Below are 60,948 nucleotides of genomic sequence, written 5' to 3' on the forward strand. Positions count from 1 at the left end.
CCATGTATCATCAGGACCATGTATGATCAGGCCCATGTATCGTCAGGACCATGTATCGTCAGGACCATGTATCATCGGGACCATGTATCATCGGGACCATGTATCATCGGGACCATGTATCATCAGGACCATGTATCGTCAGGACCATGTATAGTCAGGACCATGTATCATCGGGACCATGTATCGTCAGGACCATGTATCGTCAGGACCATGTATCGTCAGGACCATGTATCATCAGGCCCATGTATCATCAGGACCATGTATCATCAGGACCATGTATCGTCAGGACCATGTATCATCAGGACCATGTATCGTCAGGCCCATGTATCGTCAGGACCATGTATCGTCAGGACCATGTATCGTCAGGACCATGTATCATCAGGACCATGTATCATCGGGACCATGTATCGTCAGGACCATGTATCGTCAGGACCATGTATCGTCAGGACCATGTATCATCAGGCCCATGTATCATCAGGACCATGTATCATCAGGACCATGTATCGTCAGGACCATGTATCATCAGGACCATGTATCGTCAGGCCCATGTATCGTCAGGACCATGTATCGTCAGGACCATGTATCGTCAGGACCATGTATCATCAGGACCATGTATCATCAGGACCATGTATCATCAGGACCATGTATGATCAGGCCCATGTATCGTCAGGACCATGTATCGTCAGGACCATGTATCATCAGGACCATGTATCGTCAGGCCCATGTATCGTCAGGACCATGTATCGTCAGGACCATGTATCGTCAGGACCATGTATCATCAGGACCATGTATCATCGGGACCATGTATCGTCAGGACCATGTATCGTCAGGACCATGTATCGTCAGGACCATGTATCATCAGGCCCATGTATCATCAGGACCATGTATCGTCAGGACCATGTATCGTCAGGACCATGTATCGTCAGGACCATGTATCGTCAGGCCCATGTATCGTCAGGACCATGTATCGTCAGGACCATGTATCGTCAGGACCATGTATCATCAGGACCATGTATCATCAGGACCATGTATCATCAGGACCATGTATGATCAGGCCCATGTATCGTCAGGACCATGTATCGTCAGGACCATGTATCATCAGGACCATGTATCATCAGGACCATGTATCATCAGGACCATGTATCGTCAGGACCATGTATCATCAGGACCATGTATCGTCAGGACCATGTATCATCAGGACCATGTATCGTCAGGCCCATGTATCATCAGGCCCATGTATCGTCAGGACCATGTATCGTCAGGATCATGTATCGTCAGGACCATGTATCATCAGGACCATGTATCATCAGGACCATGTATCGTCAGGACCATGTATCGTCAGGACCATGTATCATCAGGACCATGTATCATCAGGACCATGTATCATCAGGACCATGTATCGTCAGGCCCATGTATCGTCAGGACCATGTATCATCAGGACCACCACCACCACTGTGGAAAACAACAACAAAAAAAAGTGATGATTTCCACCTCAGAAAGATACAGACTTTAGGGATTTGTAATAGAAAGTGAAAATGCCCCTTTTCAAGCGGTTACAACTGCAACTGACGGTCCAATCTTGGTAGTGTTTGGAAAAGTATCTGTTTGCATCTGGATCAGGAAGTTAGTTTTTCATTAAGTGTGAAATACCTTTTGTTTCTGCCAAAGAAGAGGCCTTTTTTGGACATCAGTTGATTTCCATTTCCTTTCATGTATAATGCAAAGAGGAATTTAAAAAAAGGCATATTTTCAAAAGATATATTTTCTGTCCTAAATGCACAATGTGGTGTATGTGGCAGCCTGAATCCCTCTGCTCTTGTCGTCCACCATCCCTGTTCCCTAATATTCTCCAATCCCATCCTCATCACAGTTTTATCCCCCGGCAAGTGACGCAGCGCCTCTCGCTGACTGGCCAGGAATGAGATGTGTAAAGTCGACCGTTTGAATGAAGGACAGTCAGACGGGGACAGAGAAGAAGGGAAAGCTCATTAGTCCGTCTCAAGGGTCTGACCGGGGCTCATGGTGATCTACTTCCTGTCTCGTTCCGGCAGATATCCCGACGAAGAACACTGTTTATTTCTCTTCATGTATTAATGCAGTCAGTCAATTCACTCCAGCGTGGCCTTAAGCAATTTGTGTAATTCCTAAAACAAAACTGCGCCTGTGTACACACTTCTCTAGATTATTTCTCTGTAACCTGTATTCATCTCACCCTATAAACAAGGGAAGGGGAAGGTGGATTTAAGCGATATAAACAGTGTGGGGAAAGTCCAAAAAAAAGGAGGAGGAAGATAAATCACGACAAAGATTGTTGGTGGAGATAACACAGGTTGGAGAGGAGGATGGAAAGCTTGGCGTGGCGCTATAAAAGTCATTGGTGATCATCCAGACTTGCCCTCGCTTGCTGACAGCCCGGTAAACAGGAAGTGGCACATTTGATCGCATGGGTTGTACAGTAACAACAACAGAGAGAGAGAGAGAGAGAGAGAAAAGCAGCTGTGACGGACAAGAGAAAACAAACCGCATGAGCATCAGTCATGGTGAACTGCACGTTGCAGGTGGGACAGAGGTAAATCGGAGACGACGGAGGCGCAGAAAAAAACACTGCCGGGGTCAGACGCAGACCGGGCCTCGTCCCTCCGGCCGCGGTGCTGTGCTTGAGACGTGGGAACCCAAGCAGCAGTTCATGGTGCCGCTGAGGCAGGAGGCAGTGGGCAGATCCCATTATCAGCTCAGCAGGGGATAAGCTGGGAGGGGGAACACGTCCATGACACTGGCCTCAATCCTAATTGAACAGCTGGATATATAACATGGGGGACATTTGGGCAAAGACCCGTCGAGAGAAGCCGATCATGTATGAAGGGTTGCCTCCTCTTTCAGGGAAAATCATAGTTTTTCACACACTGTAATTTCAATAAATACTTTGATATTCAATTCAGTGGTTATGGAAATGGGGGGCGGGGGGAACACAAGCCCGTGACCGTTTGAGGACATACAAAGAGAGAGAGAGAGAGAGTGGAAGAAAGAAAAGCAGAGAGTCGCGGTGAAAAAAGACGGTGAAAGAGAGCGCGGGCGCAGAGGTAAAGCTGCAGTGGATGATCTGTGACGGAGGCTCATCCTGATCACCTCTGACACAAAGACGTGCAGGGAGGTGCTGTCACTCTCCCACCACAGACTAAATCAACTACGCATGGGTCACAAACACACCGTATACACATTAAATCAGTGCAGTGGCACCCAGATCCACAATGTAGTGATTCCACAATATAAAGTATCACTATTAAATGTAAAACTGGCCCATTTTCCCACTGTAATACTATTATACGACAGATAACGCTGGATTACTATTGTTGTAGGTGGTTGAGAGAAGTAATTCTAGTTGACATTTCCCCCCCCGTGAACATTGGTGGAGAGCGTTTCAGGTCATTTCCAGCTCCTTTATACTTCATCTCTGACATGGAATAATTGATGGAGCGGATGCTGATTCAGGAAGACGGAAAACCGTGGAAGTCTTAAGCAGAAGTATTTGCCCTCTGATTGTTTCGTCTTGCCACGGATGAGATGACCTTGCTCGGTGCCTGAGAAGACTCGCCGTAAGAGTTTCTCAGGGGAAGATTGAGGAAAGATTCCTCAACAATCTCTTCTACATTTCAGAGGAAAATACGGAGCTTTTTAAAAAAAATGTACATAACTGCACCTAATTCATTCGACAGATGCAGTCACTAGTTACTATGCAGGGTCGCCATGACGAGCTTGGAAAATATGATGTATGAGCTCCACCTCAACCAGCTACAATAAAAAATTCTACATGCACGTCAATGCATCATTAATAATCATCCAATGTTATAAAGTTTAATAGCATATATAAAACTGGCAGAGGCCACTGCTGCATAACATGTACTTTAACTTTTATGCAGCAAATGCATATAGTTGTACATACAATATGTGTATATATGTTTGTGTGTGTGTGTGTGTTATATTGCTAAACCCTGAATACTTCTAAGTATATAAAACGTATTGAAAAACCATTAAGAAGATATATGTTGAATAGGATAAAATGGGAAAACTCCAAATTGTACTTACATAACAGCTGGTATAGCTTGGTGGGATACACAGCTGACTTGGTACAGAAGGTTCGGGGCTTCGATTCCAGTACTTTACTTTACAGGATTGCATTTGTGTATAACCACACGTAATTAAAATGAGAATTTAGTACTATTCTGTGTGTTGCTCTGGTTTATCATTATGTTTTTGCTGTCATCAGCATTACAGGCAGTTCATTTTCAACATTTTAGAGACAACGATTCCCTCTTGTGGCCAAAAGTGCCGTCGACGTCTTGAACTTGACATTTGCGCAGCAGGACAAAGCCGTATAATTGGAAAAACATGGAGTCATAAACGAGAACACGAAGCCATAAAACCGCAGAAAAGAAAAGTGGCAGCATTGTGTTGCATTTACCTGCAAGTTTTATTGTGAAATCTTTAATGGACTCTACACGGGAGTGCACAGGCCTAACAGAACATGCCCCGCATGCATCAACGTCTTAGTAAAAACCTACTGCTGTTCTTACAGAAAACATGAACAGAATCAAAATGTACAAAACTACAAATTCTGAGCAGAGTAAAAAAAAAAAGAAGAAGAAAAAACACTCTAAAAAAAAATTGTCCCTCATGCTATTTATAGTTTTTTTTAAAGCCCCCCCAATATTCACAGAAAAAAAGGAGCAATGAAACACGTAAAACATAAAACCAAGCACAATGTAAAAAGGCACAAAAAATAAGGACAAGGTTAATGATTGTAGAATGTGAACAGTGGCTCTTACACAAGAGTGGAGGCGGCAAATGAACACATCCGGGAGCGGAGCAGAAGCGATTAAACAATAAGGACAGATTGAGACAGGGAAACCAAAAGGACAAGAGAACAAGTTAGGGGAGAAAAAGAAGAGGGGGAGGGGGGGGGGGGGGGGGGGGGGGGGGGGGGGGGGGTCGCAGAGGAAATCATCTCTTGCTCATGACAACAGGCAAGAGCAAAAACAAGCAGGGTTGAAAAGGAGGAGGGGACTCAGTGGCCCAATGTAGGTCAGAAGGCACAACGCCAGCGCTGCCCCTCCCCGAAGTCCTCCCCACCTCCCTCCTTCCCTCAGGAACAAACCTCCGACAGAACCCTCCCTCTCTGCTCCTTAATCTCTGCCTCCCCCCACTTTCCTGTCTTTCTTTCCCTCCTCATCTCATTCCCCCCTTTTTTTCCCCCTAACTCCCCACCACCATTTTTTTTTAATACCTCCTCCCTTGTGCATTTTTCCCCGCACCCCTCCCTCCCTCCCTCCCGCCCTCCCATGCCTGACACCAGTAAATCAGCAACATGTGGGTTTAATGGAAACCAGACCCTGACCCATTCTTCTCCAGCCTGCAGCCCTTCTCCCTCGCACACTTGAATACTGTAGCTTTCACTCTGCTTAGCTTTAGCGCGAAAGAGAGAAGAGGAGAGGAGATACAGAAAGATGCGTAACGCAGCGGTGTTCTTTACACCTCACCGGTCAGATTGAGTTGGGGGATGAGCGGAATTTGCATAAACCCGCAACAATTCGACTCGCAAAAGTGATCAAATTCTAATATGTCATCCCTGCCTCCGGCACCGGTCGTATATCAATACGTCTCCGCTGGGATTGTGCTTTTAACGGTGCAGTCTGAACGGTTATTGTGGCTGGGGTGGGACGGGGGAGGAGGAGGAGGGGAGGAGAGGAGGGGAGGCTGGAGCCCCAGTGTCTGTGTACAAAAACTCTATGTGCCTTTGTCTGGAGAAGTGGTCTTACTAAATGTGTGTGTGTGTGTGTGTGTGTGTGTGTGTGTGTGTGTGTGTGTGTGTGTGTGTGTGTGTGCGCGTGTGTGTGTATGTGTGTGTGTGTGTGTGTGTGTGTGTGTGTGTGTGTGTGTGTGCGCGTGTGCGCGCGCGTGTGTGTGCGTGTGCATATGTGGACATGCATGCGTCAATGTGTTCAGTTTTTTTTTTAGATCATGTGAAGTTAGTGTGTGTGTGTGTGTGTGTGTGTGTGTGTGTGTGTGTGTGTGTGTGTGTGTGAGAGAGAGAGTGAGGAGAAGGGCAGTCATGGACGAACACAGCTGTCAGACATTCCTGCGCTGGTTCGGAGGACGAGCTTTCTTCTGCTTGTGTGTTTGATGAACGCAGTTTGCACGAACACGCACGTCTGCAGTGAAGCAGCCTCAGCAAAACAACAAAAAAACTACAACAGCAAAAGAATGAAAAGTGCAAATTATCTGTTCTGAACAGAAGAAAATGTCAAAATTGGTTTGTCAAATGTATTAAAAAAGACTGTGTGTTAATGTATGTGTTTGTGTGTGTTGTAAGAACATGTGTGTGTGTGTGTGTGTGTGTACATTGTGTGTGCTTCTGGTTAATGTATGTGCATTATCGACTTTGTCTGCATTTATACTACAAATACACCACCTGTCCCTCCTTTGTACAACTACTGTACTATTGACAGAAACATTATTTTCCTAGAGTCTCGTGTCTTTTATGTTGTGACGTAAACAGGCATTATTTCTAAAGAAATGGATGTTTTTTTAAGACATCTGAAAGGCACAAACGGAGGCACAGGAATAAAACCTCAAAGCAATTAGAGGGAAATGTAGACTGCAGCTCCACAGGCACCAACTGTTTAGAATATTTCACATGAGCGACAAGTTCTCACAATGAATGGGATTCAGAAAGGTGACTCCTCCTCAGCTTTCTCAGACTCACGTATGGTGTCAAAGCCTCTTCCACGCCGCGTAAAAAAATGTTGACGCCAGCGACGGCGCCGGACAGATGATCAATACCCGCTCCAGCTCCGCGCGTCACACCCAGTCCTGCATCGAGCGCTTGCAGTGCACCAAGGCCCTCGGCGTCTCTTTGTTCTGCAGACTCCTGAGGATGGCGTAGATCAGGACGAGGATGCACAAGATGAGCACCAAAGGAACGGTCACCATGATCAGGGTCATGACCTTGGATTCACTGTCGGCCATCGTCACGACCACGTTCAAATCTTTGTCCTCGTCTTCGTCCGCGCCGTCGGGCTTAGAGCTCGGGTCCTCCTCTGGGTCTGTGCCTTCGTCCCGGCCCCCGTCCGGCTCTTTGCGCCCTTTGTCTTTGCCCCGGTCTGACGGGTTCCCTGGTTTGTCTGTCGGAACCGCGTCTGGTTCAGCGTCAGCATCGGGCTTGGGCTCAGGAGCGTCCATGCAGCCCATGAAGTCCCTCAGGATGGAACGAGGGTAGCCTTTTTCTGCCTCTGCCTTGCGGTTGTCGAACCTCCAGTAATTGGCGCCTTTGTAGAAGTAGGTGTAAGCTGCACGAGAGGACAGTAAAAGAGATTTCGGTCAGACAACTCCTGTTAGATGAATTATTGAATCAAATATAGAACTGATGTTCTAGGTAGAGATGTCACGATAAGCAATTCTATGTACCGATCTGAGACCACGTTGTGCATGTGCTTTTATATGAGCGTCGCTAAACAGCCGCGAGGCAAATAAAACGTTTTCGCAGTACCTATGTCATGCTGGAAAGTGCTGTTTTATCTGGACTAAGTCTGTGACTTTCACAGTAACAGTAACTTTCAGGTGAGAAGTGATTAGAAGAAAGAAATGAGCAGAAGCACAGAGTGGTATCATCAGTCCTTCCCAAAATGTCAAACTATTCCTTTAATAACCTTAGAGAACAAGCTGAGGAACTATTTTTTTGTGCTAAAGCCAAAACACGGCAGAGAGCGAATGATTTCTGCATCGGTTAACAGTAGGTTTCTTTTAGTCCTTCAGTAATTTGATCAGCTATTTTTGAACCAGCCTTTGAAGCCAATAAAATGGACTTTTGAACAGACATCGTACCGCTTCTGCCAACTTCATTTGCTTCATTTACTTTAGCATATGTCTATAGTCAAGGTATAACTAGGAATATCAGGAATGTTCCTTGAGGGGCCAGTTTAGTCGGTGCACTCTCTCCATGCATTACATTTACTCTTGTGAAACTATACCAACAAAATCAATATTTAATTTCATGCAGTAAAATTTGTCAATGAGACGCCAAAATTGAACCGCACACAATCTTTTGGGGGGGGAACTTCTGCGTGGTTAAATGTGGCCAAGTGGTGAAAAACCGACAGGCTTGAAGCGACATCAGAGCAGTGTGGGTGGAGATAAGATCTGAATGTTACCGAGTGCATTCAGAGCCGCTTCGCCACAAATCTAATTTCCAAGAGGAAGGACGGGCCAACCCTCAAACCAGAGGCCTCATTCCTCCCTTCTCCCTCATGCTCCCCTCACTCTTCTCTCTGCTCTGCTGGCTCCAGCCTAACCAGTCTTCTCCCCTCGCTGTCTTTTACACGCCCCATTTCACCCTCCTGACCTTTCACCCTGTCCCGCCCTCCGCCTCGACCCACCCGCGCTGCTCAGTGCATCTACAGCGTTTGGCGTTTGGCGTCTCGCGGACAGAGGCGGCCTCCGCCCGTCCCTTTTCTTTCCAGAATAATAACTCTGCCTTTGTCCCGTTTGAAAGTCGTTATCTTACCGCCGTCATCGCTGAGGAAGGCTCCCTTGGGCGAGGGAGGGATCCTGCCCCATCGGCTGTTTGGCTTGGGGAAGTCGCGGTCTGTGACGCGGGTCTCCTCGCTGTATCGCCAGTACCTGCACACGGATGGCGTTATAAAGATCCATACAGAATACAGTTTCCTACCTGAATTTACTTTAATATGAAGTGATGTTAAAATGGGACAAAATGTCTTTATTATATACCTGTCTCCCGAGAAGAAGTAAGTGTATCCGTTGGGCTCCCACCAGATTGCGGTGTCAATACTGTGTGTAGGAACTCCCTGTCCATACTCATGTATGGGCTGGGGGTATCCTGGCAGCACGTCGGCCTCCCTGAACACCCAGAATCTGTCATCTGCGGGGCAACAAAGAGAAGAAATATTTTCCCTGTCTAGGGACGGTGGCACTCAACCGTATAACCTTCCTGCACAGGTAACGTGTGTGTGTGTGTGTGTGTGTGTGTGTGTGTGTGTGTGTGTGTGTGTTACTGGGCTAAGAGAATGGAAATATGAGGGGAAATTAATGAGGGAGCGAAAGAAAAAAATCAGGGGCCAGAAACATATGGGCAAATGGAAAGCGACGGTGAGAACATATGGCACATGTAATGGGGTTTACTCCCCTCCAGAGGGAAAGTGGAAAGGACAGGCAAGGTAGAAATAGAAGGCATAACTCCGATTTTCCAAGATTTCCCTGTGTGGAAGCCAGTTTCTCCCCTAGCCCTAACCTTCTGGACACACTTTCAGCCACTTTCCACCTCGCCTGCCAGGGTGCGACAGCGCTGCAACACACGATGATGGCTAAGCTCGAACACAGGGGCTTTCTACTAGTCATCGCACACTGACTTTAAAATGCTCTTTGACCGACTTGAACTGATCTGCTACAGCAGTTGAATGATTTTCGCAGGTTTTCGATGCTCGTACCTTCCAAGACTCTTTGGGAGGAGCTGCAAAAAGAAAGTGTGTTCCCCTCCTCCCCGGAACTCGTGGGAATTTGAAAAGAAAGCAGGAATAATGGAAATCATTTCGAAGGATTCTTCTAAATCCATGATCGATGGCACAGAAAATCCTGAAAATGCATGACAAATCACCACACATGCGCTCACTGCTAAAGTGGAAGCCCTGCAGCTGTTCACATCTGGAGCAGTGCAGCGCTCAGAAGGCTGATGCAATCCTCCAGCTCTCTGATGAGGCCTTTTGGGGCTCAGCTGGACTGGAGTCGTTCTGGGACACCGACAGCTGCCACACAGCACGGACCTCGTTCAAGACACTCGATGAACTCAGTAACAAACACACACACACACACACACACACACACACACACACACACACACACACACACACACACACACACACACATACTAATACACACATGCAAAGACACACAACCACAATAGTCCATCTTTTTCTGCAGCCATATTGTCTGATTGTTAAATAAAAAACTGTTATTTTCTTTCATTTAACATCTAGTGTTGCAAATACCTCTGTGTGTGTGTGTGTGTGTGTGTGTGTGTGTGTGTGTGTGTGTGTGTGTGTGTGTGTGTGTGTGTGTGCGTGTCTGAGAGTGAGAGACACGAAGAAAGAGAAAGTCTGTGCCAACTATGCAAAGTTAAAGCTGTGTTGAATTATTACCATCTCCCCATGAATCACACTGTGTGGGGAGAGAAATGCAGAGTTTGCACGGTTTCAGTCTGAACAATACAAATCAAAGCATAGACACACACACACACACACACACACACACACACACACACTTCAACAGCTCCACGCTGGCCTCAGCTTCTCTCAGGGAAAAGTAGCTTTGCAAGTGACCCTTTGTTGTGCCCTTGGGCAAAGCGCTAAACAATACAAATGCCCAACATATTCTTCTACGCAGGTCTTCGTGTAATATCTCAGCATGGGGGCAGAGTATAAGCACAGTGACATGTCTCATAGTCAATAAACGGCCTCGACGAACCTTTAAAAAAGACAAATTTGCCATCGTGGCGCTCATAGGCAGCGTCGATGTCACTGGGCAGGCCGATCCAGAAGACGGATATGGGCATGGGGTAGTTATCCAAGACCCGGTTCCTCCGCACCCGCCAGAACCAACGACCCTGTGTAGGTAGGTAGAGGCCAGGGGTTGTTAGACATACCGGGGGGGCAGTGGCACGCTCCTCCATCCCCAACAAGTGTGGATGGAGCTTATAACTCTCGGTTTAAACACTCCATCTGCACAGATATGATGAATAAATCTCTACTCCTCACCTTGAAAACAAACATCTCCCCCCTCAGCATGGTCACCGTGTCAAAGTCCCCGTCGCAGATGTCGGGGGCCTGGTTGTCTGGCAGCTTGGGAGGCCGCGGAGGAGCGGGAGGCCGCGGAGGAGGGGGAGGCCGAGGAGGAGGAGGCGGCGGAGGAGGAGGGTCCTCTTTTCTAACCGGCGGGGTGACAGGTTCCGGCTCGGGCTCTGCAGGCGTGGAGGTGGGGAGGACGGGGGCGGCGGTAGGGCCAGGGGGCGGCTCGGGACGGGCTGGGCGATCCAGGCCGCCGTCGGTCGGGTTGGGCCGAGGGTCGGAAGTGGGTTTATCTTCAGGTGGAGAAGGGGACGTGGGCGAGTCACTGTCGGGTTTGTCGACAGGGGTGGGAGGAGCAGTGGGCGGGGCACCGGTGACGAGGGGAGGACCTGAGATAGAAAAGACGGAAAGCTTGCGTTCAAAATTTTTAAAAAAGGGAAAGATTGCATTTCACAATTAAAGTGGTCAAATGGGAAAAACAATTTCCAGCTGACATGAAATAAATCCCTCCATCTTGTGTCTGTGTGCCATTTCTTTTTATACCCCCCCCCCCCTTCTCGTCACAGTATCCTCTCTATCTCCCGCTCACACAAAGAAAAAGTACATTTTTCCATTTTGTGCAGCGGCTGTAAGCTCCGACTGCGACCGGGCTGCTGCTGCTGCCCTATGGAAAAAAAGAGAGTCCTGCCTGTTGCTAGGAGAGGGAAAACACACAGACACGGTCGGTTATGTAACATCCACGGACAGCTGACGGGCTCGAAGATGCATCGAGTTCCTCTGAGCCAAAAGTTTTTTCTAGGAACATATCAGGGGCTGCCGTTGGCCAGAGACTTGGCCATCGATATGTGGAACTATTCAGTATCTGGTCCACAGACAATAAAGGTCGAGGCCCCTGGTTTTTCCTCTGGGGCTTAACAGTGTCTAAAAGCAGCAATAATCTATTTTACTTGCACACATAACGGACTCTTCCTCTATTCCGTGGTATCGACTGTGTTTTAGAGCCCTTGGAAAGCTCACTGTGCGATGATGAAAGACATATCCATTGGCTATTTTAATCGCCAGGAAATAAAAAGGTCTGTGACCGGCGGCAGCCCGCGGCTGGAAGTGTGTCTGTGACTATTACACAAGGAGACAACGCTGCGAAGGTTAAAGCCTTTGTTCGGCGGCAGGCGGTTCTATTCATGCCACAGAGTGTTTCTGCGAATTTATGCGATCTCCAAGGCCGTGGCCGCTTGGGAGCGATGGAGCAAACCCGAGCGCAAACATGTTGCAAACAGTTTACACATCTACCAGACACATCATCATTTATTCAGAGCTGGTGTTCCTGGACACATGGTGGAGCTCAGTCCGATATTCACCCCTCTGTCAGCTCTGTCCTGCCTCCATCAACTCCCTGGGGAAATATTTGTCTCTCTAGCTGCAGGTTTATCACCAGGATTGACCCCATTCACATAACACACAGTTATAACAAACATTGATCGGTGCAGCTCTTTAAGTACAGCAATGAAAACGGATGTTTTATTTGACTGTCTTTCCCCTTTTAAACCTTCTGTTTTTGTCAGACGCTTCATGATACAGCACTGATTTACGGTCATATTGATGTATTAAATTACCACTATACCGTCACAAGTTAGTCTGTAATATAACTGTTTATCTTTTACAGGAGGTGATGAATACTCTATGAAGGAACCACAAGACAACAAAGGATATCCTGTGTAAATGTCTATTATAGAGTCATCCTTTTTCTTGTCCAATCAGAGCCTTCCTCCCACACGGTCATTTATCGTCGGGCTGCTTAATGAGGAAACTACTGTATAATTTCAGTCAAAACATTTATCTTAGACAATTTACAGTGCAGCAGAAAACCGGACCAGATTTTTTCACATCTGCTCCTCTGCCAAAACGCTAGTTTTCCTCTGGTGCAGACCTCCAGTGTGGGAATATCAATCGGCCAGAGTTGCGTGTGGGTGTGGAAAGACTTGGGGGTTTTTCGGTAAAGTGCACCATAGAAAAGCATTCCCAATTTCCTTCTGATCTGTCATGTTATACCACAGCTGTGACGCGGATGAAACGATGACAAATCGATGGTGGTAAAACGTAAAACGCCGAAAATCCTTTTGTCTAAAGCGACAAAACAAAAATCACGTCGATGATTAATTCCCATTTGCAGCCTGTAGTTACAGCTCTAGTGAGAGCCCCCGACTGTAGAGACACACGCACACAACTATTATATCTGACAATCAACAATGACATCCATTCACTCCTGCATGCCGTTATGATGTTATCATGCTTTCCCTGACACGCTGTTTCGAGGGAAGTCCGCCAGTGTTGAGTGTGCGGCTGGCCCTGTGTGTGTGTGTGTGTGTGTGTGTGTGTGTGTGTCTGTGTGCACATATCCACAAAGCGTCTCTGCAAGGCTTTTCTCGTCTTCCTCTGACAAGGGTGCAGATGTTGCACGAGTGTGCTATAACCTCATATTACAGCTGACATTGTGCACTTGAGCCTCACAGTGATCTTAGAGCCAGCGCAGTCTCAGTATGCAGCCAAACATCAAAACCTTGAAGAGCAGAGATTCTGTTTTTTCCGCCGTCCCGTCCCCAGCGCCCTGTCCTCGGGGCGGTGTGGGACCATGGCTGCTTTGCGACACGCACAGATGTCGGGAGGGGGCTGTCTGCGAGTGCTGTACCAGACATTTTCTGGAATTTCACCGGCCAGCGCCCTTTGTAAAAAATTTCCGTGAAAATGTTGGTGAGTGAGTCCATGTGAGACTGAAGCAGGAGAATTCCACGGAAGAGATTCACAGCGAGCGAGTGGGCGCTCCGCCCAGGAAACCCCCCATCCGCTGAAGGATCTGGGAATGTTCCTGCTGTTGTGAACGCGTCTGAACATGTGAACGCCAATCTCCAGAAAATGTCGGGATCTCATTTTCCAGACATTTGTCCAGAATTCATGTCTGAAAACAGCTCGATTGTGCGATAAAAATCCACAAAAGACAGAGTTTTTTCCGGATTGGGTTGGAAAGGCTTTTGAAGAGAAATTCATTTACCAACTGTGGTATTTTAATAGTAGATATGGCCTTGACCCGATGCACTGTCAAGAACGGAGAGTCTACATCAGTTTTGCTACAAGGAGGTGGGTTATCTGTCTTTTAATATCAAAGAGGAAAAGTCAAAGCTGAGCTTAGCATTGCCCAAAATGTATTTGGAGGGCAGTGCTCCATTAGGACTGGAAGAAGCCTTAATAACATGATGCAGAAAAGTTCTTTGCTTAATTGTAGAGTAGTGACAAACCTTTTAAAAAAATTCCACAGGAAGAACAAAAGACAGGTTGCTCTCCTGTACAAACATCTGCATCAGTTACTGAGTCCAAATTCTGCCGGGAGGGGCTTTAAACAACATCTGCTGACTGTTGAAGACCCAAAGAGACAGATGTATCCGAACAGCGCGGCGTGCCTCTCACCGTATATGTGCTGTATTCCTCTGACGTCGTCGTCGTGCAGCGTGAAGTTGTGCGTGTTAATGTACTGGTAGAAAGGCGCCATGATGGCACCGGGGTTGTCCGAGTGCTCCAGGCCGAGGGCGTGGCCGAGCTCGTGGACGGCAACCAGGAAGAGGTCTATGCCTGCAAGACGGACACGCACGCAGAGTTCATGAACGGGTCTCACAATAACACATAAATGCACAATAATTGATGAGTGACACTTGGCACAGACATCAGGTTGCATTCAAATACGTATCATGTCCAACCCAGCACCACTCACCTTCTGGATTTTCTTTCTCAAGCGTCCAGGGCTCATCTGCGTCAAAGTGTATGTCCCCGCCGATCGCTGGCCCGGGGTAGTAGGCGTGCGCCAGCGACCCGCCCTCGCCGTCAAACAGGGACATATCGCCGTGGAAACCAGAGGCGAACAACAGCAGGATGTCGGCGAGCTCCGTCCGGCTGCTGTTGGTGTTCAGGTCGCTCTCCGCGGGCAGCTCCTCGAAGGTGAGCGGGGCGACCCGTCTCCACGCGTCGAAGGCCGCGCGGATGGCGGCGTACGTCCGCTCCTCTCCCAGCGAGGACGGGATGAGCTGGTTCAGTATGCTGACGCCAGAAGAGAACGCGTGTTAACTTCTCTATGTTGAAACGTGATGCTTTATCGTGGTTTTTTAAATTCCAGCACTAACGAACCTGTAAGTGATGTGGTCTTTGTCCCACTGCTGCCCAGTGAGCGTGTAGCGTTTCTTCCTCGCACCATCACCCGTCTCCTCGGCTTTTCTGTCGGGGAGGCCACAGCGGGGTCGCCGCATGGCTCTGCACGGTCAAACACACACAAACACACCAATATATAAACTTTTGGGTGTAAAAAAAATGTGCATAATCTTGCAGAGCGTATTATAATGCCTCACACGCACCTGCACAGAAATGTGAAGCTACAACCAGCTGAAGCTCTATTAAAAGGTTACAAAAACCCCCAGTCTTTATGCTAAGCTAAGCTAACCAGCGGTAACAATCTTCTCATGCAAATATCGCCGATGAAACTCCAACAAAAACTTATTTCCTTCAATAAAAAAACTGTCCTTGTAAAGTTTCCTTCACATTCCGTCCAGTAGACAAAAAACAACGGCCTATTGAAATGAATCACAGTGGAATATAAGGATATGGCACAAGAAGAGAGAGAAGAGCGCAGATGAAGTCAAAAAGAAACTCAACTGTAAAGTGAATTATCATCATCATAAAAAAAAAAAGAAGGTTGTTAAGAGCTGGTTCTGTTTCCGTTGTTAGAAGTTATAAAGTTAGAAGCCCTGCGACAAATTGGCTTCGGGATGTTTTGTTGTTGAGATGAGGTTCGCTGCTGAATACTTGTGGCCTTGTGTCATTCCATCTATACCATGAGATGCATGGGAAATGAGAAAATTACATTTAGAAAAAACAAAAGCGAGTGAATACAAATAACTTCCTACATGTTTTTTAAAAAAATCCCTGGTGTCAGTTTGTGGTCGCCGGAGACCAGAGCTTCATCCGATGTCGCATGTCGGTGAGACGAGACACGGTGCAGAATGTAACCCAACATGGAGCTTACGCGACAGTGGCGGGGTCCATCTCGCCGGTCACCTCCAGCCCGTAGAAGCGCTGCATGTCGCCGATGGCCTTGGACAGAATGTGAGCCGACTGCATGGTGGACATCTGCCTGCTCGCCTGCGACAGGTAGCCGAACTTACGCAGCCAAGCCTGCCGGAAGAAAAAAACAAGGGGTGGGGGGGGGTGGGGGTGATTTTTTTCTGATTAATCTGGCTCAACATCTGTCTGTTCTCGTGGGTGAGCGATGGTTAAACAACTGCTCTGCACTGATTTTTGCCAATCCGGGAACAATGTGGACTGCAGAGAGCATCTGAGGAGTTAAAAGAAAAGGGAGAGAACTGCATAGAGATACAAAACAGATGGCTCCCATTAACATTACAACATTCCTGCTTTCCTATTCCTGCACCGATAGATGAGGAGAGGAGAGGAGAGGAGAGGGGAACAGGACGGGACACAGGAAATCAAAGAGGGTTCTAGCCACTAATTCAAAACTGCATGTCAATGTGGTGCCGTCCGGGATAAACACACCGCTCTACATGTGTGTGACACTTCCAGTGACACGTGATGAACTTGTCCCTCTGTCTCTGGTGTTTGCTGCAGGTGAAATTGAGCGTGTAGAGCCACGTAGGCATGGCAAGGAGGAGAAAATAAATCTCTTGTTACGTTTTCAAATCTGGCCTTTAGGACGCCGCGACAGCAGAGCTCGGAGACAAAAAGGCCGCAGGGCCGTCTCTCCTAATGCTGCATGTACAGTTTGAACAAAGGCCGGTGGGGAAAACATCATCCGGCATAGCAATGACAAGTCTCGACCGATCTCATGTCACAGTAAGCATATTCACACAGAAGTGCCTCTAACAACATGAGACAAGGGAAAGAAGAACTCCTTATACAGCAAGGCTGTGCAGAGAAATGTAAAAATTATTTCTAAGCTCCCGGTTTAACGTTTCTCATCAGTAAGTATATATGTACAGTAAAGATGTACGTACATTTTACATACAGTAGAGATGTACGTACATTTTAAGTATTTATTTATATATTTGTAAGCAATTATAACTTTCTTTCATCCATAACTGGCGCAAACATCTTTAACAGTCACACAGACGTGATCATAGACATTAATACATGTATTTAAAAACACATTAAACAGTTTAAAGTAGTTTGTTTGAATGTATTCAGAAGTCAGGAAGATGAGGACTGAAGGATTTCCTGCTTCACTTTGAAAATTGCAGTTTGACTGTGTTCTCAACTGTAAACTGTAATTTTCTAAAGTCATAACGATTGTGTTTATGATCTTATATTGTCAATAACTGATACTTAGCTGTACTTGTTGAAAAAAAGTTAATGCACATAAAATGTCCCTATAAGTGCTTAAAACTAAACCTTTTTGAGTTAAAAAATCTATGTTTTTAATTGTGCACATGCTGTTAAACAGGTGTTAAGGAAAAGTTTAAACAACATTTAAAGAAATTCATTCAGGAATTTGGTAAAATTTTATATGAAATTAAAGAATTATTCTACTTTTAGACAGACAGACAGAAAGACAGACAGATAGACAAATAGATAAATAGATAGACAAATAGACAAATAGACAGATAGATTGATAGACAGACAGATAAATAGATACATAGATATATAGATAGAACAGCAACATCATGACAATGTTAAACTCCTAAACCATTTATAAATATGATAAAGGGATATTGTTGAACCATCTTCAAGGTCAACCTGGTGCCACACACACACACACACACACACACACATTACTGTACCTCCGCATTGACGCCCTCCTCCTCTGGCACATCTCCCAGCGCGCTGCCCAGGATCAGTGTGACTGTGATCTGAATGAAGACTTGATGAGACGCCATCGTCCTGCTGGTCCTCAGATGAGAGCTCAGACTTGTGCAGTGATAAAAAGGTGCCGAGGGGGTTTATTCTCTCCTCCTCCTCGTCGTCTTACATTCACCCACGAGCTTCCCAAAACAACAAGTGAGCTATCGGCTCGTTGTTTGGAGTTGGCACATCAGGGAATCTCCAAGTATGAGCAACAAGTTTGTACAAAAACAACAAAACTTCCAGAATCAGATTGATACTAATCCATTCCCGGTCGCATACAGTCCGATGTGACCCGGGACAGCAGCCTCCTCATGGCGCATCCAAGTGTGCGTAAAGACGACCTTCTTATTTGTTTGTTCATGCATAGAACAACATAAAACCCTTTCCCCCTTTCGAAGTCCACAATGGTTGATCGGCACAGCAAAAATAAAATAAAAAATAAAGCAATAAATAATAAATCCAGAGTCTCAGTCCACTTCTGCAAAAACGGACCGAGCGCATAAAGTGCGCATTTTCTGAACTTGGCGCAAGAAACACGACGACAATAAATACGTTCACTTCGCAGCCCCGGTGTTCGAGGCTACGACATCTTCCTTTCCCGACGGGACTCTTCGGCGTGAGCTTTTCAACACAGACAGGAAACACGCTGTGCATGTACTTTTATATGAGCACCGCTAAACCGCTGCGAGGCAGAAGTGCTCCATTGATTTGGCACGACGAGGACCCGCCTCCCTCCTTAATGTCCCGGAGCAGCCCCAATGGATCCCGATGGACACTGCGCCATCTGCTGGTCTCTGTGGGAAACTACAGCGAGATGTCAGCAGCTGGGCCTCAACTGAAATATAATATAAATACACTGTGTGGTGGTTTTACAGTTTGCATTACGCGTCCTGTAAAGAAAAACTTTAACTTGACGGATCAGCTTTAGTGGCCAGGGCAGCTTTAGTGGCCAGGGCACCTGAAAGCAGTCAAATAAATACACTGTAGTAGTTGTTTAATATTATTAATTACCCCTGTGCTCCGGCTATGATAAATAAAAATCCCTTGTCGAAAACTATTTTTCCTTTACAAGTTTTTAATTCCTTTTGTAAACCAGAATAAAATTGTTTCTCGGGCTATTTTAAGTTCCTTAATTTGGATTTTGCATGTTGTCAAGATAAGAGGTCACAGCTGTTTTACAAATTTGTTCGTCACATCCTTGCCGAATTTACAATTTTTTTTTGTACAGCTGTGGACCAGAAGATAGAGAGGGTTGTCCACTAACGCAGGTCAGTGGTTCGATCCCCTGCTCCTCCAGTCCGCAATGCCGGCGTGTCCTTGGGGCAAGACATTGCCCCCGAGGTCTGTATGAATGATGTGTGATAGAAAATGCACTTTGTAGCTCTGTATGAATGTGTGCGAATGAATACTGTAGAGCACTATGGGCGGCTGATAAGATTTTAAAAAGCGTCATCATTATTTTACGGATAGCAATAAAAGAACATTCGGACGCCTTTTTAAGTTTTATTCACGCTGCAACAGCAGCTTCTTGACGTCAGTGCTGCTCCGCTTGTGTGAGTCTCCTGCTGCCTGCCTTTGCCACGACGATGAGGATGCTGAGGAAGAAGCCCACGGTCCAGACACCTGCTACGGGCAGCACCACCGTCATCAGTATGTCTGACAAACAAAGGTATAACAGATATTAAAGTCATATACACGTCACGTTGGGGTGACGGGGTGATTGACAGGAGCTTACTGGATTGATGTGGCTCGGGCATTTCGATCCTGATTGGTCCGTACGACAGGAGACCCTGCATGGGCTCCGCTCTCACTGCTTCTCTCTTAGTAATGGAATTACAGATCTGTAGAGAAGACAAAAATGACACACGAGAGACTGCAAATGGACGACGTAACATCTTATTTACCACTCTAACGGTCTGTAAACATATAGCCCAATCAGACAATGCTCACATTTCAATATTATAATAATTCCATTTCATTATTACTTCACTATAAACCGTGAAGATGATGAATGATTGGTTCATCTAAATAGGCTGCAGAGCATGTCTCTAATCTTAATTGTTGCAAAAACTTAACGTGTTACGACACTACATAGCGTAATTTTCTGACTTCATAGTGACGTCATGACAACATCATTCCTACCTTATGGTCATAAAGGTCATAAAGGCTTAAGGTCGTGTCTATAGTCCTATAGGATGCAGACATACGTCTGATACCTGCCGTATTCATGATGTCATTTCTGATGTCACTTTATATTACAACAAATTTTCTGATCAATATCAGCTTCAGATTGTCTCTATTATTGGAGGAGATATCTTAGAAAATGTATATACACATGTTCATATTTGTTGACCTTTGATTGATCAGCTGCAAACGAACCAAGTTTGGTGAAATTCCATCCATGCGTCTTCGAGTTACTTTGTATGTACATACACACACATACACACAGGTGAAAAACAACACCTCACATGAAGCCTAATTTCTCGGTGGCATCTCACGCCCGCCCTCGTGCGACAGTGAGACGGGGGAGCGCACTCACGGGTTTGCAGGACTGGAAGTCGTCAGGCTCACACAGCTGCACCGTGCAGTGGAGATAGAAGCTGTTCGGTTCCGACGTGAAGCGAAACATGTCGAAGCTGTAGCGAATGGTGGAACTCTCGCCGTTGCGTCCAGACTGCCCCTCGCTCACGTTGAGAAAGGAGACCGTGTTGTCGTTCACACACCTGAGCAAAGAGACGGAGAGGACGAGGAGGAGAAGGGATGTTATTCGTTGAATTCATAGTAACTGGAGAGGTGAACTTGTCAGTATTTAGAAAAATGACCGGACCCGTTTAGAAGCAGAGTGTGAACTGATCCCACTGTGGAGTTCGGCTTGGGAGACTGTGTCGCCCAGCACTCGTTGATGCGGAGCAGGAAGAAGTCTGCCGGCTCCGTCACGGCCACCTCCACGTACACCTTTTAAACAGAAAGCTCCTTTAAAGCAGACACTCGCGGAAACACAAAGGACCAACATCTGATCAATGTTCAGGTTGAACTGATCGATAAAGTTTGAAAACTTGAAACTTTTACAGTACCTACCTTGTCTTGGAGTTCGATGGTGGGGGAGCTGGTGAAGGCCTTGGTGTACGTGTGGTCTTTGTACAGCATCAGCTGTATCACGGCATCGAGTTCATCCACACGCAGGACCATCTCACTGCGCGCGCGCGCGTGTGTGTGTGTGTGTGTGTGTGTGTGTGTGTGTGTGTGTGTGTGTGTGTGTGTGTGTGTGTGTGTGTGTGTGTGTGTACAGAAACACGAGGTATCTTAGGTCACCACAGTTTAACACTGATGATGGCATACATTTTAATCTGTACCAAATAATTTCACACAAAACATCTCTTGATCAGTTGCCATGGAAACAGCTGTCATTAAAGGACAAATGAGCGACTTGATCACCACTCCTGGTTGATGCTGTGACCCGGCTTTTACAGACAGCTGATGATGATGATGTTTATAGAAACACTTAAGACCCACCCACACACATTGTCAGATGACCATATTTCGCACTTATAGCACGTGATGACCATTAAGCCGTCGCCGTGACAACTGAGCAGGCTTCAAAGGAAGGCCACAGAATGTGGCGGAAGGCTGCACTCGCAAGTAAAGCTGATGCTGTTGTTTTGACAACATCAGCTTTCAAGGTCAAGAGTGAGCGTTCAAGCTCAACTGCATCAAAAATAATGTTTTCCCATCCAATCTGTTAACTGATGCAATAGGAGAAGGAGATGAGCATTGAACTGACATCATGAATGAGCGTGAAGGTTTCCTGTCATTTGCGGCATTTCAAAGAAAGGTGAAGTGGTCTGGTTTCAAAGACGGAGAAAAACTCTGTCCTCACGCTCGGCTCACCTGGAAAACGGGACGACTGGGAACGGCAGGCTGACGCTCCTGACGTACGGAAAGACGCACGTGTAGTCGATCTTGATGACGGGATCTCTGATGATGTTTCCAATGACCCGAGGGTCCGTCAGTAGACTCAGAGAGTAGGAGATGTGAGTGAAGTTTGTCTGTAAGAAACAAAAAACACATATCATGGCAACTTCTTTAGTAGCTTGTATTTCTGTGGATGTAAATATATCAGTTTTGCAGTGGTACCTCCATTGGTCTGCCCCCACACGTCAGATACTTCTCTTTGGGTATGGTGGACATGTAGTACGACACGCCGTCGACGAGCTCTTTCCGAGCACGACACGACTTGTTGGGCAGGTGAAGGGACTCGAGCGGCACCTTGTAATACTTGAAGAAATCTTCCATCACCCTGATCGCAATGTAGTTTCTGCCACACATGACTTTAATTTGTCCATCTGGAAAAGAGCAACGGCGATAACTACATTTAAATGATTAATTCTACTGCATGAAGTTGATGGCTTAATGCTTGAGATTAATTTTAGGAAGCGACATCTTGCTTTCTCAGAATCGGAATTATTGCCAAGTAGGTTTTAACATTCAGGGACTTACCTTTCGTGTTTTGGTGCGAAACAAAACAAACCAAAAACGAAGTAGGAGGAGACCAGTAACAAAAAACTATGTATGGGAAAATAAAAGTAACTTTTTGCATGTTTTGAGTAAATATTAAGTTCTGATGATGAATATAATTGTATGAAAGTATATTGATTTGGTTTTGATTTATTAAAAAAGAAAGAAAAAGGGATGGCCATTGGTATTTATGTTATTCATATGAAAGGGGCAGGCAATAAGATTATTCTTCTTCCTCCTTTTTTCGTTCATGGAATATGTATAAGTATAGATGTATTGTTTGTTTTGTAAAATGTTTTGGGTTGGCTGGAATGAACGGAAAAAAACTTATCATGAAATGAAATGAAAAGTCAAAAATATATGCACAATGGAAATACGTGTCAGTGAGAGTTCTGTGAGTGGGGAAGGAGCTTTCAAAAGTTTCAACAAAATAACCCCGATGATATCATCAAGGTCATCTGTCCGCGCTTCATTATTTTTTTTGTCAGCAGGCTCGAGTTTGATGACTGAAATTTAAAAGGGAAAGTCTCTGGTGCAGTCACCAGGGAGGGAGGGTAATACAGAAAAAAAGGAAAGAAGAAGATGCTGCTACTGGTTGCATTGTGGGAAAAGTAGTGCAAGAAATAGCAAATCTTGGTCAAAAATATTCTTGCTGAGATATTTCAAGGTATCTCATAATAACTTTGTTTTATGACAATTATAAAAAAAAAACACCACAATATTAACCAGTAAATAAATAAAAAATAACTCCTCATAATAATAATAATAATAATAATGATAATACCAAACCTACTTTTCTCACACTGGTCACCATAGAATCCCACCGTGCACTTGCAGCGTCTCTGGTCCCGGGACAGGACGCATCTCGTGCGGTCGGTGCACTTTTCCACGCTGCAGATTCCTGTGACGCGGGCAGAGAGAGAACACGAACCTGACGATTCCCCGAGACACGACACGACACGGTGATTCGAACACAAGTCCAACTCAGAGACGAGTCCTACCGTCGACCCCGAGGCGCGACAAGCCGAGGAGGAGCACCAGGACCACGTGGAGCTGTTTTGAAAGAATTGACTGATTCATCATTCACCTTAAAGGCTTTTGATATCAGACTGATTAATTAATTGTCTTTCATTATCCCCCCCCCCCCCCCCCCCCCCCCCCCCCCCCACCTCTCCCCACACTCACCTCCAAGCCCTTTGGGGCCATCGCTGTAAAATAATATTGATGTATTTCTTGGTTTTAACTACAATATATGGTCAGTAAACCGGGACGTCCCCTGCCTGGTGTCGTCGCTTTCAGCACCTGCTGCTCTCTGATCACAAACACCTGCTGTCGGTGGCACTACTGGGAGCTCGTGCTCCTGAACGCAACCTTTTTTTTGGGGGGGGGGGGGGACTAAATGCTTAATCTTTCTATCTATCTCTATTTGTATTTATTTAATTCAAGTCAAATCACAACGTACATTATCCCCAAGGCGCTTTTTTTCCGAACTCCCTCGGGACGGGACTATCTGCCTCGTCCGGTCGGTTGCTGTACAAAAACTACACAAACTACCAAAACTACATAACTATGAATTGTTTAAAACTCAAACCAGCCACGATAGGACTCTGGCTTTGAGGGGGGGGGGGGGTGAAGGCACATTTTCATCAAGGTGCCATAAATCATACCTAGAAGGATATGGACATGTGACCTGAGCTTTTTATTGGGATATATTTGCATTTTATGTAACCTTCATTAGAAAACAGAAGAGGACAGTGGTGAGTTCACGTGCATAGCCTATTTTGTCAATTTACCTTGAATGTAAATGAATTACAAGAGGAACTCCACTAGGTGTCACTATTGTCAGCATAAAGTGGTTCAGTGCGTTTGGCAAGTTTCTCCCATAACCAATTTCAGAATGTGAAATAAGTCTTCAACTTAATGTACTCAACTCTTACTCTTAAGATTTGGGTATCAACGGGGAAAATAAATCATGTTTTTGGTGTCAATAAATCAAAAATAATAGAGGACTCTTGACACGATGGGTGTAGGAGATTACAGGCTCCCTGGGGAATGCCATGAAGTGGGTCAGTGTATTTCCTGCAGTGCTCATCTCACCCAGAGGCTGCACTCCATATTTTTGTCAGACATCATCACACGGGCCTCCCTCCCCATTTGGGTACAGACCATCTGTTTTTTGTCGTGACAGATCAGAGACACAATAGATAGTTGATGTGATTGATGAGGCAGTTTTCCTGCAGTCGCCGAGATAAACGTGTGTTGTAGTCGTTTCCTTTCCCGTCAGTGATGTCTCCCCTCTCAAGTCGATCTCCTCGTCTGACAGATGAGAAATACTGTTGCTGGAGGCAAGATTTTCAAACCTAAGGCAACTTATATTTTTACATAATGGTTGTATGAGGTTCGGAAGCATCCCCACAAAAACATATAGTGAAGAGGGTTTCGGTTCATACTCCTTAAAACTCTCTGCCAGTGGATTTCAAAAGCATATAAACAAATAAATCTTTCTAATTAAACCACAAGAAATTTAAATTATCTTTTTTTTTTTAAAATGTATGTGCTTAAGCAACTTCTCCTTCAAACTAAATTTGGATCCAGAACATAATGAAGAGAGGAAACACTGTGGTGATTATCATTTGTATTTATAACAGACCAAAGAGGTAAAAAGATTTTTTTTTACAAACTTGCACTTTACAGTGTGTTATGATAGGTTGAGAAAATGTCAATGAATTTTACTAGGTCATCATTTCATTCATTTAAAAAAAAAAAATGAAGATGGGTTAAATTTATGAAATTGGTAGAAAAAAATACATAAAGGTGATGATTTGAAATGATGGAAAAAAACGTAAAAGTCAGCGCAGCGGGTGAAACTGTAAAAACCTACATTCATAGCAAAACACACACTTGGAACAAAATCTCAGTATCAGTGTACAGGCCACTGAAAGGGTTTTTAAAAAGCTAAGTGTGTGTTGTACCTTTGGACATTACTGGGAAAATCTCCAGTTAACCTCCTCTCCCTTAGCAGCAGCAGCAGCAGCATCATCATCATCATCATCATCATGTGGTGGTCGTAGGTCTCGTCGTCAGTGGTGAAGTGCCACCCTGGTGTTGTGAAATAGCCGGGTTATCGGAGGTGTTTGTCATCGGCCTGATTCACAACACCAGCTGCAGCACGTGCACCTGAGAGACCGGTCGTCGTCGTCCTCTTCTTCTTCTCCTGCTGCTGCTGCTGGAGAAACTTACACAGACACACGAGAGAAAACACAGCAGGAGGAACAACTCATTCATTTGGGATGTAAAGAGGAGACTGTACCATTTACTAAAGAGCCCGAAGGGTCGGGGGGGGTTCGAGCACGACAGCATGTGCCGCACATCCCCACAGTACTTGGCTCGGCTCCGTCTGCGGCCGCGGATGAACCCAACGTCTCTGTACAGTAATGTGGAGCAGCCAAGACAGAATGAGCCTCCATCTGTGTTCTCTCGGGCCAGACTGCAGGACATGAGAGTGTGAGCCACAGATTCAAAAGAGGGGAGGACGGGGGCGGAGGGCGATGAGTTTCTCTGCATGTACTCGTGTTCGGCGCCTCCTAAACCCCAGCGGAGGTCGGGGCCTCTGTGGACTGGCGTGTCGGCGCGATTGGTGGGCTGCTGTTACGATGCTTCAGGTAGATTGCAAAGGTGTCGCCAGGCAGGTGGTTCAGAGAAAAGCTGCCCGTGTGCTATGCTTTCTGAGAAGCTCAGCACAAATTCTACTTGTGGATCAAATGTTGATCAAGCTCAGTAAACTTCTCCACAGCCTTTTTAAATTGCTCTCAATGGAGAAACTTGTCCTCGCAATACATTTTGCAAACCAAATAAGTAAAACTTGAATTCCTTTCTCCACTGAGTAAAATACTGTTTGGTATGATCTGCATTTAGCTCACCCCTCTGATACAGAGACAGAAATATCCCTCCAGTCGACTTCAAGCCAACCAACCATCTGCCAGGAGGCCGGACGTCACAGACACTTCACTACAGCCTGTGGACAACAATGTGGCTCAGACCTGCAAAACTGGGGGGTCAACAAAACTGAAAACAGTAAACTGGATTCGAGTTAAACTAGACTAGAGGGAAGGGAAATGTCTGAAAACGGACAATCCTCGATTTCATTTCATCGTCGCCTCATTCTCTGTGGATAAATCCGCTCAAGACAAATTCCAGTTTGCAGCGCGAATAGACACAAATGAACCAAGGATCTGCAGCTTCGCTTAAAAATAAGATGAACCGTGGTTTGTTCCGTTTTTTTTTTTAGATTTTATCATTTATTCAGGGGAATAAATGAGAGATCAAACTAATCAAGGCAGTCCCCCTGTGGAGGACAATTTTTATAACAAACATGTGAGACGATCCTCTGTGGAAGGTGAGATCACGTCTATCAAAACCCAATGCCTCCTTATGAGGTGCTGCCTAAGAGGCTCACACTCAGGGAATCCTTCAGCCTGCAGACTCAACCGGAGGAAAACATCGCTCCTGGGTAAACGGCTAATGAGTTCAGACGGTGGAATAAAAGTTTGATGAGCTGAGGGGTGAGGCAAAACGTATTGGAATCAATGTACAATTGAAAATCGATCATACTAAGGAAAACAAACACTCGACTGCTTTGCAACAATTACGGTTAAAACATAGACAACTTTTTAAAAATGAGGCAAAATGAATAAATTAAATAAATGAATGAAAACAAAATGAAGCGTTCAACAAAAAGGCAACTGAAAAGTTAACTTTTTTTTTTATTCCAAATCATCACAGATACAAAATATGAAACAACAAAATGGGGGAAAATGACAAAAAACAGAAGTGTGGAGGATGAAGATGTATCTGTTAACATACTGATGAATACTGTAGCCTATACAAAACAAAATGGCAGACAAGTGTGTACGAGTGTGATCGTGCGTGCGTGTGTGTGTGTGTGTGTGTGTGTGTGTGTGTGTGTGTGTGTGTGTGTGTGTGTGTGTGTGTGTGTGTGTGTGTGTGTGTGTGTGTATTTTGACATGTCAGTTCATCAGTAATTCCATCTGCACCAGTCTTGCGTTGGTGTCCCCGGCCATGTTGTAGGGAATCATGCCAGCGAAGGTGATCAGGGCTCGGGCCTGGCTGCGCAGTTGCTGTTAAAAGAAAAAAAGAAAGAAGAAAAATACATTTTCAGCATTGATGTGTTAATGTAAAAACCTTTTAGCTCATAAATATTTCACACAATTCATGCATGAAATGAAATGTTAAGATGCTGAATGCAAGCAGATGCTTCTCACCATGTCTCTGTCCTCGATGGTCCTCTGTGGTCGTCCAGGTGTGCCTGCCGGCCCCTTCAGGCGTTTGTACTGGGTGAACAGGATGTTCATGGTGGCCAGCAGCACCTCGGACAGGTTGTGCCGCACCTGGAGACGCGAGGAAAGTTCACAAACCCTTTTTTAGAAAGAGGAAAAGAAAAGAAAAAAAGCTGTTGCAGTGTGAACTTCCCCTTCTCACCTCATCGCTGAAGTTCCTGAAAGCAGCCACTCTCTCCTCCACACTGTCCTGACTGAGAGGAAGAAGCTTTAAACGCTCCATCACCTGACAAGAGAAACAAGAGACGGACGACATCGACCCGCGATCTTATGGTTAACGCGATGCAGTGAAATGATTCGCATCATTAACTAAACAGAGGGACTTTGGAGCTCTCCCTGTATTATCAGAGCTGCACTTACGTCATAGGCTCTGTCGACGTGTCCTGCGTGGTACTCGTCAAAGAACGTCATCAGGTCCAAGAGCAGGTAGAAAGTACTGTCGACGGATTTATCTCCTGCTACGCCCTGAGAACGATACCTGCGACGGTAAAGAGGAAATTATTCAGTTTTACACATTTATATGTTGCTCTTGGTCTAGACTAGTCCATGGTGTGTGTGTGTGTGTGTGTGTGTGTGTGTGTGTGTGTCTGTCTGTGTGTTCATACCTCTCAGCAATGGCCACCGCCGTGTTTTTCAGCCTCTCCTTGTTGGACTGCGGAGCGCTGACCTGAGCTATGACGGGACTCAACAGTCTGTTCATCAACTCCAACACCTTATCTGGGTTCTACACACGGAGACAAAGGACGAGACAACAGTCAAAAAACTCAATGGGGAATGATTGAACAGCAGTTCCTCAGAAGTCCTGCGGCGCCGGTGTTCTCACCTTGGCCAGCTCGTAGAGTCGGACTGCCTCCTCGAACAAGCCCTTGTTCTCCGCCTCCAGAGCCACTTTACTGATGATGGCTCTCGTGTCCCCGGCAAACTTATCTATGACTCCGGGCTAAAGAGAAGAGGAGGAGGAGGGAGGAGAAGAGTGAGAATACCTCGGAGAACACTGCTCCACTTCTGATGGTGGAGCGGAGGATCAGCAGAGAGCAACTTGAAATCTATCCCTTTTCCCCCAAAAGACTAAAGTGAGGATCTGTTAGCCTGTAAGGCAGAATTACACTGTCATGTTAAAGACAGTTTTGTCATTGCCAGAGGAGAAATAATGCATGCTATCGATTTAGTGCAAGTGACAGGTCGACTAATGCTTTGCACAAACAGAAATACAGTGAAGACAAAGGGAGAAGAAGAGAAAGACATGAACCACAGAGGAGACAAGAGAACCTTCCTACCTTCCTGCTGCCGTCCTTCTCTAATCTCCCCAACAGCATGTCGAACTGCAAAATCAAGACAACGAAATCAAAAACATGGAAAATTTACACTGTGATATAGTGATGACATATCATTCAAATCATAGAATTTTTATTTTCCCCCCAGAAAAACTACTTCGTCGATTACTAATCGATAAATTGTTGCAGCTCTATTAATATATATTTTTCTTTACTTTAACAGGTTCATAAATTTTGCCGCAAAAAAGACATCACCCTTTTTCTTTTCAGAGTTCATTTTAGTTTTTTCAGTATTTTGAATGGAATCGAATTGTCTCCTGTTCCATTGCTCCATCGTACGACAGCCCTCGTTTATCTAATCCACAGCCGGATGTTGGTCAGAGTAACCATTTCCCTGCTTACACAAAAACCAATTGAGCACAGGTCTGATGCATCGGACGTGGCCGGGGAGCACGAGAGAACAATTACATGAGGATGAGTCTCTTCAAAGAAACAAGGCTCCAAAATGGCTCTGCTGCAGTGCATCAGTCATCTGGTGGGCACTAGGTATTGGGGAAGGTTTATTAACTGGTTTAACGGCGATTTAAAAAGACTGCGCAAGGCGCAGGTTGATGGTGAAAATGTTGGTCACTCACCTCTCGACTCTCAATAACGAGCTCACTGACGCAGCGCATGAACATGTTTTCTCCCTGGCTGTCCTTCTCATTACTGCAGAAACACACACACACACACACACACACACACACACACACACACACACACACACACACACACACACACACACACACACACACACACACACACACACACACACACACACACACACACACACACACACACACACACACACACACACACACACACACACACACACACACACACACACACACACACACACACACACACACACACACACACACACACACACACACACACACACACACACAGTAGGAGTTAGAAAAAAACAGGAAGTAAAGTAATTACTACTTAATACAATAGCATTAGGTGGCCCTGGCTAATAATGTTGTTACATTGTATGGTACAGGGTTAGAAAATCACAAAGCAGGATGATGTGTGTGAGAGTTGGAGTGTAGGATTATTTACCGTAAGAAGTAGAAGTACTGCAGGGCTTCCCGTGGATCGGTGGACTCGAACTTGCGAGTGTAAAGCATGAGCAAACGGATGAAGTTGAGGCGGCGAACCATGGGCGGGTCCCCGGGCTCCTGACTCACTGCAATATTGAACAGGTAACGTGAGCAATTATTATTTTTCTCTTGGAAACCAAATCTTCTTCCTCAAGGCGCTGCACTGCCCTGTGGAACTTAAAAATGAATATATGCTTACACAGCTGAGCGCTTTGGCCAGACGACTTCAGCAGCAGCCGGAGCTCGTACAGCACCAACGCCATGTGCACGGCGTGACTGCGCAGTCTCTCGACGCGGAACAAGAATGCCAACGCCGCCTCGAACTGAGCGGTCAGGAACAACACCTGGAAATACAGGAAGGGCTGCTGGCTCGCAGAGAAATGGGACTCGCCTGTTGGAGGACAGAGAGAGAGAGAAAGATAGTGAGTTGGTTTGGATTCAAACAAAAAAGAAAAATTCACAAAAAACCCTTGAAAACTAATTTTGAAGTATCTATGAATAACTTGGCATAACCCAATATGGCACTTTCAGAAAGAAAGAGATCACACCTCTAATGCCAGATGAGTGTCCACACATTTCACTGTTATCTTGCTCAACTTTGACTTATAAGAGCAAAACGTTTAATATTCATCCTCTTGAAAAATTGTTAAGTTTTTCATCTGCCACTTTAAAGGTAACTGTTGAAAACTAAATAGCTCTCTCCTTTTGGACGACAACGTTCGGTCATAAGGGACAAAAATTGATGATGGGAATTAGATTTCTGCTTTAAACTTTTGATTTAATTAGTGCTATTGCACATTGTCATGATTCTTCAATTCTGAAACAAAACTTGATATTTGATTCTGTAAATATTATAAAGGGCTAGGGAATAAAACAAAGGTTTTCAGTCGAGCTTCGAACGGGATGTTGTGATTCCATGGTTATCATCTTACACGTTTAAGCCATCGGGGATACGCCCTCCTTCCCCCAAAAATGATTTGATTTAGGAGGATCTAAGTCCTTGTCCATGATTGTTGTACAGCAGAAGATGGCGACGCAAGATTTACTTTAATACATCACAACGGACACAAACACGCAAAGTACAAAATGGCGACAACATTTAGCAGCTCAGCAAAGCTTGAACTGCACCAGCTCCTTCTAACCCGATCAACAAATCTCCTCACTTGGCCACGTCAGCTTCTAACAGTTGCTAAGGCAACTAGCATGTAAGAGGTATTTTAGAAAAAAACTAACACATTTTGTCTAGTGCAGGTACTTAGTCATCAAGTTTACTTTTTAATTATAATCCTTAATCCTCTTCCTGGCTGGAAGTTTGGGGGAGCAGAACAGGGTGGGCCATGTCAGCCATTTTATAGCCTTATCTCAGACTTACAGCACTTTAGTTAAAAAAACAAGAGTGTATGAAGGGGAGGGAGGGAGGGAGGGAGGGATGAAGGAGGCGAGATAAGGGTGTGTATGTGTATGTGTATATGTGTATGTGTGTGGGGGGGGGGGGGTTGATGCAGCAGGGTGTGCAAACAAGAAAAGCCACAGAACAAATCACACAGGGAAAAAAGGCGAGAACATGTGAAAGGACGTAAATCCGTGGGAGGAGGGACGGAAAAACCACGGTGAGAGGGAAAAAAGAGGGATCAAGGAGAAGACGGCGATGCAGCGAACGAATGGAGGGATGGCGAAACGGGGAACAGATGAGGCCGGTGAGCCTTGGCAGTGTGCGAGAGAAACGAAGAGAGGCTTTGGGCTTTTACATCCCGCTGCGAAGCAAGATGGAGGACAACCAGGAACACAGTGTGGTAGACGAGCGAGGGCACCGAGCAGCAGGGAGAAAACAGAATGAGGCCCGAGGCTGTGCTTCCCGCTGAGAACAGGGAGTGGGAGAGGGGAGGTGGGAGAGGGTGAGGGCTACCGAGAGAGAGAGGGAGAGAGGATAAGAGTACAGTGTTATCTGAACGGAGCAGGAGCGCCCTATGGAGAGGACGACACCCAGGGGAGAAAACTGTTCTTTGTGAATCTGCGGGAGAGAGACGGCCCAATGCCCTCGCGCTCGCCTTTTTTATGTGTCGGGGTTGTTTGAGTGGGTAGTTTTATTTTTGAAATGAAGTGAGGTGAGGAGTTGAAAGTTAAACAGGATGCTCACAGCTTCTCTTAAAATGTTTTCTCCTCATCTTATTATGTTGTTTTGGAGGTGTGATCGGTCGGGAGCCACTTTTATTCGTTTCCGAAAACAAACTTTCTCAGGTCACAGCGACTGCCGAGATATACAGAGGTCAAAACTTATATCACACTCTTTTCTTCAGCTTTTACACAACTACTTCCAGAAATGTTTTTGCGTGCAACATCATAGCTTCCTTTGAGGAGGGACAATTCAAAAGTGTTGAAAAGGTCATTGTGTCATCTCGATGTGCGATCAGAAGCCGCCAGGAGGAGGTGTGGTCAGGTGACACATTTCCATCAGAGCCACCCGAGTTTTCGTCTGCAGCTGTTTCCTTGTTACCTTACCAAAAGCCTCTCATGAAGTCTACAGAGACCAAAGTGGGAGGCAGCACCCAAGTTGAATCACAAGTAGAAAAGACGAGCAAACTGTGTTGCTATTTCTACATCCGTCTGTTTTTGAAAAAAAATCAATTCGCAAAACAAATTCTGGCTCAATTTTCCACAAACCCGTGACCTTTTATTCCTGCTCTCTGAGACAACACGTTCAGAATTTTCCTACACCTCTGAGTCACACTTTTTGGCTGGCTACTTCCTCATAGCAACAGCTGCTGAGGCACATGGGTACTTTAGCATTCAGGAGATGTTCTACACATACCTAAATAAAGAAGAGGAAAGATTCTTACAGAAATATGAATTTAGCTTCAAGATTTTCTGACTCTTCTAAAGATAAAAAATTTATTAAAATCCAGACTTGACCCAAGCTGCTGCTCTCAAGCAATATGACAAACATAACCAGGGAGAGTAAAGAAAAGAGAGCAAAAGTAAATAGACACGTAGAGGTAGAGTCATACCGTAGTCCTCCAGCAGTTGTTTCTGTAGCTGTGGCAGAGTCAGTCTGTCCTGAGATGAGCTGCTGCCCTCATCGTCAAAACACACCTGGTTCATCTGGAGAGACAAAACATGGTACAAACTGTAAATATTATGGAAAGAAATATGACAACTTTGTCCCAAAGATAAGATGCTTTGCTAAAATACAACGTATTTTAAAACAGTAGATGATCTACACACCTTGGAAAACCTGGTCCCCGCCAGCTTTTGTGCGTATGCCTGAACCTCACAAAATAAGCTGGAGTAAACTGTACCTTAAGCCAGAGGTAGTCTTCAGTCTTGTCCGCCACCTCTCCGTGGTTATCGCTGATGTCACATTTCCCGATCAGGCAGTAGACGGCTCTCTTGTAGGGGTCGGCACTGTTCCTCAGCACTCTGCGGTAGTGCAGACGAAGCTTGTTCTCGGAAGTCGGGGAAAGGCTGAAGAGACGAAGCAGATGAAAGGAAGAGAGGTTATAAGTGCAATTTTAACTTCCTCCTTAAAACAAAATTAAACAATGTTCTCTTCTCACCGTCTGTCGGGGCTGTTCATATACTCCTGGAACCAGGTCTTGAAGTCTCCGAGCTGATGTTGCACTCTGTTCACCACCTGCATGGCTGCATTCAGGTCTCCACAGCGCAGGCAGTAGTAGATCACAGCCCACACCGGGTGGCCTTCGATCTCCCCATCCTGCCGCATACCCAGACATTTAATACAGTGATTGACAATAATCCACTTGAGACATTATTTTAAAATAAACATTCTGTCTCCCGTTGTGGTCTTTGGATTGAAAACGGGCCAGAACCAGGATTATCAGGTCAGATACACAAGTTTGACCAATAACTTTCCTCCACAGGGGATTCAGCAGCAACTATGGTTTGGTAAAGTGCAATTCAAACAAGCACTGGCCAACGGTTGAGTGAACAGGCCGTGTTGTTTTTGTAGATAAAAAGAGAATAAATTGTTTAATCTTAGAGAGATGGCACGGTTACAAATATCAGTGAGCTACGATCTTGATATTTGGCAGCGTCAGGTGAGTTCTGGGTTTCAGTTGGAAGGATTACCAATGAGCTTGACAGCTGGCAATTTTTTTTGAGTTGTGTTCTTTAACCAAGATAATTTGTGTGTGTGCGTGTGTGTCTGTGTGTGTGTTACCTGCATGCCAGGCAGGGGCCCTGGTAGTTTGATGTTGAGGAAACTGCGGACTAGTTGGTACGTTCCTGGCACCCCACCTAACTGGGCCTGGTGAAGATTCCCAAATACTGTAACCATGGTGTAGTTTTTATAACTGGGAGAGAAAAACACACACACACACAGACACACACACACACAGATAAGAGTTAGTTACCATGGTGCAGTTTTGCTTAATTTGTAGAACACTTCATGTCCTGCACTAACAAACAAAAAACACCCCAATAAAAACAAAGCCACTTAAGATAAACAATAAAAACAAGCACCGTTACCTGTTCTCAAGGAAGCTGAGCGCCTGGCGTACGAAGGCCATCTGCATTTCGACTGAAGTGCGACTCTTTAGTGTGTCTTTAGCTGGTACGAGCAACACGTCCGTCATCTGCTTCACCATCAGCCACATGTCTGATACGTTCTGATAGCAGGAGACCAGGGGAAAGGAAGGTCACAGGCGAAAGCTCAGAGAAGACACGAGTAGTAAACTAGCATTTAAGTAGTCGTGTTGAAAGCAGATGTGACAGCCAGTCTTACCTTGTCATCCAGGCTTTCCGCGACAGAAGCACACAAGTCTCCCAGATTAGGCTGAATGTGACCATTCACTATCTTCTCATTGAAAATGTAAATCTGAATGAGGAAAAATTAAAAGGTTAGAGTTGATCACAGTAGCTCCCCAGATTGTCCAAATGCTGACTTTCCTGGTTTAGATTTGCAAGTGACGCGCAAGAAAAACATCTGAAAAGCCTCGGCTTCAACGGTGAAGGACAAACAAAGGCTACGGCCATCGAGTGAAATGGTTCACAACAAAGAACAAGAAGAAGAGAATCAAAATGTTTAAAAGGTCATCGAAGAGGATGACAAAGACCAGACAAATGACTCCGCAGGCAATGTGTCGACACATGGTCGGAGAAAAAGCAACATTTGCAGCCCCTGCGTCACGTAGCAGACCAGAGACGGACACAAGAGAAAAAGAAAAGGTCGGACAGGATGATGAGGGGGTGGAGAGAGAGAGAGAGGGAGGGAGAGAAAATTACCCCGATTTCCACTCTACCACCCGATCAATCAATATGCTTGATCGCCACTTCCTGGCTCGCTGTGACCCCATTTTGACTCAATAACCAGACAGGGCATCACGAACAATATGACAATATCTGTGTTTAATCTACTTTAACTACAGACAATTCAATCAGTGGATTTTTCTTTAGATTGAAGCAGGGTGTTAACTTATTTTAGTATATTAACTTTGGTAATATTTTCCCTTTATTTCAACATTTTGTATTTTAACAAAATAATACAAAACTATGAATGTTTTATACAAAGCCTTAGCAATAAATCAGCTTAATATTAGCTTATTACTTTTTTATCAAGTGTAAAAATATTCTGCTTACTTTATTTCATGTTCTTTGTGAAAAAATAAATCTGTAAATATATCCTAGTCATATTTATACAATCATATAAAAGTCATGCTGCCTAGTGGAAGGTATAAAAGAAAAAAAAAAATCACTTCAACACTGAGCTGAATGGACAGGGATTCATTTTCCAAAGTGTAAATCCCTATTGTCCATAATACATTTACTAGAGTTTTCGAAGATTTTCTTTTCCCTTTGTTGGAGTTTAGATGAACATCAGAATGATTATGCTAATAGTGACTCACCTGTCTTCCATAAGCCACCTCCACACTGTCCAACGCACTCCTTCCTGGAGCCGTCACTTCACTCACAAAGCTGGGCTGTAACAGAAGAGACGCAACAAAAAGCACGCAGTTAAATACAATAAGAAACATCAGAATATCTATAATTGTACCAGTGACACTGTCTGTTAAGTCCAATGTGACGTTTATCAACGAGCATCTTGAAGGAATTTTCTTATTTCATGCCATATATTCTCCATTTTGAGAATCTTACCAACTCAGATACAAGCACAACCTGCCCACAATGTTTTTCTAGGCCTATTGTCTAATGCATGCTGCTGACATATGCTACAACAGGATACACAAGTGTTGGATGCAACAGTTCATTCTGGTTAGTTTACACAAGTTGGAAGTAAGAAACAAACCTGAGAGACTTAAAAATACTCACTAGAGATATTAAATAAAATTAAGTATTGCGTGTTTGTAACCAAATTAAGGATTTTTGCGGAAAAATAAACAATTAATGTCAATATTTTCGACAAAGGCCACAACTTTAGCGAATGAGGTAACTATGTTGTAGACACACGGAGATGTTAACCGAGACAATTGTCAAATATCAGACGGTAGACGACCGACTCTGGGAGAGAAACCTGTTATCTCTATCCTACCTGCCTTACCTCCAGAGTAAGGACTAAAATAGACATTTTTTTGGCCTCTTCATTATTAAAGAGCGACAGCGGTTGACCTGCGTATTTCCTTTTGGGAGGCTGTTTCATCTTTTATGGCAGATCTCATTAAACAGAGGAAGGGTTGTGCAGGGGCCGAGTGTCCATGAGGCAGTAAATCCAACAACCATCAAATTTGCAGACTTGTTGATTAAATATCCTCTCAACAACACAAGCCGTGTTAGTGAGGAGTTTAACCTTGAAAAAAAACAAAAAACTGCCTGCAGCAACGTGATCCACAAAAACACAATCTGCTTGCCTATTTTGATAAAACTGACTGAGGGCCGTTTATTTTTCTGGGTAAAGAAACAGCAGGTCTATCGCGTTAATCTCGTACCTCCACATCTTGACTGAAGTCCAGCGCGTCCTCTCCGGCTCCGAGCAGCGTGTGCAGAACTCTCTGCTTCACCTGCTCCCACTGGACCAGCATGGACTCGCGGTGGTACTCCTCAGCCAACAGGAACGTCTGACACACACAAGGGTGGAGAAAAACCCAATCGTACTTACAGCGCTCAGGTTAGGGTAGTCTCACATTTGTGTGTTTGCATATAGCAGCATCACAAATCACATAACACTAGGTTGTGATACTTAAAATGCTGCAACTTCATGAGAGAGATTATTTTGGAGCAGCATGCAGTGTTGCCGTAAAACTCGACTTGCACAATATACATAAAATAATGCCTGTCTATATATATGTTTAATGAGCAGAGTAGATAATAGCAATTGATTTAGTACAAGACGCACATCAAACTATAAATGCGTGCATCTCTGACTGTACATATTTAGATTTTCTCTACAACTACGGTGCAACATTTTTTGGAAAACCTGTTCTCCAGAGAGCTTAGAACATTGCTTTTCTACATGTAACGTCACGTGACGAATAAGGCAGAACTACGCCATGGAGGCAGTGCAGCAAACGGAGAGTTCACACAGTTTATTACTGTAGATGTGCCATTGGATTTGTAAACTGATTTCAGAGTTTACATATTTACACACAATAAATAAATAGCTGCGTGTGTGATAGATGTGCCAGTGCTTTTAACTAAATTCCAGGATTTTGGCACCTCATCACTTACAATCAGTAATAATTTACAATCACAATATGCTGCACCGATCAAATAGAAACTCCAACTTCCAACTGTTTTCTGAAGACATTTAATAATTGAGAAATAATTATATTTCTTATCGTAAAAACCCAAAGTCCCTTGAAAAATTCTGAATAGTATTTATCCATCTATAACCTCCAAAACCTGAGATTGTATGTAGATCAGAGTAACTGCAGCTTTTGTGATAGTGAAATTGAAACTATACTGATCATCTGTTTTCCCACTGGGGAATTTGGGGGGATTTGCAGGATTGGCGGTCGATCAAAATCCTGCTATCAGCTTCTCTCACATGAGAAAAAAAAAAAATACAGTGCTCAGAATTAACATGAAGGACAGCGAGCGTGACTTGATGTTGAATAACCCGATACTCCTGGCAAAATGTTCCATCCATGCATCCACATGGGAGAAAAACGAAAGCCCTTCTCTTTGTTTTTAGTCGGACCCTGTGGACAATCATCTCAGAGCTAAAACTAAAACATGCAAGGCCTCTGCTTAGAGCTTATGAGGAACGAAAAATATTTAATGACCTCTAAAGAGACCACTGAAGATTACAGTTTTTATTTATCTATTTTACTTTATTGTGCATGTTATTGTATTATTATCAAGTTATCTTTCCTTTAAGGCATCTTGTATTCTAAGAGGTGTTTCTTGTCATTATCTCTAATGCTTTGATGTTTGTAAATGTTCACCTTCAATGAAAAAAACCCCAAAAACATTTATGCAGTGAATCTTTTCTCGCCCCGGGGGCTCTGTACCTCTGCACATTTGCTAGTTCCTGTAATAGGCAATTTGTGTGAAGTTGTTTGGATGACGCTGTTCAAGAAATGCTTCGAGCTGGATTAACGCAGTGCAAGAAATCAGACCAGAAACTATGTAAATTGGGCCTATACCTATGACGGGGACACACACACATGCACACACCAGATTAAGCAGCAGACCCCAGCCGAGATTGCACGACTCCACCAGGACCACGCTGCAGCCTATTTAAACTCTCCACAGAGACTCAGCGTGAGATAATGGGAACGTGAGTTAATTGAAATCTCCAGCTCGGGGAGGCACAGATCTGGACTGAAGCCACCACTTTACTGGCTTAAAATTGGTCACAGCCTGGATGTCAAGAGCTTGGAACATTTCTGAGTTTTTAAAGCTAGAATAGGTCATAATATAAGTTTTTTTAAAAGGTGAATTTGAGGTCATTTAGATAAGTGTCTTCAATACATACATAGTTTGTCCACTAGAGAGCACTGGGTAGGTTTATTCTTTATACTGCAAAATGTCAGTACGTGCATGTCATGGTCGCATTTCGTTACCAAAAAAAAATCGTATTGGCTGACATATCATTATCAGATTTCTCTCAAATACTGCTATAGGCAAAATCCTTAAATGCCAGTGGTAACAGGCCTTTTTAATTTAAATGAGATCACACAACAGACATCTCAGACTAAATTTGTCATTTAACAGCCCACATTTCCTGCAGTGTCAAAACTACAGCAGTCACTCAGAAATCTGCAGGAACATCTAACATCCACTTTCTTTTTTAAAACTTCTGCGACTTTGGTTTTTTTTCCACACACAAGTCCCTTTTCCTCTCTCTCAGGGACAAGAGAGAGGGATAATGGGAACGGGAGCTAATTAAACACAGGGCATATTAGCTCTGCACATCAGGGAAGTCATTTCAAAACTATTCCCTAAAGGTTCACTTCACACCACAAGGATCACAGTGCACAGATATTGCTAAAAATTAGTTTTTTTAAAGTGTGTTCCTATACTATGATGTGCACACTACAGTTCCAATCTGAATGCAAGGTAACACGGTATATGATTAGATCGAAATTGCTGTATCTTGGCCTATAAAACAAAAAATGTTCACCTGTAAAGAATATTTAAAAAAGGAAATAATATTGAAGTGTTGGCTTCACAGGTCTGCGTGAATCTTTTGAACTCTTTTCCTGTAACGTAAGGATTTAGATTGCTGTAACCCCACTACAGCTTTTTCTTCCGTCACGAGAAGAAACACTGACCCTGCGACGAGACTCCTCAATGGCGGACAGCAGGGCGTTGTCCCTCTCATTCTTCAGGAAGCCCTGTGAAACGAGGCAGACAAGACAAGACAGAGATGCGGAGAGAGGGGATGATACACAGAGGAAAGCACAAAGGGAGAAAAGACAGAAACAGAGAGAGAGAGAGAGAGAGTAGGAGATATTACTTTGACTGGTCTGGACAAAATAAAGCAGAGATAAACAGCGAGTTCTAAGGGGACAAATTTAGCAGGCGCACCATCATTTGCTCTACGGGAGATAGAGGCAGCTCCTCAATTTTCCACCCTTTTTTTCTCTCTGCCCTTCACAGACATGTGCACTGCCGGGAATTAGTCGAACATATAGCCGCCGTTTATCCAGACGTATATGGGCAGGCCGGAAGGAGTGCTGATGCTTTTCACGCACCATTTTGCTATGAGAGAGTGAGCAGTCATCAGAGCCTCCATTTTGATTTCAACTCAAGATGGCTGCCGCTGCAAACGTTCACCCCCCCTGTTCTGGCCCTTTTGTACGCACAACGTAATTATTCATATCTCGTTCAACTGATAATAAAAACCACTTATCGGGTGAGTAAGTGGTAACTACTGGAGTATAAAGGACAGAACAAGATAGCACTCTGCGGGGAATCAGAAACTGCGAATGTGCATCTTGCAAAAAAATATGCTTTTTCTGCTTCGTCTCTTTTTCTCTTTAACTTTACATAAAAAGCTCTTTGTCTTTTCCTGGAAAGAATAAACGTGAAATATTTCATTATATGGACAGTAGTTCAAACTAAAACATTGTCTCTCCTCTATAATAAAATATAAAAAAAATACACTATAAAGTCCTCAGTTGCATGGTCTTCTTGTGGCAAATAAAAGGGAAATTGTGAGATTCACATCTAAAGTTTTAAAGGAAAATTCAAGATCTACCTTTCGAGTCGGGCTTTTAATTGAATCGTATTTGAGTTGATTGTTTTTTATCTGTTTATTAATTCATAAATCTTAGACAGTTTTAGGTTTTACTTACTCCTCTGCTAGCATTTTATTCTGTAAAGCACTTTGTGTTACATTTTTTGGTATGAAAATTGTCATACAAATTGATTGATTGAATGATTGAATAATATCTCCAATGCAACTATACAGTTCGTAAGAGTCACGAATTGGAATGACAAGATCGGCATATTAAATCATTTAAAAGTAATGAAAGTAATTATTTTTTCAATTAATCATTAAGTCAATATGTCAAACAGTAGCGACAGGTACAACATAATTACAATATACCAGTGACCTTGCCAATGTATTAAACCAGCTCAATTTGGTTTAATAACAACCATTAAATTTACAATATGAAATGGAGAAAAACAGAAAATCCTCACAATGAAGATCATTTATCGTAATTGCTGCTGTCATTTTCTAATCAATTCCGTTTTAGGCCATTTCAATAGGCCTTCATTATGCATGAATTGCAGCACTTTTGTGGCTACAGAAAATATATTAAAATGAAAACAATTAGTTTAATCAAAGGAGACAATTAATGAAAAGAAAAATAAGGAGAAAATTTGACTTTACTTTTCGTTTTACTTGACTCTTTCCAAGGACATCTCACCATCTTGCTCGGTTAATGACATTGAGCCTAGATTGTTTAGAATTTCTCCGTTTTGTCGTCTTACAGGTCGGTTCTACAGCTAGGAACTGGTGTTCAAATGTGAAGTAGAGCCACACTGCTTTTTATTCTAGAAATTTATAGAACCATACCCCCTTCTGCTCCTGACATAATAGCCTCTTAAAGTTGGTGGAAAGTCGTTCCCCTTTGTCAGATAATGGCATATTTTATTGATGACTATCATCATTGGCACCATACGTCTTTCTATCTGACGCATGAAGGATCCGTTTAGCTTGTTGAATGAATAAGCACCTGGTGAGAGACAAAGCATTTGTCAAAGCAGACTAGAGATTGTTCTGGTCTACAGGGATGTAGGTGCTCTTGGCTTTTCCCTCCACCTTGTATCTGCCCACTCCCCAAACTTTCCCTGCCCTACCTACTTCTGCCTCATTCCCAACCCTTCTCCCAGCCTTCACCTCTGACTGTCATTGCATCCTGCTCCTCTTCCTCCTTCACTTTCCTCCCTTCATCCTGGAAAATCAGGGCCAAAAAGCAGAAAGGCGAATACCAAGATATGACAGAGTGACTGATAATTACTGCACTGAAAACTAAACCTAAGCTGCAAATGATTCCTGGTTTAACACACACGTAAACTTAAACCAATACTGATAAAATTATCAATCGCTTTTATATGTGCTGATCTAAATACCCTAGTGCTTTGCAGGGAAAACCATATTCACATAGAATGGTTGCAGGACGTGAGGGGTTAAGTCCACCCTGCGCTGCTGTTGCAGTTGCAGGACTGATGACTCGGGGGTGAACAGAATGTTAATCATAATGCATGGCATATAAAGTAAAAATTAGGGAGTGATGTCTTGGTCTACTGTGTTATTCCTCACCCTAAAGAGGCACGGAATCACCCACAGCTCGTCAAATATTGTCTTTTAATTATACTGGGGGCCGGCAGAGATCTAACCAGGTAATCTATCTATCTATCTTTTTACAAAAAATGTCATCTATTATGACAAACCCACCGAGTAAGAGGCTGAAGTACCGGTCGCTGGAGAGAAAAAAGGGCAAGTCCAACCAAGTCAGAGGCTCTACCGCTTTCAAACTAGGACAATGGGTGCATTTTGTTGCAGGATGAATACCTGCAGGTGTGTGGATTTACATGGAAAATAACTGGTGACTCTTTCTTCCTGTCGCACTGCACATTTCGAGCTAGAACCAACAGCATGTTTCACGTTAAACATTTTTATTTAATTAAGAATGATTCTGAGTCACCCAGGGTAAGAGTTGAATCGAGGACAGATGGACTTTGCAGATCCTGAGGACGTTTCACTTGGGGGGAGGGGAGTGCAAAATTTTATCAGTCTATTTGAACCTATTTAGATGGAAAATAAGTTTCTTCCTTTTTCAACCTTCGCATTTACCGCTACCCCCCCCCCCCCCCCCCCATCACTTTATTCCCCCCAGGAGAGGCCGACAATAGGTCTATATTTAAGCACTCTAACCAGAGACGAGCTCAGGTCAACGCTCACTGGAGAGCTGCACTGGAAAAAAGGAAATGGAATAGAAATGAGTCGAGAAGAAGAAAAGAAAATAGAAGAGGATAAAGTAGTTGTAACAAGGGCTTATAGCAAAACTGCTTTTGTCATGGTGATGATTGATTGTAAATGGGAAACAGGGGGGAAGGGGGGGGTGACTGGATGACTCTGCTGGGCAGTCGCCTCAGCATTTTTTCTCTTAACTGGAATACGACAGGAGGAAAGGATTTTTCATTGGTGTCATTTTGTTGCCGGTTGCCAGCTGCACTCTTACTGCCAGTGACTTTGCCTATTCAACATTTTTCGTGCCAAACGTTAACTGGCAACCAAGACAAGATGAGGCCAAACGTCCCATTTGTCTGAGATGAAAAAAGGCTCTTCTCTTGAAAAGAAATAGCCTTTTTGCTTCAAAAATGTTAGTGTATGGGATAACATTATTTCTAATAAAAACTAACAAAGACAAAGGACTGTAACTGATATTAGATATTACACCTTTTTTTTAAATGCATCACAAATTTTGATGTATTATTCTTCCTATTCCTTTTTAACTTTGGGTATTGTTTCTGTCTCCAATTTAGAAGCTTGAGAAGTTTTCATAAATTCTGAGAAGATTTGAAACCTTCATCACAGATTAATATCAGAACTGTGGTGTTAATTTTGATTAGAATGAAATATCTGATACATTTTGTACATTATTCAGTCTGAGACACACTGTGCTCAACATTTATCACAATTAAATTTTTCCTTGGTAAAAAAAATACAGGGGACATTAAAAAGCCACTGTGAAACATTCAGAGTAGAAGAAAAATGAGTGCTTATCACTTCAATTTGTTCATTATTCATTGCTGGGCAATAGGTGCATCTAAAGATTTACATTTTCTGTTGCCCCACCCCTGTATTGTGTAGCCTCAGAGATCTGCAAGCCACTGTAGACCCACAGCATGCCGGCCAGACGGCCCAGAAGCTTCTACAGAAACAGAAAAATTATTTAATAACCGGCTAATAATCAGGAAATACTTCCAATAAATACCATATAACGAACAGGGTGGGGGGTTGCACCGTGGATTAGTCCGACATGAATTCACAATATGGAAGTTTTAGTCTTTGTCTCCATCTGCTTCATTGAGAAAAAAAAAGATGAATTAACGGTGGAAGACTGTGTCTCTGAAAACACACCTTATTGTAGGTCACAGAATAATTTTTGGTTATTAGTAGTTGTTCATGTTTATGCTTTTGGTAAATGTTTGTATGTGTGCTTTTAAACACGCATGTTAACATGCACACGCATGTGATCATTCTCCGTGCCACCAACCACACGCAGGCGCCTCTTTCCGTTCGCCTTGGTCGGAAAAAAGTCCCTGTCTCCGCCTGAATGGAATCATACGGTCTGTTCGGAGGGGAAATCAGGGAATCAGGTTTTTTTAACTTCCGATCCTGCATTGTGCGTTTTATCACACAAACTACGAGATACAGAATGTTGTAGATATATACAGGGTCTCGAGGAATCTAAAGGCTAAACAAGGACACGGTCAGTGAGCATAGGGAGCCTTGTTCTCTGTGCCAGTCGAGAGTGGAAGGCTTTCTGTCCTCATTTGCCACGACAGAATGCGCTGTCCACTGCCCGAAGAGCGTGCGTGTGCGTGCGTGCGTGCGTGTGTGTGTGTGTGTGTGTGTGTGTGTGTGTGTGTGTGTGTGTGTGTGTGTGTGTGTGTGTGTGTGTGTGTGTGTGTGTGTGTGTCCAAGAGAAACCCCACCCTTCACTCCTTTGCTTCCTGTGTAGTAAAAATACATAGATAAAATAACGCAGGATACAGACACACACATACACACACTTACATATGTACATTTGAGATATTGACGTTTGCCTATTTTAATTTATGATCAATTTATAAAATCATCATCGTCATCATCATTAAAATCGTCATGGTCGCCACAGAATGTAGAATAACATGTATAATAATGTAGAATAAGAAGAGGTTGAAAAAGACGAGACAGTCTGACAGACAAAGCACATACCTGTCTGTGAATGAGTGTACGTGTGTGTAAGTGTGTGTAGGTGTGTGTAGGTGTATGTGTGTGTGTGTGTGCGAGTATTCAAGTGTATAGGAAATACTCACTCATGCTGAGCGCCTGCCTGACAGACAGCCAGACAGATGAGAAGAGAGGATGTGACATGAAAGAGTTTAAAAAAATAAAAATTGTTTTTTTTGTTTCTTTGTCTTTGCCCAGGTATCTGGGCTGTGAGTGACAGCCCAGAACATTGCCCCCTCTGCCTGTCCATACCTTTACGTCGCCGTGCCAAGGGAGAAGCAGGGGCCGCCATGCTGGGGCGTGTTCCCTGTGCCTCGTCGAGCCGGCATGGCGGACCGCTTGCAGCCTTTCCCCATTTCGAAACGCAGGCCGGTGACTCTTGCGCGTGTGAGGCGGAGGACCGAGTGGTAGTGCTACACCGAGACTCACTGGAGGTGGTTTTATTGTCGGAGGGCTGTACCAACTGAGTGCCTAGACACAGGGGGGATCCATGAGGAGGAACTATGGATTCATATAGAATATCAGTTCCTTCCATCAGCTGACATCCCCCCTCCCCTCCCTCAGCTCTCATCCTTTACCCTCTCTCTCTCTCTCTTTCTCTCTCCTTCCTTCACTTCATCCCAGCATCACTGCTGGCCCTCTGCCTCCTCCCTCCCTGAATCCCACTCATTTTCCTCTTTTTTTTTATCCATCTATGCATCCTCCCCCCCCCCCCCTCCTCTCCCATGCCTCCCTCCCTCAGCTCAATGCAATTATAGTAATGGATTTTTCCCCCTCGGTTGATGGCTTCCGACATCCTGTCTTGAAATGAGGCTAATCATGCTCTTAAGGGTCATGTTTAGTTAATGAAGGGTTTGGGAGGCACATGTGGGTGGGGTGGGGTGGGGTGGGCTGCGGGGGGCATTCCTATGTGCCGGTTGACACATAGGAATCACAGCACACACAAAGCAGACATGTAATACACACAACACTTAGTAGTAGTCCCGCGCACATGGCTGCTGGCCCACATTCTCTCACTCACACACACACACACACACACACACACACACACACACACACACACACACACACACACACACACACACACACACACACACACACACACACCGGGGGGGGGGGGGGGGGGGGGACATGCCATAAAGCTGCATTCGTATGTGCAGGCCAGCACGACGGGCGGGGGTGACAATGCATGCTCCCACGTGCAGCCACATCTACGCTACACACACACGTTCATTCATGAGCACATGGGAGATACAGTGTATATGCCAGCAATCGATTGTGCCTGACACAGACAGAGGCATGCACAGCACAAGCACAAGGAGTCTGTGCACTACACACAGACACACACTGTGTAGCTATGTTCGTCTATCTCAGCAGATGCTCAGGGCTTAGCCAACTGCGTCCGCTGAACGCATGTCATCATTGCTGAGGGATGTGTGTGTGTGTGTGTGTGTGTGTATATGTACAGGGTTGGGGAGGGCAGACGAAAAAGGAAGGAAAGGGAGAGAAAAGGATGGAAAAATCTGAGAGAAAAAGAAGGTGAAAAGTGGAAGAGAAAATGAGAGTAAGCAGCGGCACCAGCTTAAAGAGAGCGAGGTGAGGAGAAGCAGGGAGAGAGAGAGAGCTGTGGCAGAGAAAGATGGAACAGTGAAAAGTGAGACGAGGACACGGAGACAAAAAAAAAAGAAAAAAGAAAAACTGCAGCCAGTCGCCATTTTTTCCTAACAGCATCCCTCTCAGCTTTCCACGTCTACCGTTTCATTTTTTCAGTCTATTTTTTCCTTGTGATCGGCAATATCTCATTGTTTGTCTTCCTCCTTTGTTTTACCTGCATATGAATTATTTCATAGCTAATAGATACAAACAAATAGGCCAGAAACACTGAATGCCAGTGCACAGCGTTTGTTCCATGACCATTACAAATTCACAAGAACATAAAGTACAAATGCCACTGACAGAGAATATAAGAAGGATTTACTTTATAAAACCACCTACAATGTGGTTCGGGCTGGGGGTAAATCTGTACATATACGTCTTATATAGGATTAGGTTTGGGTGTCGAGATTTAGCTTTTCATTTAATTTCGTTATCAGCTACTGGTAGTGAGCTTCCGTCTACATCCCTGGATGCACAAGCATCAAGGGAAACCTGTATAATGTAGATAAGAAATAATAATTTAAAAAAAGAATAGGAATCAGCAAAATCCTTATGTTAACTCTTTCTGGCATTCAAATAATAGTGTACAAATGAGTAGTGATTCTGACGATGTGTACCAAATTCCCCTGATAATTCTTTAATAATATCTATATATTAGACCTGTAAATATTTTTCATTCTTTTTTGATTAATTGAAAATAAGAGTAAAAATTCCAAGGTAAACGTCATTAAATGTTATTTTTCTGTAAAGTTCGAGACACTGAGTTGGCTATATTGTAAAAACGTAATTTCAGAAGGTAGAGTCAATAAAGTTAATAAATTGATCATTGTACCTGATAATGTCTTCAGTGGTGAATCAGTTATGAAAATAAGTGGCCGATTAATATTGAGTCGATGGATTACACATGCATCTGTTAATGTACTTACAAAGATGTACATCGCTTCCCTTGTGTGGAAATGTTAATTAATAAAACATAATTGTGAACTAATGATTCATGAAATCCCATAAACTGCCTGGCAACAACAACTTGTGTAATAGATGCATTTTCAATTATCATTTTCTGTGTTTGTAACTGGAACCAAAACAAAAACTATCTTATGAAATGTATAGCATGTGTAGTCTGTGTGTGTGTGCGTGCGTGTGGTCCATTGAGCTCTAAATCTAGTACTGCGTCTATATAGGCTTCTATAGTAAGATCCTCACTCATTTGCATTCAGCCATACATAGTCACATCACTCAGACACCAATGCCTCCAGTACTCTCAGTTTGTGTGTGCGTGTGCGTGTGATCCACACGAGCCGTGGAGGCATTCATCAGCTCACTCATGCGCCAACACACAGAGACACATTCATACGCAGGCATGTTCACAAACACTGACAGCATGTTTGCACTTCCCTTCTATCAAACTCATGTACATGTACTCGTGCACCCAATCGAAATGCCCTTCATCTTAAATCTGACCCAATTCAACATTATTATTACGCCTCAGCCTACTTTGTACAAGTCTAGAGAATAAAGAGTCTCACCAGATAATCACTGGTGCTGGTTAATACTGAAGTTGAGTCTTTCCCTGCTGCTCCACAATTACTCAGAGAGATGAGATACAGTACACGGTTGGGAAAACAGCAAACTGGGTACGCAGGATCAGTACTGGTCCCCATACTGACATGATTGGGTAGAAAGATTTGGTTATTCCTCGTTCCCTCTTACTTGTATTATATATTTTTTTCATACAGTTACTGTACAAAACAAAAATATAAACGACCAACATTTCCTGAACGAGAAGTCAACTGCACCAGCTCCACTTAAACTACCTGAAAAACTACCTTGCACGTCATCGGTCACCACTTGAAACAAATGGGTCGCTCCCCCTTCCACAAATTAGCACTCTCTCCAAACAAGGAATTTTGGTTATATCTTTGGATTAACTTTTTGATATCTGACATCAGCAGATTTGATCATCTGCAGGATCTTTTTTTTAAGGGGGTTTGAAGTTACTGCCCAGAGGCACACCTATCTGACACCAGAATCTTTGAAATATAAGGACGTCATTCAAGGGGTCTAGCGTGTTTATTTTTATCTGGTAACCTTCCAACTATATTATACAATATTTGGCCATTAACTTTGATTTCCAATATTTACCTACTAAACCAATGTCTTGTTTAATCTACTGTAACACAGGACGTATTAGGTGTAGAACAAAATACAACCATATCACTTTCTGTAAAGCAAGCTGTGTTACAGTAGATTAAACAGTACTGCGTTTCTTTCTTGTAATATCTCAGTTCCACTTAACCTCTTCATCTCATTGTACTTGGTGATGTAAAGTGACTGAGACACTCCCAGCACCACGTTCAATGTTTTTCTGTAGGAAGAAGTGGGCTGCAATGTAGCGTGCCGTTTTTCAGAGCTTGGCCCAGTCTAGATATTTGATCTGTGTGTGCCTGAAGGCTGTGTAACACCAGTAACACAGACAAGTGCAGCAACTCTGTATGATGCACTGTCTACTTTTAAACCAATAAAGGGAAAAGGGCAAGTGCAGAGAAGGAGAGAGTGTATGTGTGTTTGTTTGTAAGTGCTTTTCCAGTCAGTCAGTCAGTCAGTCAGTCAGTCAGTCAGTCAGTCAAACCCACCGAAGCAGCTGGCCTTTATCCAGTTGACTAAGATCGATGAAAACAGGGGAGTAAATGTAAAAGACGAAAAGCTGTACAGTAATAGAGGAGGGTAGAAGAGAAATAAGTGAAAAATAAAACGAAACTGTGAGGTATGGAGTTAAACTGGAGCACACAATGTTCAAGACAAATAAATACTGTCTGGTTAAAGTTGACATATTTTGCTCATATTCAGGTTGATCATTTTAATTTGGGTTATTACTTGAAAAGGTTTACATGCTCTAATGTTCAGTGAACACATCAGTTTCCTCAGACTGTCCATTCATGCAGCTTCTTTTCAATCTGTCTGAAATGCTTCATTTTAGCTCCTGTCACTTTAAGGCCCATCCCTCCCGATGAGGCCCAGTCTGCTCTGATTGGTAAAATGCAAAAAGCATAAAATGTCTGATCATAACTGCGGCAGACACAAAAAGTCAAGTTTTGACTGCAAAATTATGTTCCACAGTTCCTCTTAGAAAGAGAACCCAATATACACTAAACAGCAAATAAACTAAATAATACATTCTGATTCCAGTCCACAATGCAGATTTCATCAGAGTGAGGTTATTTGAAAAGACTTTGTGGCACAGAGGAAACTGATGTATGCTACTGCTAGGTATGTGGTAATGAGTTTAAGAGCTCTTTCCATATCTGCTTACTGATCCAAATCAACACCTGCTTCAGATTCTCGGCATATTGTGTTGAAACTAAAATATGTTAAAAGCAAATATTTTAGGCAAACACTCAGTAAGTGAGCGTCAGTTTTTTCTCCAACCATTATGTCAACCAGCTGTCCATCAATGTCAATTTATAATCAGATAATATTTCTACAGGAAGCAACTCATTGCCCCCCCACTGTAATTACGTCAGGATAGTTAAGTGTCTACTGACATAAACTTAACACTTCTTCCCGCCCTGCTACACAATGAAAACGTTCCACTAGGGAAGCATTTTCTAGTAACACAACTTAATTCAGACCCAGTTCTCAATACGCAACTCTACTGTCTCTCTACTACTACAAACAAACACACTACATATTCACTACAAATGCTCAGTTATGTTCAATATGTACACTGGACTAACACACACACGTCCTAACCTAGATTATTTTGATTACAATTTATGTATTTTTACACCTGAATAGATGTTCATTACATGTGACTTGCTCATCACTACATCTCTGACCTCTGAAAGGATATTTATCCACTGTCAACTAAAACATGGGACATTTCATTTCATCCTCCAGACCTAAACTGACCGTGTAACCATGTGGACTTCCTCAGCTGGAGCAAATTAATATTATTTCAATACCTTCATGAAAAAAAAACCCTTTTTCTAACTCTTGGTTGCTATGTGGTTTTAATAAGATCTCTGCAAGCCAGTGTTTGAATTATGTATGCTGAGATGAAGATGGTTTCTAGAGAAAGAACCATCCCTTTCTGTCATTTTGATATGTGAAACAATGCAAAGTAAACTGTCTTTTTGCATTTGACAAAAAAAACGAAACACTTGCTGTCTTTCTGAAGCATAATAAGACTGCAAAGCTGGCAGTTGGCAGTACTCGTGTCCCGTTATGTCCTTCATACCTGTATGTCAGTGTCCTTGACTGGCTCCAGTGGCTCAAACGTGGTGGCAGCACTGAGAGTTTCCAACCTCTGGGAAATGTGGAAGATGTCTAAGCCTCTGGATCCGAGGAGAATTGACCTGAGAGTGAGACAAGAGAGGTGGTGAGACACACAAAGAACTGTAGTTGTGCATGACAAACACTAGAGGGCACAAGAGGCTTTGCGACGAATGCACATCATGTCAGCTACATAAAATATACAGAGAAAGATTTGTTTTCAGACATTCGTAATGAAAAACGAACCAATTATAAACAACTGTGTTAAAAATTATGTATGCTGTAGTTACTTGTTAGGATAAGTCTGCTGGATGTATAGAATATTAGTTAAATAGTCTAAAGTGTCCTCTGTGCCACAAATAAGTATAATAAATCCTAACTCAGACGGTCTCATAAACTGTGAGGGGTCCACATAGATTCTAACTGTTGATATCACAGTTTACTGAGATTGTCATGCTTCAGGACATAGTGTCACATCTATAAGAGGGTCAAGGACTCTGCACACTGATCTGGAATTTCACTCTTAGTTGGCTGAAGAGATATCGTCTGTGACTATGAGATGCGAGGTCAAGAAAGACGAGGGAACATTTCTGTTCCAGCCGGGGGGGGGCTAACCCTAGCTATCCAGCTGTCTACAGATGTCAGGCTGAAACCCTTATACAAGCAGTGAGGAAGAATTGAGTGAGCAGATGTTCAATTTCTGCCCCGGTTCTCAAAGTGATCATGAAAGACAGTCCATCTGTAGCTGTATTGTGTAGGATTTATATATTTTTTTCAAATGTACATAAAGATGACACCCTTTTGCAGTTGCCAGGAAAAAATCCTAAATTCAGTGTTATAACCAGGAAATATTTCAGTAGCTCATAATGCGCACTTTAAAATATATATTCAGGGAACAGTGTTGCTCACTTGTTGAAATGTGAGAGAAAGGTACGCTGTCAGCATAAATTCTGAGAAGCACTACAAGCAATACTGGTATTCATCTGATATAACCATGATATAACTGAATCATAGAGAATCAGGGGATCCGAAACAATTTCCAACAGATGCAGATGTTTTCGTAGTTTAGTGCATATGTTTAACAAGAATAATGGAACAACAGAGATTTTCTCTTACGCTTTGACGTCGGCAGCATCTTGTGAGGTGCGAGTCAGCGTGCGGGATCGGAGCCTCTCTCCCGCCTGCTGGATCTCCTGGAGGTTCCTCTCGACGTGCGGCAGCTCTGACACGGCTTCCGTCTCCGCGGCCAGCTGCTCGGCCTGCTGGAGCAGCTCCCCAAAGCCCTCTGCGTCCATACCTCTATACAGAGAGAGGAGGAAAGTTTAAATGAGTAAATATAACATCAGTGCATTTGGACTAAATCAAAATATGGGTGGCAGATACAGTGAAAGTGAGGACTGTGACTATGTGGACAGTGACAGGGCCAACTTTTAGCTTCAATATAAGGGGCTTTCTCCTACTAGGGTTATCATTATTATTTTTTTTTAAATCACAATAAATAAATCCATGAGGAAGTCAGATTATAAATACAATGAGACAACATAAATTTGAACACATAAGTGATTTCTTCAGTATTTCTGGTCGAATCAGGCCACTGAAGGCAGTGTGTCATATCAATGGACATAACTCCAATTGGATTTACAGGATTTTTACTTTAATATGATGAAGCATCATGATTTGTCCGATATTTAATAGCATATTTCACTTTCACTTAATAGCATATTTCACAAGACAGAGGCAAAATAAAGCTGCAGTACAGACCTGTTGGTCACCATGTATGTAGCAAGAGTGAAGGTTGTTGTCTTTAAACAGTCACTGACTGAAACATTAGCAACTTAAAACCAAAATAAGAAAACCCTAATTTCAGTATAGCTAAATGTTTCACAGACTTCACTGTGCCTCCACGTCCAACCACTTGACAGCTGCCACAAACCTTTCAAAATAAAAGTAAGATGTTTTTTTGGGGCACATGTCAAACATAGTTTGATTTGACCACGCGTGGTTAAGAGTATAAATGACAAACAGGTCCCAGGACAATCTTCTGGACAGCTGATATAAACAGACTGACACCTGCAGCCCGCGCATGGAGCTCCGCGTCTGTCATAGTAACTTAGCCTTAGCATGATGCTAACACCATGGCTAGCTAGGTTGGTGAAGAGAACTCGCCTCACATGTGACAACAACAATAATAATAATAACAACAACAACAAGACACAGTCTGGTATGTATTTCCAGTTGCTTAGAAACCAGACTGATGATTTTAACAACACTCTCGTTTTATTTCCCCCCTCACTTTTTTTTTTTAGCAGTGTGCCAAAATGAATGGCGCTCCGCAGTTAGCCAGCGGGCTAAATGGCTAACGTTGTCTCGCATGCTCGCAGTTGATTCAACTTAAATAACTAATATTTCACCACACGTGGTCGGAAGCAGACAAACCTCGTACCTGCTGTATGGGGTGGATGTTAGTATCGTCCTGTTTGTATTCCTCCGGTCAACGCTATTTTCAGTAAGTGCCTCTTATTCGAGTTAGCTCAGCGACACAACATGCATCAAATCATGTTATTTGCCCCGGCACTTCTGGAGTCGACGCTGATTGGACCATACCTCGGTCCGTACCGGATATTACGCTTCCTCGCTTATTGTCAGGACGCTAGAAAACTCCGCTGCGCCACCTGCTGGACAGGATGACGGAATCCTACTGCACTATAGTGAAACGACTGTTTTTTGAAACTAGAATGGCACTCAGTGTGTTTTAATTTGTTGGTTATTTGATAAGGAACAAGCATACTAATGAAAAATGATGACGATGATGATGATGATGACCAAATGTAAGTATGCTGGAGTTAGCAAGAATGCTAATTAACATTTTAGACAAGTAAAAAAATTAAACAAGGACAAAAAACACTCATTTAAAATGAGAGTGCATACATCCGCCAAGGCCAAACAATCCTTCACATGATTCTCTAGATCTTAAAAGACTACAAAAATAATTTAGAAAAAAAAGAATCAGAATCAGCTTTTCAAAGTACAAGTAATAAAACTCCAACTAAAATAAAAATAATTGATATTTAATGTCCAAAGGAGCAACATAATTCTCTTTGTTCATTTGATAGGCCCGCATGCCCTAAAGTTCCTAACCCTTGAAAATGTTCAAGGCCAGAAAGTGATGCAACACTGCTTTACTCCTTTCAGCTTAACAAGGTCATATGAAATAATAACAGCTGAATGGAGTTCAGGCTAAACGAAGCACCAAACATAGTCGGGTCAAGGGAGATAAGTGCAATGTTAGTTAGTAAATGAGTAGACTGATTTTTATCTCTGGAGTCCGGTTACACACTGGGTCATATGAAGATTGAATTGTTTGTTTCCCTCTTTTGATGTTTGTGCCTCTCCCCAGACATCGCTCATGAGAATGGAGTCACACACCGAAAGCCACATTAAAACAGTAAACTGGTATAACTTGGCGGCTGATCCATGTTATTTTTTTTACTTAGACAAGAAATTAAGCCATGGAAGATGATTAAAACTACAAGACAAGTTCTAGATCCCATTGCTCATGGGATAGGTGTATAATCACAATGATTGGTGTATAATCCAGGATAAGAAAACACACCAACACCAGCTCTGTTTCACGTATAGTTTAAAAAAAAATGATGTCAGCATATCATTCATCATCGAGCTGGAAGAATTGATAGCGATTTAAATCTTAATGTGCACATGATTCACATGTTCTAAGAAAGGCGATAAAGGGAAAGTCAAACCAATGTAACACAAGAATTATGAAAACACAGACATATTTAGCTGTTATTTTCTTTAACCCCAATAAAACAGTGACTGTTGGTTAGATCACAAAGCCCAGATGGCTGATGATAAAGTGCCTGCTTCCATGCTACAGTCTGTTGCTTTGTCAGGACAGATCTGGTCATGTGGAGTTAAAACCCCCCAGAGCTGCTTCATTATATAAACAGTATGGACAACTGTTTTCTGTGTTGTACAACAAACCACAATTGTGCCTGTGTGACTGTGTGCTGCAAAACACAGGGATCTGTCACCCAAACATGGCCGGATCTCCAGGGTCCGGGGTCTCTGATATCAAGAGTTAGTCTTGTGATGACCCGATCCTACTCTTGTAGGATCCTACTCTACTTTTTGTATGGCAGAAAAACTGACAAAATACTCCCAAGAAACTAACAATAAAGAAATAAAGATACCGTCTCTGGATGCCCTATGCTAAAACCCGAGAGGTACCTTGCAGACATGTTGAAAAATGCACTGATGTGAATAATTACAGTTTATTCATTATTCACGCCATTGTTGATATCATCAGTTCCACCAGGAATATTTTTGTAAAATGACCACAAAAAACAAACAAAACACAATTGTACTTCCATAGCCATTTGACCTCTAAATCCGTCTATTCATGAATACATTGAACTTTAGAAAATATTAAAATATTTATATACTGTATTTAAACATTTTGGACCATCAGTTACTCATCAATTTCCTGTGATGAAATGTAAAATGACTTTAAATTTAACATTTTTTTGTATAGCCATTAAACATATTTCTAAAAGTTCTGCTTTTTACTCCCGAGGGAACAGCTACATCTGCAGCCCTAAATATTTTTAATTTGATGCAACTGTGGCCAAGTTGTGATCTAGTCTACAAAACACATTGTTCTACTGATATGGCCTGGGTTTTTGTGACCCACATTTTGTGACCTGGTCGTTAGACACTGTCCTACATTTCCTCATCTTCCCATGAATCACCATCTGACACAGAGAGCCAAGAATGTCGGTCATATAAAAACTATTTTTACCATTACAATAAGTAATATTAACATGATCTGATACCAAATGATAAAAAAGAAATTATAAGAAAGAAGTTACTATTAGAATGAATTGCCTAATAAGGCAGAGGTACAGTTTGTGGACGAATGAATGTGTTTCAATTATGTTAATAAATGCCTGAGACTGAAGAAGCTCTGGTGCTTTCAGTCTATGTTTTACGTATCTGCTTCTCAAATCCAAATATCTTCTGTGGTAGAAGTAGAAGATACTGAAATCCTGTTTTCAAAATGCAGATAAATAAAAATGTTTCTAATAATTTTTGCAGTTCGTCTTTCTGTCAGCAGGATTGCAAACGATTTCTATGGGGTGGGGCAGCATTCTTTTTAAGAGGCGAGCACCAATTCCCATTTCCCAGGCCTCTATGAAATATCTGACAGTATTCTTTCAAGACCCTCTTCTGGACTCGCAGGACAGGGTTACCATGGTAACCAGTACATCAAGAGGAAACACCTGGAGCATACGGGAACGGGTTTTTATTTTGTTTTTGTAATAAATTTTGTACAAAATAACATTAAAAAAAATAGTAATGTCTATAAAATCTTCTTTAAGATCAGCATCTTAATATGCAGCACCCACAGACTTCATCAGTCTCGTCCACTTTGCCCACTGTTGCCCCAGACAAGCCGCTGGGTCAGTACAGGACAGACCAGGTGAGGAGGTGAGGACCCCCACAGGGAGACCGTCTCAGTGAGTGTGCGGGACCCGTCTACTTGAACTGGTTATCGATGAGCGTGCCCTTCATCTTGGCCTTCTTGGCCTCCAGCTCGGCCAGCTCCTGCAGCCTCCTCTTGCTCATGCCCTTCCGCTCCAGCTGCTTCTCGATCACCTTGGCGTTCTGCGCGTACGAGTCGGCCACCTCGCGCGCCTCGATCTCCTCCTCCTCCTCGTCGATGGTGGACACGGTGACGGAGCTGAACTTGCCCATGTCCTTGGTGCGCTTCGTCATCATGACGCGCACCTTCTTCGGCGCCTCCGGCGGCTTCTGGCTGTAGACGTTGGTGTTGCCGAAGCTCTGGCCGAACTTGACGACGGCCGCGTCCACGATGAAGGTGGCCGCGTTGTTCTTCTCCTGGTGCTGGTAGAAGAGCAGCAGGCCGCACTTGCCGCACTTCTTGCGGTGCTGCTTCTCGATGCCCTCGGCCCGCTTGATGTAGGCGTTCTCGTCGTCCTCCACGTTGCAGAACTTGTGCGCGTGTTTGCCGCCGTCGATCACGCGGGCCCGGTCGCGGGGCCTCATGGGGAGCTTCTCCAGCTGGCAGTCCAGCACCAGCACCATCTGCCCGCACAGGCAGTAGTAGACGTGCAGGGGCTTCTCCCCGTCGTCGTACTCCTCTCGGTCCCGGGTGTCCGAGCACACGACGCTTCTGGACACGACCTTCGGCATTTTCAGCCGCTTAAGTTAGTTTTTAATAACGGAAATGTTTAACCAGACGCTTCTACTGAGACGCCATGACGACGACAACAAGACTTGCGTTTAAGAAACTGCCGAACAACAGACACAACGCAACACTTCCGGTGTCCGTCGCTGTTACCGTTCCGACAGTGTAATTTTCTTTCCGCCCGATGGGAAGGTTCCGTCTTGCTGCAGTCACGCTCAAGACAGCACAAGCAGCAAATACATGGCAATTAAAATCTGTATTGAGTATGCATAATAGAGTTCTTCTTCTTCTGCTTTTTTATGGCGCTTGGCAAACAACTTTTAGATGTGCATTACTGCCACCTTCTGAAATGAATTGTGGATCAGGATGGTTAATTCTACTCTGAGAAAAATAACAACAACCCAGGAACAGACAAACAAAAAATAAAAATATCTACTCTATATTCTCCTAATGATTCCATTTTTTTCCCAAGAAAATAAATACTGCATAAATAATGTCCCACATGCCCTGAGTGTCCTTAAATATTGCATTTGATGACATGCTTTACTGTTTCTTGACTTTTACATTCTTCACACAAACCAGTGTCATGCTTTCCATTTAAGCGTACTATTTAAATAGTTATTCATTTCTTGTTTGAGAACTCCCGAATAGTTCAGATATTCACTGTCACAAAACATGTGCACTCAAAGATGACATGAAAAAACGACGCCACGGAGAAAGCCACTGGTCTCAATAGGTTGAATTGTTTAGTAAGAACATGCATCATCCTTATCGGTGCTTGGGCACAAAGTAAATGTATGGAATTACTTTATACAATGAGTATACAACTTTAAGAGTGGACCCATCAGAGCCCAGACATTAAACCAATAGAGATTGTGCAGAATGTCAAAAAGAGCCGTTCACACCAGAAAAGGCTAAGTTGAATCAGTTCTGTCGGAAGAACAGTTCGAGCCTCGTGATCCCTAGGGAGATCTGATCAGCAGTTAGCATAGGTGCTAGTTTCCAAAGGAGATTTGAGTTTTTAAATTCAAGGGTTCTTTTACCTACCATGACTGTAGTGTTAATGTTCAGTAAAAAGCAGAGTTTTAATTGTGGTAGCTTAAGTAACAAATGATCCGAGACTTTGACCAATTATTGCAGAAATCAGGTTGTTGCAGAGGGTTCACAATTTTAACTGTCACATGGCCCAGATATCTCCACAGCTTGTGGCAGTTTGTAATTTACATTTCTATGTAAAGCCATTGTGAGAATTGAGAGTCATTTACTAAATGAGCTTGACCCTGTCAGGTGGTGATAAGTTTCCCCCAGGCTGAAATCAGGAGCAAAAGCTACTTTTACTTTCAGCCATCAAACTCCACCTCCCTGTTAAGAGTCTGACCTTGGCGACTGCAGCACACCCAATGTCACATCAATCAACTCATTTTATATACAATGACATTTGAAACCACAGCATTGCAAAACAGGACAACCAAATATGAAGTAACATGTTGATTTTTATTAATATTTACACAAAACAAAGGATTCTCCTTTTAGACATTTTGCAATGGCAAATCAGTGCAAATGGGCTCCATCATCATGGTGCGGGCGCCTCACTGACAGCAGCTGGTGTCGCATGTCTTCCCCTTGCACACGCAGCCAGAGGCGCACTTGGTGCAGCCAGATGGGCAGCATGGGCAGCAGCCTGCAATTAAAGGGATCAGAGTTTCCATTAGTGACGGGATAGGACCGCAGTCAAACTCGGCTTTATACTCATGAGGAAATAAGACAGCAGGTGCACCTAAACTACTAACTAAATATTGATCTTTTACAATTGGTTAATTTGCAGGAACAAGTTTGAATTGACACCTTTTGAGGATATGGCTAATTGAGCCACCTGCGTAGTTGCCTCATGTTAAGGAAAGTGATCCAATACAACACACTAAAGGGCAGATTTTGTTTAAATAAAGTACACATCACCATGAGACATAATTTGTGGATTTGGGGGTAAAAAACACCCCAGAGTGGTTCAGATTATATAACACCAGTGCACTGCTGTTTGATATTAGATAGATTTAAGGACTTACTCTTCTTGCAGGTGGTGCAGGAGCAGTTTGTGCAGGTGCAGGATCCACCGCAGTTGCAGGTTCCAGCTAAAACACAGAAGAAATGGCAAAGGCAGATTAAAACCTCGTGTTGTCCGATAATAACAGGTAGTCTTAAAAAAACCCCCCACTGATTTCATCAGTGATGAAGAGAGGTACTCACTCTTGGAGCAGTCGCAGGGGTCCATCTTAATCACTTGGCGTCTGGTTCTCGTTCAGAGAGAGAGATGAGCAGTTGAATCTCAGGTCGAGTCAGAAGGTGTTTGTGATATCACAGAGAACGGGCGCCGCTTTTATAGCGGCGGGACAACGAGGGGCCGCGTGCAAAACTGCCGCCTCCCGCGCTGCGCACCGGCACGTAGCGTGACCGCCACAAAGGCGTTTGTGCACACGACGACTTTTACCACTCGTGAGGAAACGGGGGCAGACAGATTCCCAGGTCAGGACGATGTGAAGTGTCGTCTGAAAATTATGTAAGACCCCCGGACAACAACAACCCCCCCCCCCACACACACACACCGGAGACAATAAACCCCGGAATAATGAATGTGTTTACGCGGAGGAAGACCTGATTATACAAGGGGAGTGTAGCCTATGGAACAAAGTTTACTGAAGTTCATCATGATCTTCATTTTCATATAGTCCAAAATATGGGCACGAAATACCACCAGCGTCCTCCAATATGATATTATTATTTATGTATGTGTTTTAAACGTGTGTGGCCACGAGTGAGTTCGTCCGTGTGTGTGTATATATATATATATATATATATATATATATATATATATATATATATATATATATATATATATGTATATACACACATAAAAATAATATGAGTAAAAAGATCTGGTCTGATTTTGCACACTGACACATGGCGGAAATGATGCTGAGCTTACTGGATGCTTTCAATGGTACGGTAAAAAAAATGTTTTTAAAAAATCAGACGACACATGGGATCCCTTTGAAGTAAAATTATTTATATCACGTTTATTTTTAGTTTAATCGTAGAAATGTGTGTTAAGGTCGCTTGTGCTCAAATAATCGGTCGGTTGTTACAGTATCTTATATAGTTCACTCTCGGATATCTGGCTCATAAGTATGTGCACAGATTACAGGATATCATATAAATCCAGTCGTTGATTATACCCCCCAAATTTAATAATAAAAGACAAACGCACAACGTACAGCCTGCCTCGCAGTTTACAGTTCATATGCGATCTTTTAAATTAAAAAAACTTTGTTTTTGTTATTTTGTCTCGATAATGTAGAGTCAATTTCATCGTTTGGTTCAACAATAACCAAGACGAGACAACAATAAGTGCTGACGAGTAGTTTCTGGTCAGGAGTCGTTTTTTTTTCTAAATAATTATTATCTCCCCATCGCATGTAAATCACCACAATTCAAAAACTATTCCTTCTAGTGTTTTCGGATCTGTGCACGCGGTACGACTGTGACCCGCCGTGTGTTGTCATGGCTCCGCTCCCACAGCTCTGCACGCGGCCCTTCACGCCGCGCCGCTCGGCAAAGCGAAGTAAACAGGCTATTGAAGCGATGCTGCCTTCAGGGACCGTGTGCTGTCGGCAATACGGAAATCCCGTGCAATAGTGCGCGTGACAAGTGGCTGATTTTCTTTGTGTGTGATTCTCCACAGACCATACGAGTGTATTATATGAAATGTATTATATGAAATATAATACAACCCCTTTCTTAATTTAATATAAATTAAGAAAGTATATGTAATATTTGAAAGCATTACCACCTTTTTAAAAATTAAAATTGACAATGTTAGACTAAATTAGAAG

At 43.5% G+C, this 60,948-nt stretch overlaps 5 protein-coding genes across 6 annotated transcripts; all 5 read right to left on the reverse strand.

Annotated features, from left to right (window-relative positions):
• Positions 1-6,022: 6,022 nt before the first annotated feature.
• mmp15a (matrix metallopeptidase 15a) lies at positions 6,023-18,457 on the reverse strand. The gene is made up of 10 exons (XM_035642698.2): positions 17,681-18,457; positions 15,913-16,061; positions 15,021-15,143; positions 14,611-14,933; positions 14,310-14,471; positions 10,821-11,239; positions 10,531-10,669; positions 8,782-8,932; positions 8,558-8,673; positions 6,023-7,343 (listed from the first exon to the last, which is right to left on the reverse strand). The coding sequence occupies exons 1-10, from the start codon at positions 17,774-17,776 to the stop codon at positions 6,856-6,858; spliced, it is 2,166 nt and encodes a 721-aa protein (XP_035498591.1). The 5' UTR covers positions 17,777-18,457; the 3' UTR covers positions 6,023-6,855.
• A 777-nt stretch (positions 18,458-19,234) lies between these two features.
• zpd (zona pellucida glycoprotein d) lies at positions 19,235-23,593 on the reverse strand. Its single transcript, XM_035643668.2, has 10 exons — positions 23,445-23,593; positions 23,261-23,312; positions 23,053-23,160; positions 21,879-22,087; positions 21,633-21,790; positions 20,823-20,937; positions 20,572-20,699; positions 20,284-20,467; positions 19,480-19,585; positions 19,235-19,400 (listed from the first exon to the last, which is right to left on the reverse strand). The coding sequence occupies exons 1-10, from the start codon at positions 23,463-23,465 to the stop codon at positions 19,279-19,281; spliced, it is 1,203 nt and encodes a 400-aa protein (XP_035499561.2). The 5' UTR covers positions 23,466-23,593; the 3' UTR covers positions 19,235-19,278.
• A 3,387-nt stretch (positions 23,594-26,980) lies between these two features.
• Positions 26,981-53,433, reverse strand: nup93 (nucleoporin 93). 2 transcript variants are annotated; one of them, XR_007031009.1, is made up of 23 exons: positions 53,276-53,433; positions 51,949-52,131; positions 50,798-50,915; positions 39,725-39,787; positions 36,935-37,063; positions 35,897-35,971; positions 34,777-34,869; positions 34,521-34,660; positions 34,213-34,345; positions 33,590-33,747; positions 33,332-33,497; positions 33,041-33,134; positions 30,235-30,426; positions 29,995-30,121; positions 29,526-29,598; positions 28,894-28,938; positions 28,440-28,556; positions 28,222-28,340; positions 27,977-28,094; positions 27,759-27,842; positions 27,542-27,667; positions 27,237-27,397; positions 26,981-27,188 (listed from the first exon to the last, which is right to left on the reverse strand). XR_007031009.1 is itself a non-coding variant. In XM_035643122.2 (22 exons), the coding sequence occupies exons 2-22, from the start codon at positions 52,125-52,127 to the stop codon at positions 27,287-27,289; spliced, it is 2,460 nt and encodes an 819-aa protein (XP_035499015.1). In that variant the 5' UTR covers positions 52,128-52,131; positions 53,276-53,433; the 3' UTR covers positions 26,981-27,286. The 2 variants fall into 2 exon arrangements, 1 of the variants encoding a protein (XP_035499015.1); XM_035643122.2 differs by having other exon boundaries at positions 26,981-27,397.
• A 2,707-nt stretch (positions 53,434-56,140) lies between these two features.
• steep1 (STING1 ER exit protein 1) lies at positions 56,141-57,227 on the reverse strand. The gene has a single exon (XM_035643176.2). It carries the CDS (start codon positions 57,064-57,066, stop codon positions 56,389-56,391), a length of 678 nt encoding a protein of 225 aa, XP_035499069.1. The 5' UTR covers positions 57,067-57,227; the 3' UTR covers positions 56,141-56,388.
• Positions 57,228-58,536: 1,309 nt separating this feature from the next.
• Positions 58,537-59,464, reverse strand: mt2 (metallothionein 2). The gene is made up of 3 exons (XM_035643433.2): positions 59,306-59,464; positions 59,125-59,190; positions 58,537-58,742 (listed from the first exon to the last, which is right to left on the reverse strand). Exons 1-3 carry the CDS (start codon positions 59,328-59,330, stop codon positions 58,651-58,653), a joined length of 183 nt encoding a protein of 60 aa, XP_035499326.1. The 5' UTR covers positions 59,331-59,464; the 3' UTR covers positions 58,537-58,650.
• Positions 59,465-60,948: the final 1,484 nt, after the last annotated feature.

The sequence above is a fragment of the Scophthalmus maximus genome, chromosome 7, assembly GCF_022379125.1.
Source record: "Scophthalmus maximus strain ysfricsl-2021 chromosome 7, ASM2237912v1, whole genome shotgun sequence".
Classification (NCBI taxonomy): Eukaryota; Metazoa; Chordata; class Actinopteri; order Pleuronectiformes; family Scophthalmidae; genus Scophthalmus; species Scophthalmus maximus.

Coding starts and splice junctions, on each gene's coding strand:
- nup93 (XM_035643122.2), bottom strand. CDS start 52,127: ATGGACGCAGAGGGCTTTGGGGAGCTGCTCCAGCAGGCCGAGCAGCTG. Junction 34,870..35,896: donor AGGTGGCTTATGGAAGACAG/GTGAGTCACTAT, acceptor TTCCTCATTCAG/ATTTACATTTTCAATGAGAA. Junction 33,498..33,589: donor ATGAACAGCCCCGACAGACG/GTGAGAAGAGAA, acceptor TCGTCTCTTCAG/CCTTTCCCCGACTTCCGAGA.
- steep1 (XM_035643176.2), bottom strand. CDS start 57,066: ATGCCGAAGGTCGTGTCCAGAAGCGTCGTGTGCTCGGACACCCGGGAC.
- mmp15a (XM_035642698.2), bottom strand. CDS start 17,776: ATGGCGTCTCATCAAGTCTTCATTCAGATCACAGTCACACTGATCCTG. Junction 8,933..10,530: donor CAAATTTGTCTTTTTTAAAG/GTTCGTCGAGGC, acceptor GTTGCCCCGCAG/ATGACAGATTCTGGGTGTTC. Junction 7,344..8,557: donor CTTCCTCAGCGATGACGGCG/GTAAGATAACGA, acceptor CCTCTCGTGCAG/CTTACACCTACTTCTACAAA.
- mt2 (XM_035643433.2), bottom strand. CDS start 59,330: ATGGACCCCTGCGACTGCTCCAAGA. Junction 59,191..59,305: donor CCCCTGCGACTGCTCCAAGA/GTGAGTACCTCT, acceptor TCTGTGTTTTAG/CTGGAACCTGCAACTGCGGT. Junction 58,743..59,124: donor CTGCACCACCTGCAAGAAGA/GTAAGTCCTTAA, acceptor CTTTAATTGCAG/GCTGCTGCCCATGCTGCCCA.
- zpd (XM_035643668.2), bottom strand. CDS start 23,465: ATGGCCCCAAAGGGCTTGGAG. Junction 23,161..23,260: donor GTCGCGCCTCGGGGTCGACG/GTAGGACTCGTC, acceptor CCCGCGTCACAG/GAATCTGCAGCGTGGAAAAG. Junction 19,586..20,283: donor ACTTCCAGTCCTGCAAACCC/GTGAGTGCGCTC, acceptor TCTTCTCTACAG/ATCTGTAATTCCATTACTAA.